This window comes from Ahaetulla prasina, chromosome 7 (assembly GCF_028640845.1).
Source record: "Ahaetulla prasina isolate Xishuangbanna chromosome 7, ASM2864084v1, whole genome shotgun sequence".
NCBI classification, from domain to species: Eukaryota; Metazoa; Chordata; class Lepidosauria; order Squamata; family Colubridae; genus Ahaetulla; species Ahaetulla prasina.
The window spans coordinates 56,434,361-56,506,449 of NC_080545.1; the positions used below are offsets into that span (position 1 = coordinate 56,434,361).

Consider the following 72,089-nt stretch of genomic DNA (forward strand, 5'->3'; position numbering starts at 1 on the left):
ATGCATGCTGACAATAGTACATTATGCTCCACTTACTACACATAAGAGCATGCCATTTGGAACATCTAGCTGGATCTTTTCTTTATTCCCCAGCACGGCATGCCTAGAGTACCCAATTAGTTTGCTTATGGCAGACTCTGTTCTACAGTTTGTTTCCTAACAAGCACACTGGGAGTTTCAGTCTTCTATTGGATGGGAAAGAAGATATCTAAATCATTATCAATCCATCCAGAATGGATGCCTGTCCCTTTACAAGCCTTTTGCTTGTTCCTGGGTAATTTTCAAGCTATTGTGCAGTATTGGATTATGGATTGTCCACTTGATTTGAGCTGCGGTGGCACAATGGTCAGTATGCAGTATTGCAGGATGACTGTGCCTGCTACCAGGAGTTCGATACTGACTGGCTCAAGGTTTACTCAACTTTCTATCCTTCTGAAGTCAGTAAAATGAGACCCAGATTATTGGAGGCAATATGCTGACTCTGTAAATCACTTAGAGAGGGCTATAAAGCACTATGGAGCTGTATATAAGTGTCAGTGCTATTGCTATTGCATTATGCTTTCTCTTCAGCTTCTAGTAAGCCACTGTATTTTTCTCCTGCTTCCACAATTTCTCTTCTGTTGCCTCGCCCCTCTGCACCTGTCTGCTGCCAGACAAGTTTTCCTGAGGTGCTGCAAGCCTCATTCCCATGCACCCAGTTCATGCCCGTAATTTACTAGCCAACTACATACATGTTTCTCTCTTTTGAAGCCAGGTCATGAAATGAACTTTCTTAATTTCCATTACTTTTTGTTACTTTTTAATATTTTATGTTGACTTCCCTTTATTTTCTTGAACAACACTGAAGAAAAAGATGTCTTCATGAATCTGAAATGCTGTTTATAAAGACTTAAAATTACAAAATAGTGTGTGCCATTTATTCCCTGAGTATGATTAATGATGTATAGGGTTTTAAAATACATTATTAAATTCAGAAGCCTTCATTTTCTTTAACAATGATTTTGAGCTCGGAGTCAGTGCTATTACTTTTATTTATTTATTTTGTGAGATTAAACTAAAATAAAACAATTGCATTTTATGGTTTTACATGCTCATAAAAATAGGATACACATGTTTTCAGTATGGTTTCATCTCATTTACAATTTTATGCTTAGAAAAGATAGAGCCATCTGGAAAATACCCAAAGTGAAATTTATCACCGGTTTTATAAGCATGCACATGGTTATTACATTACACAGCATCATTTTAATACATAGATTGAGGAAATTAGGAATTATATGTTTATTTTCTCAGTTTTCTTGTAAAGTAGAAATCAACATAACACTATATTCTGATAGCCTTAATTTTTATTAAAACTGGAGATTATTTAAACAGCAAAGAAACAAAAGCAATGAAGAAAAGTTTTCATAGATTTGGGACACAGAGTAGAGGTACAATATTTTTGTATTTTGTAAATGTGCACATGATTAATATGAGAAATAATGCAGGCAGCTAAGTAACAAGCCATATGCATAAGCGTGCACATGGTTTTGTAACTGGGGCGTGCATATGCGCACCAACATGCCTACTGTCCTTGTCCTAATTTCCCCTTTTATTCGTATCCATTTCATGTATTAATAACCATGTTTATACCTATACCTGTTATCTAATACATGCTCCACAAAATAAATAAATAAATAATAATAATAATAAAATAAAATAAAATAAATATATGCTGTAGCTCAGGCCTATAGGATTTGCAAATACAATGTTTATATAATTATCTGTTCTTGGTAGCAAGTAATTGTTGGAAGATGACATGGAGGTAACTAAAAAAACCATCCCAGATGACTTTTTCATAAGATTATAATTTCTCATTTTTATGATTTGCATTATTAATAGATAAAAAGGTAACAAAGCCATTTTCACAGGATTTATTCATCTGGTATATTTATGAGATCTTGACTTGTCATACAAATTAATATAATCAGAATGCAGATTACTTTCTTGAATTTGTACACCAAACAATATAATCACATATCATATATCAGTATAAAGTCATGTACTGATACTGTTTGGCTCTTTCTATTCAGTTTGCTGGCGTATGCAGTTTGCATTTGATTGGTTGGATCAATAGATATTTAGTACATTGGTTACAGAAAAGAAATAACTGACCAATTGCAAAGCTCCAGCAGGAATAGTCAATACTTGATTCTTCAGATGCCAACTCCAATTCTTGTCAAGCCTAATCGAATGGCTAATAGTGAGAAATGTTGGAACCTACAGTCCAAAAATACTTGATAGGCCACTCTAAAGTTTCCTGGCAACAAATGTGTGTGTGTCCAAGCACACACAAACATAATTTCAGTTTGGCTATTGAAAATGTGCTAACTTTTTGGCTACATAGTTGGTAAGATGGACATTAGCCTTTGTTACAAAATAAGCAGATACAGCTGATTGACAGGGCTTCCTAGTGTGCTCATATATTGTCTATTTGTCTTTAACTGATAGCTAGTGAAATGTAACTCCAACCCTGTAGGTTTTTTTTTTTTTTTTCAAGAATGTTTGTTGTCTAAACAGAAGGCACAAGTCACAGACTTGCTTTGTATGTTTGAGTTGTGTGTCTGTGTTTCCACTTAATTTGAATTCTTAATTTGTCCCGTCTTCCTTAGAAACAATTTCTGTTTCCAATTACCAAGCTCTTAAAAAAAAAATGCTTGGTTTTCTCTTCCTCTTTCATTCTCCTGAAGAATGAAAGAAAGAAGAATGAAGAAAAGAGAAAAAGAAGGGTGGGTGGTTTTTTTTTTTGCAGAGTCAAAAAAAGAGAGCAAACAATGGGGAAAATAATAATTATATCTAGACTGTTAGCATGTTCTCCTGGAAGTACATCTCATTGATTATGGTGGGATCTTTTTCCCAAGTAACTATTACAACTTAGTAAATCATCTGTCATTCTGAATTGTTTTTGTTACGTTCATAATAATGGAACATTAGGAGAATTAAGACAATGTGTGAAGCATTTATATGCCCTAGTGTTAATGTGCTAGTTACACATGTGGATGTGTGCAGATGAATAAATAAAAAAAATTAAATTAGTTTTAGATAAGAAATATCTAAAACTATTTCTTATATAAATATGGTTATTTATAAAAAAATAACAAAACCTATTTCAAGTTTTCTTCTGTAATGTTCTATCATGAGATATATTGTGTATGAATAAGGGCACTTTTTTATTCAATCTTTTTTATTCCTTTCTTTTTAATTCAACTTTCCTCTCAGTTTTACTCTTTGGACATAATACTTTTCTTTGGCTTCCCTGACCTTTTGGTACAGCCTTCCCACAAGATTCAGAGGGCCCCCAACCCATTTAGTTTTCCAAGATCTGTGAAAACATTGGGCTAGAATAGAAATAAAACTAGGAAATGCCAGTGTAAATGTAGCCTTTTGTTGTGGTGCTGTGATTGGGAAATATGGTGCAGACATGGAGTTAAGTCAATTTCATTTATTCTGTTTTTATTGAATATTATTATGAATCACCGTGCATATCATTTATAAAATAGGTGACCATATTTGAAATAAATAAAATACATAAGTAAAAGTATAACTGGAAAATTTGGTCTCAAATTACAATGCTGTGACTGCCTTCAAACATCCAATTCTTCTTTCCTTACAAATATTTGATCTTTGACTGTAAATCAATAAACAAATTATGTTCTGTGGAAGAGATCCTTGCACGACGGAAGATAAGCAAATGCAGATATGCTATCATTTGCAGGATGACTAGCTTTTGACATAAAATATGCTCCTGAATATTTTAGGGAGACTCTGTTCATGCATATGCTTAACCTTTAGAATCTACATTTTGTCTGAAATAACTTTAATCTTGTTACTCAGATCCTTCCCAAACATCTTTTTGACAGAGTTTCAGGATTTCCATGGTCTTCACTTAAAGAAGTATTTGAGAAAAGTCAGTTATTTGCGTACTGATGTCATCTTAAACTACATCTGTGCGTCAGCACTTCTCACCCTTGGCAAGGAGGTTCAACTCCCAGAATTCTCCAGCTAGCATGCTTCATTTGCATGTAAAAGCATAATCTAATACATTATTAACATTTTGATATATCTAAATAGATAAGCAGAGAAGCAACCTAGAACTAAGGAGAAACTTTCTGACAGTGAAAATGATTTTATTTATTTTATTTATTTATTTTATTTGTTCATACTTTTATACTGCCCTATCTCCCTAGGGACTCAGGGCGGTTTACAGCCACATAAAAACATAAATATATACAGAATAAAACATTAATTTAAAAAACTTATTCAATAGGTCGAATATTTCAAATAGAAATATAAATAATAAAACCCCATTAAAACCAAATTTAAAATTTAAAAATTCTAGTCCAGTCCTGCGCAGATAAATAGATGTGTCTTAAGCTCGCGGCGGAAGGTTCGAAGGTCAGGAAGTTGGCGAAGTCCTGGGGGAAGCTCGTTCCAGTGGGAAGTGTTACCTTCAAAAGTTGTTGGTACTCCATCACTGGAGGTAAGAAGAGATTGGACAGCCATTTCTCCAGAATGGTATAGGGTTCCTGCTTGTGCAGGGAGTTGAGGTAGAAGACCTCCAAGGTCCTTTCCAACTCTTGTTATTCTAGTACACACTGTTAGTACATGCTGGCTCTGAGCCACTATCCCCAACCTTTTTGTATTTGTAATCTGAGAGTGCTATTTATGGTACCCCATTTGGGTTGTGAACTAACCTTTTCTATTAAAAGTTTGTGGGGTTTTGTTTAGGTTTCCTGATGGTTGAATTTCCTTCATCAACAAACAAACAAACAAACAAACAAACAAAACCTTAGTTCTTCTTGAAGCTGCCCATCTACAACCTTTACTATATATACAACTCACTAGTGCCAGTTTTGGGACTTCTGCAGAACAGACCATTCTTGATCCTCTGGACTTGTTTTCTCCAAGTAGACATTTTCAGGCTATAGTCCTGGAAAATTTTATCTTTTAATGCAAATGAAATGAAACAAACCTGGTCCCCCAATTTTCCTTGAGCTTGCTTAATAAGCAGGTAAAAACAGTATATTTTGGATCTGGACAAATGATTTAAAGCTTAGTCAACTGATGAGTTAATCTCCCTCTCATACACAAGCATGGAAACCAATAACTCTAATGGAAAACCTGCTTTCTGAAAGACAGGCTGCTCTAAATTTCCTTGGCAGACAAGATGGTACTGTGCAACATTACATGTGGTTAATGTTAGTCACATCCTTGATGTAACATAACACAAAGTCACAAAAGTAATGGGATGTGACATATGACAGCATGGCAAATCAGTCTGGCAAGTTTCTTCTGGAATGTATATGAAATGTAGGCTTATTTCTACAGTGTTTACTGTGGTAACTGTTCCCTGCTATAGCTATTAGCTGCTAACTGGAGTTCTGTGCTGCAATGATTTAGAAATAGGGGAAATGCCCATTTGGAATATATAGTTTGGTCCAGATGGCAAGATCAGACAAAGCCGCATTTGACAAGAAGGATAGAATGGATTTAGATAAAGTCTGCATTTTTACATTGCCTTTTGCTGAAAGGATGGGACATAGGAGAAATGATCTTGGTTTGGAATTTCATAGGCAAACCAGACATACAAAGCCAAGTTACAATTGTATGCAGTTGTATAGAGAAGCCCTGATGATAACATACATGTAACATCAATTATACTTAAACAAATGTAATTATTTTTTTAATGTAGAATGCAGGTTCCTATCAATACCCATATCGTTAAGATCTCATAAAATTTGATGGACTCTGGATGATTCTTATAATAAAATGTGGGATGGATGGTAGAAATGTAATATCATGTCGAGCTATGCTGATCCTCCTTGATATCTTATCAAATATGATTTCCTTCTTTACGGATGGGGGCTTTGGAGGGGAAATTTTTAGTGCCATTTATTCATAAGTAATTATTGTAACCATTTTTCTCAGCTTCCTGACTAGGACACACATCTCCCTGGGAATTTATTAATAAAAAAATCAGGGTTGGCAGAGATATGTAAACTTATCTTTCTGGAAAAGGTTGAAATAAAAGTAAAATAAAATTTACATACGATGGCTCTGTGTCAAGTTAAGCAGGAAATAAATTCTGCTTAGTTTGAAATGCTGAAAGAATCAACATAAATCTACTTGTACTGCATTGGGGACAAGGTAATGCTTGTATTGCACGATTCAAGGGGATCATTGGAATTTCTAGGGTGCTCAAATGCTGATATACTGTAATTAACAAAAGAGCCAGTGTGTTTTATACTGTACTTAACTGATCTTTTACTTTTTTAAAAAATATCTATATTCGATTATGAAAATAAATGTTTGACAGCTGTCATATATTGACACACAAATCAGATAAGAATTTGGATCTATGACCCATAATATAAAAGACAGTTTAATTTTGATACCCTTCAGGTAACCCTAACTCAGATTTGCTTCAATGTAGAGATGTGCATTTTAACCTTCAGCTTTCCCCTCATAATCAAAAAGATGTAGCAGTTGACAATTTTATATAATTAAGATCCCAGTGGTAAAAATTTGTATGTTCTATGGAACATGATTAATCTTGAGAACTTTTGGTTTAGTCTATTAAGCTTAAGCTGTGGTGACAGAGCTGTGCACTCTTCATGCTTATGGTTTTATATCACTTATTTTCCTTCAAACAATTACTTTGGGAGAAAAAGGCCATATTAGATTAGCTAAAATTATGGTAACTGAGGCAAACTGATTTTTGTTTTTGAGTTTACCTTTTTCTTTCTGGGGAAATTATTGTCTTAAATTTGAGATAAATATGTGAAATAAATAATACAGTAGCTCTAGATACTTATGCTCTTGTACCATGTATTAGTTGGTTTGTTTTTGTACTATTCTGCAAATAACGGAGAATTCTATTTCACTCGTGATTATGATTCCAACTGCAGAAAAATAGTAATGCTGCCAATATAGAACAGCGGTTAAGAGGAGGGCTGGGATTGGAGGTCCCTGGTTCAAGTCTATCCTCATTCATGAAAGTTAGATTAGGTTAGATTAGATTAGAATTCTTTATCGGCCAAGTATGTTTGGACACACAAGGAATTTGTCTTTGGTGCATATGCTCTCAGTGTACATAGAAAGACAAGATACATTTGTCAAGAATCATAAGGTACAACACTTAATGATAGTCATCGAGTACAAATAAGCAATCAAATCATACAAGGAAACAATCAATATTAATCATAAGGATACAGGCAACAAAGTTATAGTCATGCAGTCATAAGTGGGAGGAGATGAGTGATAGGAATGATGACAAGATTAATAGTAGTGCAGATTTAGTAAATAGTTTGACAGTGTTGAGGGAATTATTTGTTTAGCAGAGTGATGGCCTTCGGGAAAAAACTGTTCTTGAGTCTAGTTGTTCTAGTGTGCAGCTCTATAGCATTGTTTTGAGGGTAGGAGTTGAAACAGTTTATGTCCAGGATGTGAGGGGTCTGTAAATATTTTCACAGCTCTCTTTTTGACTCGTGCAGTATGCAGGTCCTCAATGGAAGGCAGGTTGATAGTATTATTTTTTCTGCAGTTCACTGAGTGATCTCAGTGCCACCACACTCTCTCAGCACAACTTATTTCATAGGGATAACATTGTGGAGAAAAATGAAGAGGAAGTACATTTCTTTGATCATTTTTTTTAAAGGAAGGACATAATTGTAAAAAATAAAGAATAATTTATTTTCATGACCAGGACAGAGCAATTGAGCCAATTATTTTTCAACATGAGGAATTCACCAGACATAGAACATGTAGAAGAGGCCTAGATTCTCTTGAAGTCTTTCTTTTGGTTAGGAATTTGATGATCAGAACGTAGCAAGGAAATTAATTGCTTGTTCCAAAATCCTCTTACTTGTAGAGCTCAAATACCTGGTGCTGTCAATTTGGGTATAACATTTCCTGGGGAGCAGCCTCTGGAGCATTTCTCTCTTTGGCAGTGTTATAGCTTCTGTCTTCATTTTTTTTTAATTTACATTTATATCCCGCCCTTCTCCGAAGACTCAGGGCGGCTTACAGTGTATAAGGCAATAGTCTCATTCTATTTGTATATGTACAAAGTCAACTTATTGCCCCCCCAGCAATCTGGGTCCTCATTTTACCTACCTTATAAAGGATGGAAGGCTGAGTCAACCTTGGGCCGGGCTTGAACCTGCAGTAATTGCAGGCTATTGTGTTCTAATAACAGGCTCCTTACAGCCTGAGCTATTCCGGCCCTTTCATTGATTCTGGATACTGTCCTTCAGTCTCTAGCCTAGATAATACTGTTGGTTTTTTTGCTCATGTTAGTCTCAGCCTACATGCACTATTTTTACAGAATCCTGGATTCTGTATCTCAATCTCTTGTTTAGCAGAGTGATGGCCAAAAGGTTAAATCAAAAGGTTGGCAATTCAGCAGTTTGAATCCCTAGTGCCGCATAACAGGGTGAGCTCTCATTACTTGTCCCAGCTTCTGCCAACCTAGCAGTTCGAAAGCATGCAAAAAATGCAAGTAGAAAAATAGGGACCACCTTTGGTGGGAAGGTAACAGCGTTCTGTGCACCTTTGACGTTTGGTCATGCCAGCCACATGACCACAGAGACCTCTTCAGACAGCGCTGGCTCTTCGGCTTTGAAACGGAGATGAGCATTGCCCCTAGAGTCGGGAACGACTAGCACATATGTGCAAGGGGAACCTTTACCTTTTTAAAGTGTAAATAATACATTCTCCATTAGAGGCAAGGTTGCTATATTTTTCTGAGACTCTGTAAATTATCTTCTTTGAAGTGAGAATTGCAATGAACTTGCCCTACACTCAGGGCAAGTTCATTGTAGTATTTGAAACTTAGGCTTATGAATATATCTTTGAATGTCTAATGAAAACCCATTTCTTTATAGGAACCTGCCTTCTATGTACTGATTTTGGCTTTCTTTCTGCTTTTTCTACTCTCCCCATTTTTTAAACAAAACATATTCTTTTTATACTGATTTAATCTATCAATTATATTTGGTTCATTGATTGTAAACTGATTCAATATTTATTACAATAGTAAGTGATGTGTAAATACAGTACATCAAACAATTTAATAGATTATTTCAGGTTTCTTGATTTCTTCTTGTTACTTGAATTATTAAGTGTAAATATTAACACTAGAAAATCTCTTTGTGGACTTCTTGAGAATGTATTACAATCTGCTATAGAAACATAGCAGTATACACAGTATCCAGTTTGGTCTAGTGGTTAAGGCACCAGCCTAGAAAGCAGGAGACCATGAGTTCAAGTCCTGTATTAGCCATGAAAATAAGCTAGCCAGTCACTCTCAGTCCAACTCATCTCCCAGTTGTTGCTCTGGGGAAAATAGGAACAGGAAGGTATGGGGGATATATTCTCCTCCTTGAGTTATTTATAAAAATAATATGGAATGGAGAAGGTGGATTGACTATATTCAAAACAAATATCGGATCGAGAAGTATCAAATAGTCTATGAATGATGGAGGGAATGTATTGAATTAGTAATTTTTTTTTTATGGAAAAGGGGAATTAAGGTTTCAAAGGGGGGGATGGGAGTTTATGATTAATTAGTGTATTTTAGCTTATGATTGTTAGATGTAATACCCTGTATTTTGCTCTGGGAAGTTCCGAGGTGGGGTGGGGGGAAGGGCGAGTGGGAGGGGGGGAGGAAGAGAGTGGAGGGTGAAGGGAGGAGGGGGGGAAATGTTTGTCAAAATTTTTGTAAAACTTTTCTAATTAAAAAAATAAATAAAGGTGGAATAAATAAAATAATTTAAAAAACAATAATAAAAGTAGGTTAGGAATCGATAATGTGAGGTACCAGCTGCCAAAATATAATTACTGAGCTCCTTTTTTGCAGGGCCCACATTTTTGACAACTGTTATTCTAAACTGGCAGCATAGTTTTCTCCCACTTTGAAGCAAAAAGCAATATGAATGTAATAGTGTAAAGATTAATAGAATTAAAATAATTAAGAAAATTCATAAAATCCTCTCTCTTTATGAAACGCTAGGAAATAGAAAATCTAGATCTCATTCATGTGTGTGATGTGGATTTGCCACTTTGCATCATTATTCTGCCTGTTGCACTCCTCTCCCTTTATGGTTTCTGGCCATTAAATGGTTATAGCTTGGCTAGATGATCCAACCACCATGGATACAATAACATATACATTAAAAATGTCTGCAATATTTGCTACCAGAGATACCAGTCAAAATGGCTAAATTCTTCATCCAGTGCAATATGTTTAAATAAAATAAAATAAAATAAAATAAAATAAAATAAAATAAAATAAAATAAATAAATAAATAAATAAATAAATAAATAAATAAATAAATATATTTACCATAATTTTATTTATTCATTTTAGCTGGCTATCTCCAGTGAACTCTGGGTGGCATTCAAATAAAAAAAAGTTCCATAAACACATATAAAAATCAAACCATGCAGTCAACCCAGACTAAAACAGCCTTTTAACAAATACAAGGGCCCCAGAAATACAATAATACATTGATACATCAATCCCAGGCTTGGCACCAAAGCCAGATTTTCAGAACTTTCTGGAACCCTAGAACCACAGTCCTTAGCTCTGTAGAGATGCTGTGGGGATGACAGAGAAGGTACATTTCTTTGATCCCACAAGATTACAACATTTAATGGAGGGTACTTGGAGTACACACAATGCGTACTTTGAATTGCCTTTGGAAGTAACTAGCAGCCAATGCAGCTCAAATAGCAGTGGTGATTCATGGGCACACCAAGAGGTGCCCTAGTATTTATGCTGCTGCATTTTAAATCAGCAGTAGCTTGTCCATGGTCTTCAAGGGCAGCCCCATGTAGAGAGGATGGCAATAATCCAATCTTGGAGTGAAAAGGGCTTCAGTAACTCAATAATCTCTCAACTGAGGAAGGGCCATAACAGGCGCACAAGTGGAACCTATGTAAAGGCTTTCCTGGGCACAGCTGTCACTTGTTCTTTGAGCAGTGAGTTTATAATTTATCAGATGTTACCTACCATTGTGGTTATATCGCTTTCATTTTTTAGAACATGCATATCAATAATTTAGGTGCATTTGATCATACTATTTCAGTGGTAAGTGCAATATATTCAACTTGGCCATGATGCAGAAAACGATGTATGCGAGTATAATATCTAACCTGTAAAAACCCAGATAACCATTACATAGCAGCAAACAAAACTCTAATATTTTCTTGTTGTTAAAAATTTGCAGTCCATTTATGTAACTTTAAGTATGCAGCTATAATTTTTTTTTATGGAAAAGGGAATTAAGGTTTCAAAGGGGGATGGGAGTTTATGATTAATTAGTGTATTTTAGCTTATGATTGTTAGATGTAATACCCTGTATTTTGCTCTGGGAAGTTCCGAGGTGGGGTGGGGGGAAGGGCGAGGGGGAGGGGGGGAGGAAGAGAGTGGGGGGTGAAGGGAGGAGGGGGGGAAATGTTTGTCAAAATTTTTGTAAAACTTTTCTAATTAAAAAAATAAATAAAGGTGGAATAAATAAAATAATTTAAAAAACAATAATAAAAGTAGGTTAGGAATCGATAATGTGAGGTACCAGCTGCCAAAATATAATTACTGAGCTCCTTTTTTGCAGGGCCCACATTTTTGACAACTGTTATTCTAAACTGGCAGCATAGTTTTCTCCCACTTTGAAGCAAAAAGCAATATGAATGTAATAGTGTAAAGATTAATAGAATTAAAATAATTAAGAAAATTCATAAAATCCTCTCTCTTTATGAAACGCTAGGAAATAGAAAATCTAGATCTCATTCATGTGTGTGATGTGGATTTGCCACTTTGCATCATTATTCTGCCTGTTGCACTCCTCTCCTTTATGGTTTCTGGCCATTAAATGGTTATAGCTTGGCTAGATGATCCAACCACCATGGATACAATAACATATACATTAAAAATGTCTGCAATATTTGCTACCAGAGATACCAGTCAAAATGGCTAAATTCTTCATCCAGTGCAATATGTTTAAATAAAATAAAATAAAATAAAATAAAATAAAATAAAATAAAATAAATAAATAAATAAATAAATAAATAAATAAATAAATAAATAAATATATTTACCATAATTTTATTTATTCATTTTAGCTGGCTATCTCCAGTGAACTCTGGGTGGCATTCAAATAAAAAAAAGTTCCATAAACACATATAAAAATCAAACCATGCAGTCAACCCAGACTAAAACAGCCTTTTAACAAATACAAGGGCCCCAGAAATACAATAATACATTGATACATCAATCCCAGGCTTGGCACCAAAGCCAGATTTTCAGAACTTTCTGGAACCCTAGAACCACAGTCCTTAGCTCTGTAGAGATGCTGTGGGGATGACAGAGAAGGTACATTTCTTTGATCCCACAAGATTACAACATTTAATGGAGGGTACTTGGAGTACACACAATGCGTACTTTGAATTGCCTTTGGAAGTAACTAGCAGCCAATGCAGCTCAAATAGCAGTGGTGATTCATGGGCACACCAAGAGGTGCCCTAGTATTTATGCTGCTGCATTTTAAATCAGCAGTAGCTTGTCCATGGTCTTCAAGGGCAGCCCCATGTAGAGAGGATGGCAATAATCCAATCTTGGAGTGAAAAGGGCTTCAGTAACTCAATAATCTCTCAACTGAGGAAGGGCCATAACAGGCGCACAAGTGGAACCTATGTAAAGGCTTTCCTGGGCACAGCTGTCACTTGTTCTTTGAGCAGTGAGTTTATAATTTATCAGATGTTACCTACCATTGTGGTTATATCGCTTTCATTTTTTAGAACATGCATATCAATAATTTAGGTGCATTTGATCATACTATTTCAGTGGTAAGTGCAATATATTCAACTTGGCCATGATGCAGAAAACGATGTATGCGAGTATAATATCTAACCTGTAAAAACCCAGATAACCATTACATAGCAGCAAACAAAACTCTAATATTTTCTTGTTGTTAAAAATTTGCAGTCCATTTATGTAACTTTAAGTATGCAGCTATAATTTTTTTTATCTCATGGAACCAATAAACAAATGAAGAATTAATGTTTTATTATATAACCCATCAGCAATAAAACTGCTTTACCAATTCCAATAGGATATAAATAAAAAGGTTATAGTGCTATATTTATGAAAAGAATACCGGAATTTCTCATGTCAAGACAAATACGTATTCCAGTTCAATTCTTATCAGAATCATGAAATTCTATTATATTTTAGAAATGAATTATCCATGCTATTTTATTTTGTCTTATTCAGTTTGCAATCGTAAGAATTATTTCCAGTCTGGAAATAATAGAAGCAGAAAAACCATTGTAAGAATAGAAATAAGATGGTTTGTATCACCTGCTTAACTTATTTTATTTTCTGCCTTCAGGCTTTAAAAACCACTTCCCATTTTTTTTCTTTTAAAATAATGTACATCAGTTTAATTTATTCCAGGTCTTGACAGAAGGATCTGATTTTAAGAATTTAATGTTGTATTTTGCACTATGGGGATGTTTTTAAAAAAATGGCACAGTGTTGGTAAAACAACTTTAAATTCACCTTTTACTCAGCAAAATTGAACTGTTGAATATCACACATATAGTATATTTCAAAACTATCAAAGCTACCTGTGTGATACCATTGGCATGTAATTTTATTGATGATTATTGGAAAATATTTTGTTCAAAGAAATATTTATATAAATATTATAATGTATTTATAATTATAAAAGGAAAATGAAAGAGAGAGAGAGAGAGAGAGAGAGAGAGAGAGAGAGAGAGAGAGAGAGAGAGGAGGGAGGGAGGGAGAGAGAGAGAGAACAGTTCAAGGACCACATAGCCTTCTTTAAGTAAACTTTTGCCCCTTAATTAAATAATGATACATTTTCAGATTCTCTTGGGATTTGTTTGACCTTAATTGACTTTAAAATTGCAGTGACATATTTTGCACATTGATTTATTTGCTACTTTCTTGATACTATAAATAATAGTACTTGTAACTTTTATTTTCTTTAACTTTTGAAACAATAATCTGGATCCAGAAGTTGCAGCTGCAAATAAAAAAAGTACTGTGGAAAAAAGATTGTAGTAAAGAGCTAAGCCTGTATTTGCTGTCTTCTAATAATTATCTGGACTTTTAAAACTACAAATAGAAGGAATTTTATTTATTCATAGTAATCTCTGTGACCAATGGAACATTTCCAATGGCAAAACAGAGAATGAACAGATTCTTTTGCAATTGGAGTTTTTGTACTGACATCTTACTCAAGTCATTGACAGCTTTGTTTGACATGACAGAATAACAGAATTGGAAGGAACATTGGAATACTTCCAGTCCAACCCCCTGCTCAAGCAATAAACCCTATACCATTTTAGACAAAAGATTATCCGATTTCTTCTTTAAAAACTCTGGTGTTGGAACACTCACAACTTCTGGAGGCAAGTCATTCCACTGATTAATTGCTTTAATTATTAGGAAATTTCTTTTTAGTTCTAAGTTGGTTCTCTCCTTGATTAGTTTCCACCCATTGCTTCTTGTCCTGCCTTCAAGTGCTTTGGAGAATAGCTTAACTCCCTCTTTGTGGCAGACCCTTAGATATTAGAACACTGCTATCATGTCACCTCCCTAGTTCTTCTTTTCTTTAAACTAAACATACTCAATTTCTGCAACTGTTCTTTGTATGTTTTAGCCCTCATTCCCCTAATCATCTTTGTTGATCTTCTTGGCACTCTTTCTAGAATTTCAACATCTCTTTAATATTCTGGCTACCAAAACTGAATGCAATATTCCAAATGTAGTCTTACCAAGGCATTAGAATTCGATCAACTATCTCCAGCACAGTGGAAGTGGTTGATCAAGATCCTACCTCAATACACCCCGCCCCTGCCCTCCCCCCATACCCTTAGATTTTAATGTTTGATTTTAATTTATTTCTACTTCAATGTATATGTATAGACATATTTTCATGACCATAAGCCCCCAGAGTTACCCTATGGTAAGATGGGTGGCCAATAAATGTTATAAACAAACAAACAAACAAACAAACAAACAAACAAACAAACAAACAACAACATTACAGTAGCATTAACACTTCATGTGATCTTGATCTATCCCTCTGTTAATGCAGCCTAGGGCCGTGCTGGCTTTTTGGCAGCTGCAGCACACTGCTGATTCATATTTAAGTGATTTTTCACTAGGACTCCAAGATCCTTTTCACTGTTACTACTATTGAGCCAGGTACCACCTATTCTATACCTGTGCATTTGGTTTTTCTTGCATAAATTAGAACACCCTTTTCTACCATTGAATTTCATTTTGTTAGATAGGGCCCAGTGTTCAAGATCCTTTTGTATCTTGAACCTATCTTCTGGAGTGTTGGCTATTCCTGCCACCTTGATTTCATCTGCAAATTTGATGAGTTACCCTTCTCTCCCCTTGTCTAAATCATTGATGAAGATATTGAAGAGTGCTGAGCCTAAGACAGTGTCTCGGGATACCCCACTGCATACTTCCCTCCATGTAAATACAATTCCATTAAAGACTACATGTTGAGTGTGGTTGATCAGCCAGTTATGAATCCATCTGGTGATGATGTTATCTAACTTACTTTTTTTTTTATCTTATCAAGTAGTAGATTGTGGTCTACTTTATCAAATGCCTTACTGAAGTTCAAGTAAATTATATCCATGTATATGACATGTTATTGATAGGTGGTTGTTCATGGACATGTAAAAATCATCATGAGATGTTCCAGGTACTAAATGGTATTCTAGCTCATGGGTCAGTTCCCTACCTCAGTGTTCTGTTCTTTTCAAAATGAGTGACCAGATTTTTTTTTTTAAAAAAACATACCACTTTAAATGTTTTCAAAAATGATTGTGTGGTCTGCCATATTCTCCCCTCAAAGAAGTAATTCTAATTTTTGCAAACATAGTTTTCGAACTCAAATACATTAGAAGCCCATACCTTTACCAGTCACATACACGTATCTATTAAACCAGAATTTATATATGAAATTAGGAATACTTTCTTTGGCATTCCAGAAATGCCAAAGCATACTGTGTGTCAGAGGGAAACCTCTCTGTTATATTGTCTTCTTATTGGAAGGTATATGGAATGTAAAAATTCAAGCTCCTTTTAACAAAGCATGGTCAAAAATAAGCTGGATACATGATACTGACCCTGCTCTTGTGCTACCCATTTAAGTTACATATCAAGTCTAAATTTAATCAAGGCCACATTTTATTTATACATTTCATGCATTAAACTCATTTAAAGTTCTAGTCAGATTTCATTAGAGGAAATACTACCGTGCACATCATGCAGTAGTAAAGCTAATGTGCTTCAGGAATTTGAAAGGATTTAGAGATCGGAGTGTCTGATTTCAAAAAAAAATTTTTTTTTCTTTAACTTTGTGCTTCTAGCCAGTCTGTGTGCTGTGCCCGATTTGTTTCCTAGGACACTAATACAGTCAGCATGCGCTCTACAAATGTGTAAACACAGACATTCCCTCTAATCAGTGAGTTTGGTGTCTTAAGGCAAGATTATGTTTTTTTAGGAAATGCAATTTATGTTTAGGATTAAATTTCTCCTGCCGACTGATAACGTCTGAGGTTGAGTGAGATGATAAGTATTGTGTCTTGGTTTCTTGTCATAACTGTTAAACCTTCAACCACCAGGCTATTATTTTATGTGGGTTTATTTTAGTGATGGAAGTGATGAGTTAGCCATCAGCATTATATATATATATAAATGAAGTTCTCCTTGGGGAAAATAAGAAAGGACAATGCCAAAGGATTGTTCTAGAAACAATCTTAAATATCTTAAATATTTCTGAACCACATCCAGGAATCACAGAATTGTGCTTCGAAATAACAAAAGATGGAAACAATAAAAATCAATCAAATATTTGGAAACAATTACTGGTGGAGAATGAGTGAGGGAATCCACCACTATTACACAGCAACACCAGAAGTGGTGACCAACAGTAACTCTTGTTATCATTCTTTTCTTGGCCATCTTCGCCAGCCTAGCACCACCATAAAGAATTGATTATCAACAGTTATCAGTATTTCAGTTTTCCAGAAAAACAAACTCTTTATACAGTATAAAAATGAACATCAATAGTACGGAGTCATTTTACAAGATATATTACGTCATCTTTGGTTGAAAATTTTGAAAGAAATCTAGGAGAGGGAGAGGAAGTAACCTGTATTTCTCTTCCTTTGATTTCTTAACATACCCAGAAGTCAGAAGATAACATCTATGCTGCCAACTCTGTCTTTAAACAACTTACCCTCTGCAAGCAGAGAAATAATAACTTTGATAGAGGTGCTAAGGTTATTAGAAATTTAATGATAAACACATGGATTTACAGCTTTTGATTAGGATCCTTATAGGGGCCCTATAGGTGTAAAGACTTAAATTCTTGGAATTCTTAGCAATGTCCATCCTAGTTGAAAATTCTTCCCAGGCAGAGAAAGGTTGCTTTACACGTTGTAACACAATGTTTTTGGAGATCCTGCTGTGTAGTTTGGATTTAGCTTGGATTATTTTGGAGGCTACTTAATTCAGCTAGCAGATAGCTTGAGAGAAATGTTGGGGAATCAGAAAACATGATGCTTAAAGTCTTGGTGCTGACCTTGTAAATGTATTCTCTTTATTTTAAAAAAGACATAAAACTAGATGTTGTCCTCCCCTCCTTATCCTGATTATTTCCCCCCCCCCAATTCCTAAATCCCCTTATTTTTGAGAAGCAATGAACCTGTTATAAATTTAGCACTGATCATTAAACTTGGTGTTATGGAAGCTTCTGTATTTTATAAATTTAGTATATTATTTTGATTTATCAATAGTGAACATCTACTGTATGAGTTAAAGGTATTTTCCCAATAGGTGTCAGCATAAGGTAATAATATTGAAGTTCTTTGAAAAGTAAAAGGAATGTTTTAATTAAGTTCAAAAAAAGACATGCAAAATAACTTCTAACCTTCTTTCTTTTTGTTTCAAACCATTGTAAAAAAATAATTCACACTTTCAAGGCATATTTACAATCATATCAGGATAGAAAGCTGACACCAGGAATTTAAAAAGCCTTGGATTAATAGGCAAATGAGCATCTGGTCATTGCATAAAAATTCTAGAAATTCTAGAAATGAGGATATTTATTTAGCTATAATGTGTGATGTTGAATTTTTAACTGAAATAAGATGTAAATATTATAGTTTTTAAGAGCTAGACAATGTGTGCTAAGTGGTCGCTGGAAGGATATCTAACAATTCCTGAAGTTCCTGATCTTTTTGGAAACCTTTTTTTAATTTTTAATTTTAGTTTTAGCTTTATTCAGTACCACCAGAAATGATTGAAAATATAAACCAATCATTCCAAAGCTGATTGTTCTAGGTTGAGTTGAAATTATTCTGAAGAATCAGAGTGAGAGTCCTGGTAAAAAAAAAATCAACAAATACAAGGAGTTCATTCCAGATTCAAGATAAAATATGTTAGACTTAATAAAGAGTTTGGAAAAAAAAACTTGATGTTTTTAATTGGATGGTTTCCACTGGATTTTTGTAAATTTTCTCAACATTAGAGCAAATTGATCATTAGAGATACTTGAGAAAGAATTTGATGTTTGCTTCTAAGCTTTACAGGGAATGCATTCATTCATAAAGGAAGCCTAAACATAAAAGAAAGATGACCTTGGGGGAAAAAAAGAGAGCCTACTTTATATTAAATCTTTTTCTGTGTCACCTAGTATATGTTTGTCATGAATGGAAGTTATAATCCATCCTTGCATGGAAGTTGCCATTTAGAATATTGAAACTAAAGTAGATAAATACTACCACCTTCGCTGCAGGAAAGTATCTGAGACAGTATAATTATGGGTAGAGGAATTGTTTTATTCCGTTGAAAGTATCCAGTGTGAGACATGCTGATTTGGTTCAAATCAAATAAGCTGTAGTGTCTAATATAGCAATGTTATCAGCTACAGTACACTCATCTTAATAAAACTTGCTGAAGAGGGCTCTTAGAAAATGTATATGTGGTTCAGAAATACTACAATAAGAAAAAGTTAAAAACTGTAGTAGTGCATAAGAATAAGAATTTTTTTTTTGGTATATGGAAAGATGTGGTCATGCTGTCAAAGATATCCTATGGTGTGATTTCACAATGAAGGAAAATGGTTTAATTTGGATGTTTTGTTGTAATATTAAAGCATATTTTTCCAGCTCATTGAAAGAAGAAGTTTTACAATAACTGCTTTTTGGCTCTTGCTACAACCTACTGTAGCAACCTATTAGCTTGTTTCTGCAACTGTAGTAGGTTTTTCAGTGACTGAAGATATGTAGTGGTGCTACTAAGATTAAGGATCCTTTGGGCAAAAGTGCCCCTTTCCCTCTCCTCCCAGGAATTTAAGCCCCCAGTTTGTTTGTCTTCCAGTTTTATGTCCCAATGACTTACTCAGGTATGTTTTCTTTTGAACACCTCTAACTTTCAGAGTGTGGGTGCCTCAAGAGAAAAGCTGAAGTTGTACACAGTCCCCATATTTCTGTAGGTAATGTCTATGAGAGAAAACAAGGAGAATGCTCAACAAGCCTTTTATAGATATTTTAAAGGAAAAAAAGTGCAGTGTTGAATTGAGGAACTCTGAGAAGAGTGGTCTCTGGGCCTATGCCTGATAGCCCTAGTGGGATAGATGCCATAGTAATTGTATCTCACCCCAAGCTAACATTTAGTCAAGAGGCTAAAATATTAACCCATATCTTTGACAACTGACTAGAATTTTGGGATAGTTTTTTCCTCTCACAGTAGTCTATTTAGAACACTTTATAAATAGGGGCTTAATATATCTCCATTATTAGCCCCTTACTGAAATCACATGTCCATTATATACATCATTTGAGTCAGATCATCCAAGGCTAATTTTAAGCCCCTCTGCAGCAATTATAACCCTATAATTGGCTGCCTTTCGTATTTGAGGTGAATGAACTTCGTAAGGTTCACATTATGAAGGTAACATAATCTTATCCCCAAAGGTCCATTCATGAGGACTGACAGAGAACTAGGCTCAGCTGCTTTGCTTTAACATCTGCATAACTGCAGAGGCAAAATGCTATGAGAAATCTAATACGTCTGCCAAAGGTCTTCAACTTGACCCTGGCCTCCAGTCTCTTAAATCATAGTATTCTTCCATATATGCTTGCTGTTGAATATGTTACCAGGAAAGAAGAGTCAGGCTACAAGATGTAGGTGGTCTTCCTTATGCAATGTAGCTCCATATAGAAACTTTATCTTAAGCCAGCAAGCTGATATTTCCCAAATAGCTTGGAAATATACCAGCCAGAGGTTTGTTGGTTAATTGCCATTATTGTTTGCATTACTATTTTTATTGCAGTAGAATGAAGAAAAATGCCTTTTTGGGTGAGACTTGACTTTAGAGATATGATATTACCATCCATTAAGTAATACAAATAATGTTGGTTTCTATTGAACATTATATTAAATTAAGATCCAGTTTTCCTTATTCTTTTCATTTCTTTATTTCTATACTCTGCTTCACAATAGACTTGTATACTTCAGTAAAACATTATTTTTTTTCACTAAAGACACTGTACACAAAAGATGGCCGATGTAGCCATTTTTTGCCCTGCCCTGAAGGAAGTGAGCAAATGTATGCATGAGGAAGAGAAGGGGGATTCCTCATTATTTGCAGGACAAGATAAGCCCCTGCCTACCTATTCTGAGGCCCTGTTGTGGTCCGTCAGTAGCCTACGGACCTGGCAACAGAGTCAGACAGTGATGAGGCTGAGGTGAGGCCAGGGCCATTGGGAAGTGAGGTGCGGACTCCAGAGCCTCCAGAGCATGATAATAGTGAGGCAGAGGAACAGGAGGAGCCTGTTCCTAATGCACGCATAAGAAGAGCTGCTAGAAGACAAGATTAGCTCAAGCAGAGAGGACAACTTGGGAGTAGGGCCAAGAGATGATTGGCCCCTCTCATAAGGCTTAAAACAGACCAGCACCCGTGTTTCAACTTTGCCAGAAACAATGTTGTAGCTGCGTCTTCTGCTTCATCCTCTGCTTCGTGTATGTCTTCGTTTTTGTGGCTTCTGGATGTTTGCCAGGAAGGGCCTTTGGCAGTTTGCCTAATTGGATTAAGGTTTGTTAGATAACTGAGCAATTTGTGTTGGGAGGCATTTGTTTTACTTTGAGTTGAACGATGCTGGGAATGAAGTAATTCCCAGCTGTTCGAATAAAGTTTGTTTTTCCACGGACTAAGTTTATTATTACCTACTTGGGCCTGGGTCACAACAGGTCCAATTGGAAACTTGCCAGAGACTGGCAGCTGGGGCCATTGAGGAATCAAGCCAAAATTGCCAGCAGCAGCCACAATAAGAGAAGGTAAAGATGGATGCTCAGTTGGAGGTTGGCTGCCTCTGCTGTTGCCAAGGAATTGAGCTCTATTGTGCCAAGGAATTCAGCCAGTGAGAGAAATGTCAGAAAGCAGGGTGGAGAGCTGGTTTATAGTTAATAGCCAAACTGGTCCCAGTGCAGCTCTCCAGCCAGCACAGGATTTTGTTTTCCCTGCCACAACAGACCTTTGATCAAAGATTGGAGGGGAAAGTTGCTGAGGCCAGTGGTGGAACAGCAGAGGCAAGAGCCCAGCAAGAGCTAGAGAGCCAGTCAGGAATTGGGGCCCTAGTGCAGCGGACTCCAACCTTGGCAACTTAAGACTTGTAGATTTCAATTCCAAGAATTCATCAGCCAGCAAAACTGAGTCCACAAGTCCACGAATTGAAGTCCACAAGTCTTAAAGTTGGTTGGAGACCCCTGCCCTAGTGCATTGGTGAGATAGAGCAAAGGGATGGCCTGGAGCCGAAGCTAATCTGGGCCGAGGACTTGCAGAGACTGATATCCAGAACCAGCTCAGAGATTCAATGGCTGCAGCCCCTGGCCGTGAGATAGAAGGCTGGATGTCAAAATTCACAGCCTAAAGACAAGAGGCCTCCAGAAAAGCAAACTGAATCTAGTGGTGATAAAGGGCCAGATGGAGCTGGATGTCCAGGAGTGGATATGGAATCCAGAAGGCACCAGAAGGGAAAAGACTGACCCTAACTCCTCTAAGAAAAACATTGGGAAGCACTGGCCTCTACTGGAACTGATAAGGAATGACTGAAGGGTGATTTGGGACTTCATGAGACCTCACTTCCCACCCCCTCCCTGAGGTGATAGGGGAAGGCCCCAGTCTGATTAGAATGCTTTGAATCCACCTCTCTGAGTAAGAGACAGAGTAGGGGGTATATATGCATGGGGTCCTCCCCCAGCTGGTCAGTGGAGAGACTAGTTACTGTGGGGAGGTTATATTGAATCAATGAGGGGGTGAAGAGAGTGAAGGATTTGGCTGGCACTGAGAGTTAGTGCTTAAATGCTGCTGAGTCCCCCCCCCTCCTTTTTTCACTTATCCCTCGACAAATGGGTTGGCTGGGAAAATGGCAGGCCACTGGCCCAGATGGGAGGAGACCAAGGTTGGAGGCAGAGGATCCCCTCTTGAGGTTTGGGAGGGATAACAGATTCAAGTGGTGGTGGGCATGGTATGAGATCAGAAGGTCATTGAGGGGGAAGATGCCCCTAATATTTGACCCTAGGGGAGTTTAATCTGCCATCCCTGGGTTTGGCCTCCATGGTGACGCAGGAATTCATGGCCATCACCCCTTATTTGTGATTAAAAAAGATCAGAATGATTAAATGGTATGTTAAACCAACTGATATTAAACAAACAGTAGAAAAACACCCCAAGTGCAGCATAGAAATTTAACAATAATTTATTAAATTTCTATGCTGCACTCAGTGTTTTTGTTTTGTTTATTTTTAAAATCAGTTGGTTTAACATACCATTTAATCATTAATATTTATTTAATTAATAATTTATAAATAATCCTTTAATTATTATTATGGCTGATTGCACAGTCAGCAAGATATCTAGATTGGATCTAGTACTTTATCCAACTGTTGAGTGGATAATAAGGACTTGGAATAGACAAAACTGTTGGCATTAAAGTATTGTTGCAGGATATAAGCCTTTCCAAGTAAAGCTGCCTTTTGCAACTGACTGATGGTGATTCTGTCAATGCTGATGGTATTTGAGAGGTGGTCCAGATGTTTTTGCACCCAAGGCAATGTTTATGCCTAAAGACTAGAACCCCTAGACTTTTAATTAATCTCCAAGTATTCAATTAGTCTAGCAGTTTCTACCTTAGGACCATATCAAAGTGGCTTTCATGAATCACCATAATAAAATGTTATCTATATATAAGGCTATATCAGGCATACCATGTTCTTTAATGTCAGAGAAATATCTTGGACCTTTCTTTTTGTGTGTGTTGAGACGGTGCAATTCAATCCAAAGGTTAACTACCATGCATTTGGACAGATAAACTATTTATTATATGACTATATCCTATTTCTTTTTTTTTTTTTGGACTGATTTTCAGTGCATTAGTTATTATAGTTTAAGTAAACACTGATTTATGCAATTATTCTGACTCTCCTGGATCTGGTGAAAAGGTGTGATAGAGATTATGAGAGACACAGTAGGTTGCTGGTACTTGTTTTAGATTTTTGAATGATCTCACTCACTCATATTCTTATAAATATTACACAATATTGGGAATTAAAATTGAGTTTTGTGTAATGCCACAGTATATATCAAAGTGTTTATAACCTTGAGGTCAAATAGAAACACCCTATAATTACTTTGGGAGATGTTCAACCAGGCATGAATAGCACTTGTAAATCGTCTCCAAAAGAACTGATGGTCTATGATATTGAAAGCTGTTGAAAGTGCCAGGATAATCAGTAGGATTGCACTTCCTTGTCTTGCTCCTGCCAAGATCATCAACAAAGTTAGTTTTAGTGCAAAAACCAGCCCTAAAAATCAACTGAAATGCAAGAGTATCTGGCTCTAATCAGCCACCAGATGCTTTAGTATCTTGTCCATGAGAGGGAAGTTGGCCACTGGCCTAGAATTACTTAGATCTTCTGGTCCAGTGCTGTTTTTTTAGGAGTAGTCTCCAATCAAATCTAAATTTTAAACTTTAAACAACTTTGATTAAGTGTATATAGAGAGTAGTAAATTGTCAATTCTTCCAGTACCTTTTTTATGTTAAAAATCTGAGCAGGAATATGTTAGGATATTAGGGATTCAGCCACAGGAGGGCAGCAAGAGACTTCTGACTCAGGTTGACCAATAATTTATCTTCACTGATCAAAAAAATAAAAAAATAAAAAATAAATCAATGGAAAGGGAAATAAAGGAGATTGTGTGTGTGTGTGTGTGTGTGTGTGTGTGATGTTATAGTAACATTAAAATGAATATTATGTACCCGTGTAATTAGGCACAAGTAAATGTACTAATTTCAAATTGCTTCATTTTTCATTTTGTTCAAAAATATATTAATTCAGGAATGTTTTTAAAACTCAACAAATAATATGTATATTTTGGTTTTAACATTGCAGCCTATTTTTTTCTACCAATGGCTGTCATCAATATAATTGATTTTAGTACCGGTATTTTAAGGCGTTTTCCTCTTAAATCTGCATCATTATGTTTTATAAAGTAGCCCAGGGAATAATGCTGAAATGCAAACATAATCAGTACAGTTTTAACATTTCTAAGAACATCTGTAGTTTTGTTAGAAATACCTGTGTGCATTTTAGTTGGAAACTTCATTATTATATTTAGAATGTCTCAGTTTATGAATGAATTTAGGAAAAAAACATGTTATGGAAAAGTTCACAATAACATCAAAAGGAATTTCTGTTTCATTATTAGACATACTACTTTTTGCATTTTCCTATCCACACTACTGGCTTGCAAAATTAAGCCTCAACATACCTCAAAAACCAACTCTCTTTATTGGCCCTAGAGATGTGTGGCCATTTGAAAATGTGTGGACTTCAACTCCAGAATTCCCTAGGCAGCATTCTGGAGAGGTAGAAAAACAGTGTCCTAGATTATCATCAAAGGTATTGAAGACATTTGGAAAAAGATTGAAAGCAATTTTGTAGGCTGTCAAAACCTGCAATTTTTTTAAAAAATTGAGTCAGTATATCCTCTGATAAAGAATTACAAATGTACCTAACATTTGTTCTTATTTTACCCTGGATATGTCTTTGCTGGTCTACTTGTTTTGTTTTTAAGCCAATCTGGACTCACTATGCATGTGTGTGTGTGTGTGTGTGTATGTGTGTGTGTGTTTAGTTAATTAGTTTTTTTTTTATACAATCTTGCTAAAGGTAACTGTTGGTTTATGTCTGCTTGCAATCTGCTATGACTACAAGGCAGTGTTTAAGCCATTGTAATCGACAGCTTCTCAGTGCAAGAGCATTTGGTTTACATTGCAATTGGTCCCTTTCCTAAAGAGAATTGATACTGGTTGCAATCCAAAGGGGCTATTTATATAAAGAAATAGTCTGTACAATTGGGGCTTTCTTTGCAAATTTCCATTACATCAGCAGTAAGCAAGTCAAACTGCTTTTATAGATTATGACCACTGTCTGGTTCTGTAGTCAGAAAAGACCATTGATTATAGCAATGTAGGAATTAATGTCAGATTATTTGTTTGAATGAATGTATGAAATGGCTTTACATTTGTGGTCCAGTGTTTTTAAACTGAAGAACCCTACATAAGATAATGTGTGGTCCCTCCTTTTCAAAATGCTTTAAATCTCCGGGCCAGATTCAGTCTGTCTAAACCAATCTGACTGGATTTCCTTAGATTAAAACTGTCTTTCTGCTGACAGAAGAAGCGTCCAGGCTTCAGGAAACAGGGAGGTGCAAAATGAAATTTGTTTTTGTTCTCTGTACAAACCAGAAAATATTATAATAATGAAGCTATAATAGAATAGAATAGAATAAAATAATTTTTTTTATTGGCAAGTGTGATTGGACCACAAGGAATTTGTCTTGGTGTATATGCTCTCAGTGTACATAAAAGAAAAGATATATTCATCAAGAATTCTAAGGTACAACACTTAATGATAGTGATAGGGTACAAATAAGCAATCAGGAAACAATCAATATAAATATAAATTGTATGGATATAAGCAACAAAGTTACAGTCATACAGTCATAAGTGGAAGGAGATGGGTGATTGGAACAATGGGAAGATTAATAGTAGTGCAAATTTAGTAATAGTTTGACATTCTTGAGGGAATTATTTGTTTAGCAGAGTAATGGTGTTCAGGAAAAAATTGTTCTTGTGTCTAGTTGTTTTGGTGTGCAGTGCTATATAGCTTCATTTTGAGGGTAGGAGTTGAAATAGTTTATGTCCAGGGTGTGAGGGATCTGTAAATATTTTCACAGCCCTCTTTTTGATTCGTGCAGTATACAGGTCCTCAATGGAAGGCAGGTTGGTAGCAATTGTTTTTTCTGCAGTTCTAATTATCCTCTGAAGTCTGTGTTTGTCTTGTTGGGTTGCAGAACCAAACCCAATGAATATGATGAATAATTCCTCAAAAACAAATTATTCCTGGTTGATGCTTGGTAACTTGAGGACCCAGAATAACAAACTGCAAAGAAGTTTCTACCAAAAAATAGTAACTGAGGAGAGAAATCAGAACCCAAGTTATGACTTTTAACAAAACAGATCAAGGTGCATGTTATGATTTCAAATAATAAAAATGTAAGATGAACAGTAAGGGGGACTCATTTGGTCAGTCTATCAAACAGTGTATGTATTCTTCTAAAGACCTTCCACTTAGAATATGTTCTGATGCTAAATAAAGCCAATTCTCTGAAATGTATAAGAACTGTATAAAGGTAAAGGTAAAGGTTCCCATCGCACATATGTGCTAGTCATTGCCGACTCTAGGGGGCGGTGCTCATCTCTGTTTCAAAGCCGAAGAGCCAGCGCTGTCCGAAGACGTCTCTGTGGTCATGTGGCCGGCATGACTCAACACCAAAGGTGCACGGAACTCTGTTACCTTCCCACCAAAGGTGGTCCCTATTTTTTCTACTTGCATTTTTACGTGCTTTCGAAACTGCTAGGTTGGCAGTTTAGATTGAACCATATCTGTTTTACACTAAACTTAACTGCCTCCTCATAAAATCTCAATTCTATAGAAAGCAGAGCACTTTTCATATACATCCCACAAAAACTTCTAAGCCAAGAATATTTTGTTGCTTTTGGCTCATGCTGTTCAAATGTCTATTTCCTCTTCACTAATGGGAAAATAACAGTTTTATATACCTGAAAGGTGGAAAAGTAAATTTAATGAGAGCAGGAAATAGCTCCAGACTACATGGCATAAAGTCCTCCATATTATAAATAATCTTTTACCCTTCCAAATTAAAACCATTATCTTTGATCAAAAAAGCTTATGAACCAGCTTCACAGGTAATCTGACTGGTTACACGCTTGCCACAGCAAACCAGGGCCATGATAAAGGCAGAAACAGTCCTTGAATATTAAAGGTAGGTTTCAGATTGGAACATTTTATCAAAAGTTAATGTTGTTAAGAAATTTTATAACTTCCTTTTATCTGCCAAAGCTTCAATGAGCAAGTAACATACTAGAGTTGACAATCCCCACATATCAGAACTTCTATTGCTTTGCATGTAAGAGAAGAGCACCATCTAGTGGCGGTGAACAGCTTTTAATGCTGAAACAAGTCAATTGTTGTTAATTCTTTACTGTGATTGGGGAAGGACAGAATAGAATAGAATAGAATAGAATAGAATAGAATAGAATAGAATTTTTATTGGCCAAGTATGATTGGATGCACAAGGAATTTGTCTTGGTGCATATGCTCTCAGTGTACATAAAAGAAAAGATACATCAAGAATTCTAAGGTACAACACTTAATGATAGTCATAGGTACAAATAAGCAATCAGGAAACAATCAAGATAAATATAAATTGTAAGGATACAAGCAACAAAGTTAGTCATACAGTCATAAGTGGAAGGAGATGGGTGATGGGAACAATGAGAAGATTAATAGTAGTGCAGATTTAGTAAATAGTTTGACAGTGTTGAGGGAATTATTTGTTTAGCAAAGTGTTGGCATTTGGGAAAAAAATGTTCTTATGTCTAGCTGTTCTGGTGTGCAGTGTTCTGTAGCATCGTTTTGAGGGTAGGATTTGAAACAGTTTATGTCCAGGATGTGAGGGATTTGTAAATATTTACACAACCCTCTTTTTGACTCGTGCAGTATACAGGTCCTCAATGGAAGGCAGGTTGGTAGCAATTGTTTTTTCTGCAGTTCTAATTATCCTCTGAAGTCTGTGTCTGTCTTGTTGGGTTGCAGAATCAAACCAGACAGTTATAGAGGTGCAGATGACAGACTCAATAATTCCTCTGTAGAACTGTACCAGCAGCTCCTTGGGCAGTTTGAGCTTTCTGAGTTGGTGCAGAAAGAACACTCTTTGTTGTGATTATTTGATAATGTTTTTGATGTTAGCTGTCCATTTTAGGTCTTGAGATATAGTACAACCTAGAAATTTGAAGGTCTCTACTGTTGATACTGTGTTGTCTAGTACTGTGAGAGGGAGAAGTATGGAAGGGTTTCTCTTAAAGTCCACCACCATTTCTACGGTTTTGAGTGTGTTCAGTTCCAGATTGTTCCAGTCGCACCACGGGGCTAGTTGTTCAACCTCCCATCTGTATGCGGATTCATCGTTGTCTCGAATGAGACCAATCACTGTTGTGTCATCTGCAAACTTCAGTAGTTTAACAGATGGATTATTAGAGAAGAGCAGGAGTGAAGAACAGACAATAAAACTGGAGCAATGTCTTTAAATGTTAAAAAAAAAGTATGACTGTACATTGGGGATGTAATATCTTTTTAAAAAATAACTTTTTTGCACTGATTTTATATAAGTTTATTTCTGGACTGTGTAAACATCCATCTGTAAATGCATACTTTAGAGTTTTTGATTACATTTGTACTTTACACTATTTCCATGCAAATATGTTTTTTAATTCACTTGATGTGTATATTTTCTTTCTAGGCCTAGGCAGTTCACGTTCACCTTCCCTTTTCTCCTCCTCATAGTCCTTTGAGCAGCTTAAGAGGAAAAAAAGGATTAGCCAAACCCAGCTCCACAAGTGATTGCTGATCTGATCTGATCTGAGATTTCAACCTAGCTCTGCTCCACTTAAATCCAGTCATTTCGAAGAGTTTTCCTAACCTGTTTCTTTTCCAGCACAATAATGATAAACACATCCTCCCCACCCTCTTGCTGCTCTTCTCTGACTAGACATTTGGCCAATTTATCTTTCAAATATTTTCTGTGCCCTCTGGAGGTGTTGTGACCAAGGCCCAAGTAGTGATTACTAAACACAATTCAGTCCTCAACAAACTTATTTTATTAAAACAGCTGAAAATTAATAAAATTCTTAATAACCAGTCCATCAGCCTTATCACCAACCTTTGATGTATTTGGCAACCTGCCAAAGGCTTTTCTTGGCAAAAACCCCACAAAATTCAAGAGACTCTGACAAGAAGCATGGAAATCAACATTGCTTTTCTATATAGAACCCAATGGCTAGTTGCTGCTTTTTTAAGCCTTATGGGAGTGGCCAATCATCTTCTGGCCTTACTCCCGAGTTGTCCTTTTTTCTTTAGCTGTTCTTGCCTTCTGGCAGCTTTTCACATGCCTGCACCAGGAACAGGCTCTTCCTCTTCCTCTGCCTCTGCCTCTCTGCTGTCCACCTCTGGAGGCTCCAGGACTGGCCCATTGTCTTTCCCAGCCTCCTCACTATCTGACTCCATTGCCAGGTCCGCGGGCTGCTGCCAGACCACAACAGAAGGCATCAGGATCAGTGAATGATGAATCAGGTAAAGTTGTCATCACCCTTTGCCTCATCTTTCTGTTATTGCTTAATTTTTATTGCCAAGAAAATCACATGTTCTTTTGGTCTTCTTTAATTTCTTTTAAGTCCCCATAACATATAAAAGCTTTGTAAGAGCCAACTCTAAAAACTTAGCAGGCAAAAGCTCAGAAAAAGCTTTTTGGAGAAAAGGAAATTAGCACAAGACTATCTGACTGTCAAAACTGAATACACTCTTGTTTTTTTCCTGCCTTGAACAGGGTAGCAAGCCACATCTATAACTTAGGCTTTATGATTCCCACTTGGTTATGGTCTAGAGCCAATGGAAGACCTGTGTGTCCACATCAGAAAAGGTTTGCTCACAGAAAGCAAAAAAAATATGCCAGAAATGAAGGTGATCAGTATTCAGGATCCAAAGATAGAGTTGGCTTTCCATTGGCCTTAAAAGGGTTTTATTTTAAATGGAGCCATTTCTTCCACCGCTCCAGTTCAAACTGTCTGCTGCATCACATATTTCATGTTTCATGAAAGTCTGGTAACAACTGTGTACTGTAGAGACCTTACTTGGCATTTCACAATAGTTAAAGAAAAGGAGTACTTAGAATTTTCAGCATGTCACAAAATGAAAAAGACTGAATGTGAAGAAAATAGTTAGAAAACACTTACGATTGTGTTTGCTCATATATACTCATATGTCTCTGCTATAGTATAAGTTAGTTTTTGGAGTATAAGATGCTCCGGACTATTAGACACCTACAGTACCTCAAGAAAAAGAAACAAGAAAAAAGAAATCTTTTTTTTTTTTTGGAATTTATATCCCGCCCTTCTCCGAAGACTGAGGGTGGCTTACAGTGCAATAGTCTCATCCTATTTGTATATTTATATACAAAGTCAACTTATTGCCCCCCCCCAACAATCTGGGTCCTCATTTTACCTACCTTATAAAGGATGGAAGGCTGAGTCAACCTTGGGCCTGGTGGGATTCGAGCCTGCAGTAATTGTAATTGCAGGCAGCTGTGTGTTAATAACAGGCTGCATTAGCCTGGTGAGCCACTTCCCAGCCCTTTTTTCAGGCTGCAGGGATTGCCAAATCTGCCTCTGCCTCCCAGCAATTTTGCCTTGTTGCAGCAAACAGCAAACAGCCTACTTTACTTTCATTTTAGTTTTCAGCATAGCTTGATTAGCACAAGAAAAAAAAATCTGCTCCCAGCAATTTACCTCCTTGCAGCAAGCAGCAGAGGCCCAGGCAGCAATAGGCAATGGCAATCCCTGCAGCCTGAAACAGCTAAGAGTTGGGATGCAGATCCAACGGACAATTAACTTGTGCTAATTAGGCTATGCTGAAGCTGAAATGGGCTGTTTCTTGCTGCTTGCTACAAGGAGGTAGATTGCTGGGAGGCAGAGGCCAAAGAGTGGGAGCCAGTGGGTGGGCAGGGCTACATTCGGTGTATAAGACACACCCAAATTTTCACCCCCTTTTAGGTGGGAAAAAGGTGTCTTATACTCTGAAAAATACAGTAATATTCTTGTTAAAAGTGGGGGGTGGTTGCAGGGGGGACAACCAGGGTAAGCCTTGCAGGCATTTGAGCAAATCAAATAATTTTTAGTGCTTTAAACTAAACTGGAAAAGAATGATAGATAAGGGGTCTTTGGTGGTCTCTGAGTTTGGTTGTTTTCTTGCAGACATTTCATCAGCACTGATGATCAGCACTTATGTTATCAAGTTTGAGTAATGAAACATTTGAAGAAAACAAGCTCAGAAAGCACCCTCATTTCAACCCTGAGCTACAAAGAATAATAATTCATGTTTGAATAATATGGAAACCAAATACATAATTCCATTGCTCTTTGTGAGATATTCATGGGTTTAAGCAGCGGTGGGTTTTATATTACGTTACTACTGGTTCACCACGTGCACACGCTCTCTTCATGTACCTGCCTTCTACATATGCGCCCGGCCTTCTGCACATGCGCTTTGCTCTCTCACATGCCTTCCGTGCATGTGCCCGGCCTCAAAAACATGCCTAAATAGGATGCATAGAGCCAGGGTGGGTGGGCTGCCCCACCATGATTTCTGCTATCAGTTCGGGTGCACAAGTTGGAACTGGCTTAATATCACCACTGGGCTTAAGGTATGGATATTATTCTTCCTTGTTCTGACTGCCTGATAGATGAACATAGTTCTGTTTTTTTCTGATTGCTATATATTCCTATTGCTATTTTATCTATTTGGAACATTCCTAGTTCTATCTACTTATTTTTTTTTTCTATTGCACAGAATCTATTATCATGATTACTTAGTTCCCAGGTGTCTGTATAAGATGGGGATATTAAAAAGAATTCCTTGAAGAAATCCACACTTCAGATGTGACATTTAAAGCAGGAATACCCCATTCTATTCTCCTTCCTCCCCCAAACCAGGTTTGCCCAGTAGTCTGAGCAGAGTTCGGCTATGTTAGCAACAAAAGAAGTCTTATGCTCACACAATGTCCAAAGTTTATTTTTAGATTGATAAGGATGAATCTGCAGAGATTAAAAATAATATAGAATCTTACTCAATCTTATTTTCATATACGATTAATAAATTAAACTGTTTTTAATCACTTTTACTGTTATTTAGACTCTGATGCTTATTTGAATTCTCAGCCAGCATTGTCCAAACATATTTTCCATGATCATGTGGCCAGCATGGCTATACACCAAAGTTGCATGGAATGCTGTTACTTTTCCACTGAAGTGGTACCTAATAATCCACTTGCATTTGTATGCTTTCAAATGGCTAGGTGGGCAGCAGCTGAGGCAAGGAACGGGAGCTCACCCCATTGCATGGCACTCAGGTCTTTGAATCTGTTTTTTGTCAACTTTCCAGCTGACAAGCTCATTGTCTTTAACTGCTGAGCCAACATGCTCCTGTATAGATATATTTTACTATTTGATAAGGATTAAAACTCACTTTTTAAAAACAAAGCTACAGTCAGGAAATGGTAGTTATACATGTTTGAACTAACCCTATAATGACCAATTCTTGTAAACTTTATCCTTTTTCTGAATAATAGAAGATTCTGATCTGTCTCTCATTTATTGTAACATCCATTTTGTTTTATTTTATCTTCTTGGCATTCCATTCTCTGATAAGATTATCAGTGAAGAAGTGGATTGTTGTTGTTGTTGTTATTATTTTGAATCCAGATTAATAAACTCAGAATAGAGGTTTTCAGTCAATGAAAAAATAATCAAGGAACAAATTACTGTATTAGAGGTATCTTCAGTCCCACTTTATTATTCATGTAGATTGAATCAGTTTAGCAAAATAGTTTGACACTGAAATGTCAAAAAAATGACACTGAAGCAATGAAAGGAAGAAAAGTAAGAAGTCATTATTTTAAATGAATAATAATAAAAAATATATTAAATATGAGTATATGCGTAAGCTTTTTTTGCTTCAAATAGCATTTTCTAGAACAACAAAACTTGAAAGAGAAAGATGTTTGTAGCATATTTCTGGAAAGAAACATCTCCCCTTCATCTGATTTGAACCGGCTGCATATCATTGCTTTTGATGCATATACAAATCTGTAAATATGAAATTTTATTCTGGTATTCTAACTTTAAAATGGAAAAAAATAGCTAATATACACAAATATTGATTTGGAAAGAAACCTTGTCTCCAAAGAATTTTCTAGCCACTGTATATTTTTTGGAATTCAAACATACCTATGCAAACAGTGCCAGGACTAAATTACTGGGCACAAACTTAATAATATGCAGATGTACTTTGGTTGGAAAACTGGAGGTGGGCTCAAATGTTGCCAAAATCAAAAGTTTTTTTTGTTTGTTCATATTTCAGTTGAATAGGGTAATGATAAATGATAAAGGTGATCCAAGATTTCACCTAACCTCAATCATATTAGTTCATAGCAGCCTCATCTACAAACCATTCAAGGCTGACTTTGTGGATTGAAGCCAATCCAGCCTAGCAAAGCAAATGTAATTAAACCTTGGCTACTTCAGCTCAATTAGTGTTGAATTGTTTTAAAACATACGTGAAAGAGCTTTGTAGCGATGTAGGAAAATTAGAGATTAAATTATATCTTACATATTTTATAATGTCCTTTCTGTTCCAACGAAGATGAATGCTTCGGGATTGGTTATTCTACCAAATACAAGGAGGGTTTTATTTTTCCTATGTGAGGGCAGGAGAGAAACAACCAAGACATGCCAGGGACATCTTTTAAATGGGTATGTTGCAGTTTACCTCTAAATGGATAGTTACCTTATTTTTTTGAGTATAAGACACACTTTTTACCCCCTAAAAGAGGCTGAAAATTTGGGTGCATCTTATACTCTGAATGTAGCTTCCGATCACTACTGCTGCATATTGTATTTTCGGTCTCTGTGTATCACGTTTTAGGCCGCTGCATGCCCTGTTTCTGGCCTTGCGTTTTCGGGCAGTGATTGGTGGTGATGTGCTTTGGCGATCCCCGAAGCCTTGAACGGCTCTCAAATGGAGCATTTGGAGGCTGAACACATGAGGCACGGAGCCCAAAATGGCAACCCGGAACAGCTGCTGCCTTGTCTTACCACTTCTGCACTTTGCCTGCTTTACTCACTGGAGCTCCCTCCGACGACCAGCTGTGTTTTTGAAGCTGCTTATCAGCCCCAACGAGGCATGTACAAGCCAAGCACGCTCACAACCAGTGAACTAATGTGCTGAAGCTGACCAGGCTAAGGACGCTAGCCAGATGAATACCTGATAGGCAGAGGCAGAATTTTTTTCCCTATTTTCCAAAAACTAAGGTGTATCTTATACAGTATTAAAAAAAAAAAAAGCAATCACATTTCCTTTCCTTGGATTTTTTTTCCCCTACTGTACTTAATGCTATGCTTAATGTAATATTAAGTGACTAGCTGATTTTAAAAAAATACAAAATAACTATAATTATCTGAAAGGAAGATGACCCTGAAATTAAGTCCCTCCCCAAAAGGGAAACTCAAGCAGAAAAAGAAAACATCTATTTCCTTTATTACATTTTCAGCATTTCTAAGATGACTCTGCAATCTTATTTTTTTTTGGAGATGTAACCAGCTTTCTTTTCAGATAAACGTAGGATGTAATAATTGCTTGTCATGTTAATAACTGTAAGGCTATGCAGATCTTGAATTGGGCATCTTGCTTTGATAAGGTTCAAGCAGAGCATCCTCTCAATATTCAGGGATATAATACTTCATTTAATCATCATTAAAATAATCTAAATTTATGTAGAGGTATAATCATCATTTTACTGTAGATGAAATCACTCTTAAGAAAAAGAGGAGATATAGTTTAACATATTAATTAAATCAGGACTGCCTGTTTATATACATTCTCACCCCACCATTCATTGTGAAGTATATGAACTTCTGCGGAGGAAATAAATTTAATTTCTTTATGTCAAAATTCTACCAAATTAATTTTCTAGAAAATCCTACTATATTATATACCCTTACAGTTATACCCTAATACAGTGGTCCCTAATGTTTGCAGCTTGGTTGCCTGGAAGTGTAGCGGGGGGAGAGGGGAACTGGGCCATGTCAGCAGCGGGCCGGTGTGCACATGCACGCACAGCTTAACTTGTGCAACAGCGCGCATGTGCTGGCCTGCCACTCACATGGTCCAAATAGGCTAGTGCCCAGTAGTGGGCTGCAGCCTGGGGATTTATTTATTTATTTATTTACTTATTCGAATTTTTATACCGCCCTATCTCCCGAAGGACTCAGGGCGGTGTACAGCCATATAAAAACATAAGAATAATACAAATAAAAACAACAATTAAAAAACTTATTAATTAGGCCGAAATTAAAGTATCACTAAAATAGTATAAAACCCCATTAAAACTAAATTTAAAACTAAAAACCCTAGGCTAGCCCTGCGCAAATAAATAGATGTGTCTTAAGCTCGCGGCGGAAGGTTCGGAGGTCGGGAAGTTGGCGCAGCCCTGGGGGAAGCTTGTTCCAGAGGGTGGGAGCCCCCACAGAGAAAGCCCTTCCTCTGGGTGTCACCAGTCGGCACTGCCTGGCGGACGGCACCCTAAGGAGTCCCTCTCTGTGAGAGCGTACGGGTCGGTGGGAGGCAATCGGTGGCAGTAGGCGGTCCCGTAAGTAACCCGGCCCTATGCCATGGAGCGCTTTAAAGATAGTGACCAAAACCTTGAAGCGCACCTGAAAGGCCACAGGTAGCCAGTGCAGTCTGCGCAGGATAGGTGTAACATGGGAGCCACGAGGGGCTCCCTCTATCACCTGCGCAGCTGCATTCTGAACCAACTGCAGCCTCCGGATGCCCTTCAAGGGGAGCCCCATGTAGAGAGCGTTGCAGTAATCCAAGCGAGATGTCACGAGCGCATGAGTGACCGTGCATAAGGCATCCCGGTCTAGGAAGGGGCGCAACTGGCGGACCAGGCGAACCTGGTAAAAAGCTCTCCTGGAGACGGCCGTCAAATGATCTTCAAAAGACAGCCGTGCATCCAGGAGAACGCCCAAGTTGCGCACCCTTTCCATCGGGGCCAATAACTCGCCCCCAACAGCTGACTGTACCGGGGTGCCGGCATCCACAGCCACTCTGTCTTGGAGGGATTGAGCCTGAGCCTGTTTCTCCCCATCCAGACCCGTACGGCTTCCAAACACCGGGACAGCACTTCGACAGCTTCGTTGGGGTGGCCCGGGGTGGAAAAGTACAGCTGAGTATCATCAGCGTACAGATGGTACCTCACCCCTTCTAACAGATAGAAGCATAATAGTATTCCCAAGGACTTGGGTCACAGGCCTTTATAACTGAAGTAACTGTAGTGAAACTTATTGATTTCACTCCAATGAATCTATAATCAATAGTTCAATTTTCATTGGAAAGTATGTGGCTTGAATTTAAGAAATTTGTGTATAATTCATTGCAACATTTTCATTAGATAGCTTTGAGAAAAATGATTCCTAATGAACAATGCAAAACTGTGTTATAATGTGTTATAGCCAGGTAATCATTTAAGAAATATATTATTTTATTATAGAACATTTCTGTTCATTGATTGCTATGCCACTAAATCAAGGAGATACAGCACTTTCATGTTGATTTATGCTGATATATTGCACAGATCACAAGGAGGGCTGAAAAGATATCTACAGACCCATCACATCCTGAAACTATTTCAAGTCCTAGGACAGTGCTACAGGGCATTGCATGCCAAAACAACTAGATACAGGGACAGGTTTTTTCCTGGCACCATCAATCTGAACACATAATTCTCACAGTGCTGTCTAAAACACAGACTTCAGAGGATAATTAGAACTGCAGAAAAAATAATTGCTACCAACCTGCCTTCCATTGAGGACCTGTATACTGCACGAATCAAGAAGAGGGCCGTGAAAATATTTGCAGATCCCTCGCATCCTGGACATAAACTGTTTCAACTCCTACCCTCAAAACGACACTATAGAGCACTGCACACCAGAACAACTAGACACAAGAACAGTTTTTCCCCGAAGGCCATCACTCTGCTAAACAAATAATTCCCTCAACACTGTCAAACTATTTATTGAATCTGCACTACTATTAATCGTCTCATGGTTCCCATCACCAATCTCTTTCCACTTATGACTGTATGACTATAGCTTGTTGCTGGCAATCCTTATGATTTATATTGATATGTTGACCATCAATTGTGTTGTAAATGTTGTACCTTGATGAACGTATCTTTTCTTTTATGTACACTGAGAGCATATGCACCAAGACAAATTCCTTGTGTGTCCAATCACACTTGGCCAATAAAATTCTATTCTATTCTATTCTATTCTATTCTATTCTATTCTATTCTATTCTATTCTATTCTATTCTATTCTAAAGTCTATGTATATTTACCCCTGTAGTATGGTTGTAGTATTATCATTTATCCTTATTATCTTCTTTACTCCCTGCTCTTATTGGTATTATTATCATGACAATTATTATTCTGTTGCATTGCATGTACTGCACCTGAGACAAATTTCTTGTGTGTCTAATCACACTTGGCAAATAAAGTATTCTGTTCCATTCCGTTCCAAACCATACCATAAGGGAGAAAGAACCAAGCCCTGAGACAGCTCACAAAATAGGGGCTCTGGACTGGACCTTTCCCCTCCTACTAATACCAACTGGAATCAGCTCCAGAGGAAGCAAAACCAACATTTGTAAATATACAAATAGAATGAGACTATTGCCTTACACACTGTAAGCCGCCCTGAGTCTCCGGAGAAGGGTGGGATATAAATGTAAACCAAAAAAAAACAAAACATACCACAATGCCATCTTCTGGAGCTGGTCTGAAAGAATAACATGATTGATGGCATTGAAAATTGCTGAGGCATCGAGAAGAGCTACATTGGATGCCCTACCCCTATTCTGCTCCTGCCAGAGGTCATCCAAGCATGTGATCAATCCTGTCTCCATCCCTACATCAGGCTGACTCCTGTCTGAAAGGGGTCCAAATAATCCATTTCATCCAGAATCCTTTAAAGCTGCATCACATTCCAAGTGATGACCAAAATCTCAGTCAAACCATGTGCCAGAGTCTGAGGGGCATTGCCAAACTTCCTATAAACCTAATTGGGTCTGTCCAAATATATAAATATGATGTTATTTCCATGACATATTATTTTAAGAAGAAAAAAAGACTCTGGAAAATACATAAAATTAAATTATTCACATTTTTTTGGTATTTATTAAAAACAAAAGAACAACAGCAAAACAATATTTGAAATGATAAAGAATCAAGATGTGAAAACATGCTTTGCTACCTCTTTTGAAAACACCAGTTATATTACAGGTGAGCCATTGTAACTCTGCTGTATTTGTGAAGTTAAGATATGCTATTTACTTTATTATCTACTTCAGATACCCCTCACCAAAAAAATCTTCATAGATATTTTCATTTTTATAATTGCCTCCTGCTGACAGTTGCTATCAAGTAAAATACTGGGTACTTTCTATGGTTCCATTTTGCATTGTAAAATATATTCCAGTCATCTCCAAATCGCATTGGAGAATTTATTTTGCTGGAGTTCATTAACATTAGTATATTGCCTATGCTGGTATGAAACATATTTCTGAGCTTGACTGGGAAAGGAGATTTTAGGGTTAGCAGTAAACAAATTGACTGAAATTGAGGGATCATTCTCAAAGATAATTCTCCAAGAAGAACATGGAGTAAAAAATGAAATTGAAGAAACTGATGACTTTTGAAATGGTGAAAAACTACCATTCTCCTCGTCAATATAGATGTAGCACTGCAAAGTCCAGACTAGCTTAGTTTATATAAAGCTGATGATTCATATGTTTGCAGGGTGTGTTTTGGAATTTCTAGTGTGAGGGGAGACTTACTTGTAGGTTTCCTACAATAATCCAGGTATTTATCTAAGAAACACTGACTGGTCCTCTTTTCACCTACTTATACATTAGAGCTGATTCTGCTTAAATTCTGTGGAACGGTATATTTTTGTCTTTATTTTCTAATTTCCACCTGATTTTTTTTTATCTGATGCTGCAAATAGATCACATTACTTATTTCCAAATCAGTTCTTTGTTGGCTTTTATGACTGCCTTTCACTTGATTGAATTAATTATATTACAGTTCCTCCTTTTCTGTTCTCAACTTTCCCTCACAGTAGTTTCCTCTCTTCACCATGGTTTCCAGCATCTCTAATCTGGTATTATTTGCAAATCTAATTGGTGTTTTGTTTTCTCTCTTCAAATAATTAATAGGGATGCTAGATTAGTTTGGATTTTATATCCTTTCAGGTTTTTTCCTAAAATCATTGCACAATATTTGTAGATTATTACTCTATAAATAAAACTTATTAGCTAAAGGTAAACTTCTTGTTTTGCTTCAGAATAATTACATGTAAGCTAATATTCAAGAAGAAGAAAAACTTCCTCCATTTAAAATAATTTATTGTTAATTAATGAAATAGCAGTGTTATTGACTGGAAGGTAATCTTTGAAAGTTAACAATTGTTTCTACTGAAGAAAGTAAAACAATGGTTTAGAGACATTATCAGTTGTGTAAGTAATATTTACTTCTGTTGGGTTATTGGATCAGGGAAATAAGAGAGCAGATCAAAAGTGCATATCTACTATTTCATCTATTATTAAAACATAACTAACTGGAAGTATAGCCTTTCTTGAAAATATTGTACCCCATGACAAAATGAATGGATCATCTGATAGCTCTTTATATTTTGAAGCAACCATACATGTCTCATTCAAAGTTTTGCATATGATGGATGAAGTTAAATATTATGTTTTGCAAACTTTGCTATGTATCTTAATATAATGTTATATATGATTAAAACATGTATAATAAAAGTATTATCTCTATCTTCTTTTGGACACTGCTCAGATTCATTTCATGGAAGTGGCATAGAAAACATTTGTAATAAATATTTTTGTGGGTCTTGTTAACTCTGGAAGTTTTCTCTTACTAGGAAGTTCTAGTGCATGTATGTCAGGTTCCTTTGATGTGGCCTATTTCTTTTATATAAGTTAAAGGGTTTTAGGGAACAGTTGATTTATTCTGCTTAGTAAACAATACGGATCTTCTTCTGCAGGGAAAAGAGTATTCCAGAATTTAATATTCCCACTATCAAATTAATCAAGTCATTAACCTTGACTTGATTAAACTCTGGACTAATACAGCTTTTAAACTCTCTTGTGATGAACCTGTCACTAATGCATAGTTTCTAATTACAGACTGTACATAATAAATGTAATACAGCAGGAATGGTACATTGTAGTTTCTTGCTGTTCTATTTAAAATATATTTTCACATAGGGAGAAAATAATTGGATGAGATTGGATTAAAAATATCAATTGTATTATGTTGCATTATGTTTGAAATTTTTTATAAGCATTGAAATGAAGGCACAAGTGAATTTTATGTAATTAACAGATTATAAATTTCAGTCTACTTTATTTATTCTAGACTATGATGTAATATCTCCTAGTCCTCTGAGCAAATAGCATGATTTAAAAATATATAACATTATTCCACTAGATGGTGCTAGATCTCTGAAAGATCTCTGAAAGTGATGTATACACACACACACACACACACACACACACACAAACTCTATTTCTGGGAAGTCAGCAACTGTTTACTGGGAAAATAAAACTTGCCAGTAGTATTTGTTTAAATTATAATTTATAATTATAAATTATTATTCAACGAATGTCACTGAGTTTTAGTTTAATTTAATTATTTCTGCAAGTGTGAATATAGCTTGGTTACATTTATATATTATGTATACATGATATTGATTTGCTGAAGATTTTTTAATGTCTAAATTTTCAGCAAATATTCCCTCTGTAACTTTATTTGTATTAGCATATTGTGATATACATGTTAATATGCTAAATATGAAATATGCTATGGTAAAATTATGCTTTATATAAAAATTTGAAATTGAAATTAAGCATTTTGATATTTATTTTGTGAACATTTTATTATTCAAGATAAAAATGATACAGTTTAGATACATGGAATCTGCTACAAATAAAATATGGGAACATCTCCAAAAGTATACTAAACTTGACTGCTGAAGCATTGCTATTATAGTGGGTGGCATTTTAGACAAATGTATTTCCGCAGGTTTATCGTGCATTATTTCATTGGGAATAACTCTGAAGAATTTGGCAACTTCAGCTCTTAACTATCTGCTTGGACATAACTATCCCTAGCCCAAGATTCACCTTGTAAGTTTAAGTAACTTTGATTTAGAAATCAGATTAATAACAGAATATGTGGATGCTTTTTCAGCTTTGAGAAAGTACATGTGGCTGTGGAGCCTCAGATTTTGCACCTCTGATGTAAGTGAGTATTCTCCTGGATTTCAGAGAAGAATTTTTCCCAGACATATCTGGATCTTAGAACTGAATCCAGGATCAATTGCCTACAAATCTTATAAATTTCTACCATGCCGCATGCCATCATACCATATGAAGTTCATAAAAACATTGGGAGTGGTCCCAGAAGCCTCTTGAAATAGTTATTGAACTTTATTTTCCACATTTTCTTCAAGTACTTTCACAAGTACGAATAGATTGTTTTGTTTTGTTATATTTAATTTTGGGTTTTGGGGTGTTTTTTTTTTTGAAGGTTGGGTAAGTTCCTCCTACTTTTGATGATACATCCTACAAGATACAGCCAAAAAAATAAAGCCAAAAAAATTGAATAAATTAAACTACTCCTAAATATTACCATCTTCTCCAAATTTGATGACTGTTCTATAGATGTTAGCATGCCAGCACCAAAGAGGCAAAAGAGGAATGTGCCTCTAACCACACAGTGAAGTTTCATGGAACATCAAGTAATGTTCTCCCTCAGGGCTGAATATGGAAGGTGGCCAGCAAAGATATCTGAAAGCCTCACTCAACATGATGGATCCAAGGAAACATTTTGTGAATAAAGTTTAAGGAGTGTCAGGAAATTACAAAGCCTGGAAACATCACATTTTATTTTGGTGAGAATAATGTAGATGTAGATATCCAGTTTCCCTATCCAGTATATTTACCTGATAGACATGTTCTTTAAAATATCTAGTGCAGGGGTGGAAAACTATGGCTCTTTTACGAACTGTGAACTCCCAGAATTCCTGAGCCAGATTGTAAAAGGGCCATAGTTTCCTACCCCTGATCTAGTGTATATTAAAAATTAACACCCTGACCATAGTGTGCCAGGAATATGAAGGTTATACATAGAGAAAAAGCCTGCAAAAATTAATGAGAGGACATTAAATCTTGGTGACCATGCAATATTTTAATCATTTTAAACAAATATTTAATTGAGAGGGACTACAAATTAGATAACTCAATGTAGAGAACAGTAGGTAGTTTTATAGTTGTGTCTGGTTTGGATCTGCAACCCAACAAGACAGACACAGACTTCAGAGGATCAAATAGAGCACTGCACACCAGAACAACTAGACATAAGAACAGTTTTTTCCCAAATGCCATCACTCTGCTAAACAAATAATTCCTTCAACACTGTCAAACTATTTACTAAGTCTGCACTACTATTGATCTTTTCATCGTTCCTATCACCCATCTCCTTCCACTTATGACTGTATGACTGTAACTTTGTTGCTTGTATCCTTACAATTTATATTGATATTGATTGTTTCCCGATTGCTTATTTGTACCCTATGACTATCATTAAGTATTGTATCATTGAGTGTTAAATTTGTACCCTATGACTATCATTAAGTGTTCTGAGTGTTGTACCTTGATGAATGTATCTTTTATTTTATGTATACTGAGAGCATATGCACCAAGACAAATTTCTTGTGTGTCCAATCACACTTGGCCAATAAAAAATTCTATTCTATTCTATTCTATTCTGTTCTGTTCTGTTCTGTTCTGTTCTGTTCTGTTCTGTTCTATTCAGTTGCTAATGTCTCAAACAATGAAATACAAATATCCAATAGTATATATTGGGCTTCTTTCTTTGAAACCTTTTTACTGAATGTAGAGCTCAGCAGAGAACTGATATATTTTATCCATATATTCTTTTGCATTTGGGTGTATGGGCTGAACTCAAGGGTGAAATTTACTTACCTTCGCTACCAGTTTGCAAATGTGAGCTTGTGTGTGCCTCCTCCAGGAATGCACAGAGCCTTCTGCGGATGCACAGAGGGTCAAAAATGGGACGTGATGATGTCCAGGTGGGTGGGCGGAGCCTCCTGCTGCCAGTGCTACTGGTTCGCTCAAGCTGGATAGAACCAGCTGATTTTCACCACTGGCTGAGCTATGAAAATGGGAATACAGCATTGCCAGTGCTCTAGAAACATTACTGATATCTATCTATCTATCTATCTATCTATCTATCTATCTATCTATCTATCTATCTATCTATCTATCTATCTATCTATGAACACTATTGATGCATTTCAATGTATAAATATAGAAACTTAAATTGATTTTCAAGATAAAAGACATATCACCTATAAGGGATTCATTACATGGTTTCCTCAAATCCACATTTCCGTTGCAAATGATGCCAGAACTGATATCCCTTGGAAGCCAACCTCCTCGTTATGCTCATTATATAGTCTTATCTCTGTTATCACAACATGGGTTCCTTGTATGAAAATCAGTTTGTTCTCCAGAACCCAGAAAAAATAATTTCCTATCCAGTAATCATTAACTGCATATTCCATTCAGGATGCAGGGGGGGATGGATGGTTCATGTTAGAGCTCGGAAGTAACATGATTATCTCATTGCTTAATCACAAACCTCTGATTTATGCTGTTTTTGTTATTTTGGCAAAAATGGATTTTCAGTCCTGTTTAAATGCATGTAAGGATTGCAATAGTTCTTGAGTACTTTCCTTTCCTTTCCTTTCCTTTCCTTTCCTTTCCTTTCCTTTCCTTTCCTCTCCTCTCCTCCCCTCCCCTCCCCTCCCCTCCCCTCCCCTCTTTCTCTACATGGTTTATACAGAAAAGCAAATTATCACAATGTAATTATCATACATTGTATGACACATTATCACAATATAATTATCATATACTGTCCTGTATTTGCAAGTAGATAACAATTACTGTTAGAAAGGAAATGTAATACAATCTTTTCTCACATGAACCATGCTCACTCTAGAAGTGTCAATTATTTCAATTATGACTGAAGATACTATATCTTCTTTTTTAAACTGTCCTAATAGACAGTTCATGTACTGCATTACCTAGGTGAGAGAGCAGAAGATATATCACATGATTGCCGTATCCATTTATGGTTTAACATAGCATTTTGACTTCACAAATTTCAGGGACAGTTAGCCTTGTAAGTTGGAAAACTTTGATCTCAATGCAGACCTGAACATGCCTTATAAAAATGGAAGCAGAGAAAGAAAAAGCAGGATTTTTTCTTCCTCATTGCTCACACAGTTTTCATAAAATTAGGATTATACAGCAGAAAAAAGCACTGTGGGCTTGATGTATCTATATCTTTTAAGTTGCCCCTGTTTCTCATTTATTTCTCTTTTCAGTTTTGATATCAGTTTGATTAAAAAAGATTTTAAAATTAAAGTTTCTGTGGAAAGGTGTTATTATTTAGTATGTATCTCTTGTGATGTGTAGCACATTCAGGTACACATTTTATCTACATTTCCAAACTACAATGTACCTGTTTGTTTATGTTTACTTAATGTCATATTGGTATATTTTACATTTACATTTGAAGAATTCAAAGCAGGGTAATGCATGTCCTAATCAGGTTCTAGAGAGAGGGAGAATTTGGCAAAAGCTATTTCTTTATGATTCATTTGTTTTCCTGTACTTATACGTTTTAGCTCCACATTTTCACAGTTAAAACAATCCCAAATCTATTAAAAAGATCTAAGAATACTTACCACTTCTTGAATAATTACATCCCTTCATTTTCTTTCAAGATCTTTTCTAAATTTAGACCTAAGATCACTTTGAGAAAATAATATAATGAAATAGTATTTCATTCAGGTTTGCCTGAAATATCCTAATACGAGTTAAGGTCAATCCTTGATGTCACAGGTAAATCCATATTTTATGAAAAGAAGAATATAAAATGAAGAAAGTATTGTATGAGAAAAAAATAACAATATTCTTTTCTGAGATGATTAATTGAGACACATGTTTTGAAAAAAGAAAAAAGTTAATTAATTCAGATTTTTGTTTCATCTGTCTTTTAACACATCCCACGGGAGCAGATGGCCAAATTTAAATTGCAGTACTTCCTTGACAAAATTCAACTTGACACTAAATATTTATCTGGTGTCTACATTTTACATTTATGTAAAATCTCCTTAAGCCTTAATGGATATTATTTTTTTATTAAACTTGAATAAATTACTGCTATTTACTTTATGGAACAGAAGGACATAATTGGATGAAAATAATACATAGTAATCTTTACTAAATTCTTGAGATTTTGGATAGTGTAAAGTTTTATCTTGTTGAATGCATGGTACTTAAGAATAATTAATTGATTGCATATTTGTTAATAAATTAAAAATGTATAATGGTTTGTTGAATATGATGTTCAAAGCCAGAAAAGAAGAAGATATGAAGTTATATCCACTCACTGAGATTTCAGATATGACTTATAGGAGATGATATGGATTGAATCTGGAACATGTTTCAAACAAACCTCTGCAACACACCAGCTATCATAATTTTGACCAAAATCCTCCTCTTTGATTTCCCTCTGCCTATCAAAGTACAGAAAGGACTGATTCTCAGAAGGGTCATTTTAAATGATGCAAAGACTGCAATAAGGAGTTAGAAAAAAAAGCTTGTATACAAGCTTCTGTAGGCCTCCACTTCTCTTGATCAAAATCAATTTGAATTTAATAATGAGAGAAAACCTTAAGGTGGTGTACAGCTTGCTGCTACCCTATGGGTTACTAGAATTTATTTCTACACAGTGGCTACACAGTTCAAATACTATAGCATGGTGTCTGTAAAATGGACTTTCTCTTACTTTCTGAAACAGTAGCCTCGCTCCTAATTAATGGAGTCAGTTGGGTATTCTCCAACACATGATATAACTAATCAAGCTTGTAGAAGACCCTCTGGTTTTTATTTTTAAAATAATCACTTTCCTTTGTTCCAGTGAAATGTAATATATTTACATTTCACTGGAAAGTGCAGTGCACTGCACTGATTCATTGATTCTACCTTTATATATAAGGTAGAATCAATAAATCAGTGCACTGCACTTTCAACTGTTCTAATCTGCCCTGTAAAAATAATTTACAAATTTCATTAATATATTCAGTAACATAAACAGATGCCAGCACCTAGACAAACATCTCTGGGCTCAGCAGGTTTGGGCCATATTAATACTTTGTTGAAAACCCTCAGGAACCAGGAGATATATAGATTAGATTGGGAGATACAGAAAAACATTCCAGGAGAAGATAATGGCAAATCACATCTATACAGCTGCCTAGAAAAAAAACATTGGTGTCCTATAAAGTTGCCAAAAGTCAAACTTGAGTTTAAGATAATTTTGCTAATGGGCTATATAAAGGTAGGAAAAGTACCGAGCATGTTTTCCCAACCTTTTAACAGTGTCTCCAGTCTGGATTATGCAACCAGAGTAGAGAAAGTTTAGCAGTGAAACAATCAGATGTAGTCTGAGCTGCTATCAACTCTATAAAAATGCACAGGGGAATATTTAGCTGATTTTTTGTTTCTTTCATTGTTTGTTTCTGAAAACCATGGGCAGCTCTGACCTACTTTTGAAGTGATATATAAAGATAAAAGCCTACTCCAAGAAATGGGACAGTACAAATATGGTAAAACACTCAAAGAATAAAAGTGCACCATCTAAGACATAAACATTCAGGTTCTAGTGCAATGTAGTGGTTAGGAAAAAAGGAATGACTTAACTTTTTATAGTTTCAGGTTTATCACTGGGCAGTTATTCTACCTTTGGTTCAGGGGTGGGTTCTACTTACCTTTACTACTGGTTTGCAATGGGGCCACGCATGTGCGCTTGCTTCGCTCATGCTCACGCACTTCCGTGCATGCGCAGAAGTTTCCTGATGACGTCCAGGTCTGTGGGCGGAGCCTTCCGCCAGTTTTACTACCAGTTCTTGCGAACTGGTCTTGCAACCCACCACTGCTTTGGTTACTGGCTAGAATAAGGAAATTCAGAATTTAGCTCTTTAGTTTAGAAACAGATCTAAATATATTTTGGAGATAAAACTTGGTCTTTGAGATCAACTCAGTTCTAACAAAATCACCTCAAAAACTTTTACAGAATTAAAAAATGAGTTCAATATACCTTATGCTTCTTGGCAGTTTATTCACTTTAAACACTTCTTATTCAGTCTGTTTGATGCTGCTGTTTCTGAAGTTCCACAGCTGTTGAATTTTCAGAAGAATTAACTGTGGCTTCTAAATCCATATCTTAAAGCTGATAAAATGAATATTTGTTATTTATGCAACCTTTGGAAAAGAAATCAAATGGCTCCTTAGTAAATCAATTTAGAGTCTCTTTAAACAGTGTGAAATTTGTTTTGTATGATCTTAAGATTAAGTTAATGCGAAAACAAAAAATGCTTTGGGTGTATTGGAAATGTCAGAGAACAATTATCTTGCTATGGGAGCCACAACTTTGAGTTAGAACATTATCTCATAGTGCCACACATTGTTATGATTTATTGATGTTTATAAAAGTATTGGCTGTGTTCCTAATACTGTATTTGAAACCTATGAAGACATCAAGGACTGGAATTGTTTTTTGGGTGGTGCTGACTAAAAAAATGTTCATACAACACTGGAAGGAGAAATCTGCAGCTGTCTGTACCATTAGTTTCAAGCAATGCACTATTCTTTTTTCCCAAGTTGTTACATTTATGACAGATTTTGACTCCTTCTTTTTCATTTTGTCCCTTTTATTATCACAGCTATTAAACATATGATATCAGTAATAGTGAGGTATGCTTGTATTATGTTAATTCAATTAGAAAAAGAAAATTAATTATACAATGTATTTGGTTATATTAACAATATGTATACATTCTTTATTTTAAAAGAGGCATTTATACCTTTCTAATCAAGAAAAACAAACTATTTTTATTAGTGCTGAAGAATTTAAACAAAAATACCAGATCGAATTTTTAAATTTTGTTTTCTATTTATGTGAATATACTTTCAAAATGGAGGTGCGATGATTAAAGATGCTGAGTTTGTCAGCTGGAAAGCTGACAGCCAGTTTTGAGACCCGAGCACTGCGCAATGGGATTAGCTCCCATTTCTTGCCTCAGCTCCTGCCCACCTAGCAGTTTGAAAGCATGCAGTTGCAAATAGATTAATAGGCAACAACTTCAGTGGGAAGGTACCAGTGTTCCAGGCACCTTTGGCATATAGCCAGGCCTTATGACCACGGAAAATGTCCTCGGACAATGCTCCTGGCTCCCCGGGCTAAGAAATGCATCATGCTTATTAATTTAAGTTAGAATTGCACTGTTTTATACAACAGTTGGAATTTAGCATGGATAATTACTTTTTGAAACAAAAGGGAAAAAATCACTATTAGTATCTGTAATGTACCTTACATCATCTTGAAAACAATATTGTCATGCCCTTGTTGGAGTCTGAATCTGAAGGGGAAGAGGAACAGCTGACAGAGACTGAGAGAGTGGAGAGTGGCTGTGGAAGAAACCAAGGAAGTGCAAAGTCAGGCTGGGCAGAGCAAGGGAGAGTAGAATAAGGGAGAGGGGGTTCAGATGAAGACCAAGGCCTACCTCCTCCTCATCCTAGGCAGTGCAGGGAGGAACAGAGAAGAAACCAACATGGGTTGCGTGGCTTATGAGAGAGGAAAGGGACCCAATCCACTTTACAAGGCACAGCTGCTCATGGAGTTTAAAAAGAAAGGCAAATGGGAGGGGTGGTTCTTAGGAACAAATGCTGAGTTTCTCTGGTATTTATTTGAAGTCCTGGCATTCTCCCAACTGGTTTGATTTACTGCTGTGCTACTTCAATTCTGGAATTCCCTATTTTGCTTGCCCTGCTGGATTAATTACCTGGTCTTGCCTTGTTGGATTTTTTGTTGAAAGTTTTCTTTTACAACATTTGGGACTGAAGTATTGTCAGCCAATGACTATTACAGGTTGGTGGAAGAGCTCTCTCCAGACTGGAGAGTTGAAAGGGACATTGGGGGCACAGTTGGTGATAATAAAGGGATTCATATTGGTTCTCTGGTTGTGTTGCCTTTGTACCACTCCCCAGACCATCACAAATATAAAGTAGCAAAAGGCATTAGAAAATGCCAGAAGAAGAACATAATTCATGCTGGTTCCATAATTTGGCTATAGATTTCCAAAACATATTAAGTCCTTTATTTAGAAGAGCAAATATCTTCACCGCAAGTATCACTTAAATACCTATACCACTGAAACATTGCAACATAAAGCCTGCTTTCTTGCAGTGAACATAGACTTCAAAGTTAATATAAATGGTAAATCACAATCTGGCCCAATGTTTATATAATCATCATCATCATCATCATCATCCCTCTTCTGATGTTGACCAGTCTGTAGTCTGGACTGACAGCTGACAGCTGGTATAACAAAGCACTGCATGGACAGTTTCTTGAAAAGATCCAAGGAAAAGTAGATAAGGAAAAGACCTGGTTATGGCTGACCAATGGAACATTGAAGAAAGAAACAGAAGGCCTAATTCTTGAGGCCCAAGAACAAGCCATTAGAACAAATGTAATCAAAGCCAGAATAGAAAAATCTGCTGATGATCCCAAATGCAGACTCTGCAAAGAAGCAGATGAAACCATTGTTGTAAGACAATAGCTCAGACCGACTACAAACAACGTCACAACACAGTTGCTCAGATGGTTCATTGGAACTTGTGTCACAACTACCATCTGCCTGTAGCAAAGAACTGGTGGGATCATAAGTCTAAAAAAGTGATTGAAAATGAGCATGCAAAACTACTGTGGGATTTCCGAATACAGACTGATAAAGTTTTGGAACACAATACCCCGGATATCACGATTGTGGAAAAGAAAAAAGTGTGGATAGTCGACATTTCTATACCTGGTGACAGCAGAATCGATGAGGAAACAACTTGAAAAAGTCACCAGATATCAAGATTTGAGAATCGAATTGCAGAGACTCTGGCATAAACCAATGCAGGTGGTTCCAGTGGTACTCGGTACACTGGGAGCTGTGCCTAAAGACCTAGGCAAGCACTTAAAAGCAATTGGCGCTGACAAGATCACCATTGGTCAGCTGCAGAAGATCTGGGATCTGCTCACATAATTCGCCGATACATCACACAGTCCTAAACACTTGGGAAGTGTTTGACTAGTGATCTGTGTTACGAAATCCAGCAGTTATCTCGTTTGCTGTGTATACTGTCATTTTGTGTAAATAAAATCATCATCATCATCATCATCATCATCATCATCATCACGCTCTCGTGACGTCTCGCCTGGATTACTGCAACGCTCTCTACATGGGGCTTCCCTTGAAGGGCATCCGGAGGCTGCAGTTAGTCCAGAATGCGGCTGCGCGGGTGATAGATGGAGCCCCCCGTGGCTCCCGCATAACACCCATCCTGCGCAGGCTGCACTGGCTACCTGTGGCCTTCCGGGTGCGCTTCAAGGTTTTGGTGACCACCTTTAAAGCGCTCCATGGCATAGGGCAGGGTTATCTACGGGACCGCCTACTGCGACCAGATACCTCTCACCGACCCGTGCACTCTCACAGGGAGGGACTCCTCAGGGTGCCGTCAGCTAGGCAGTGTCGTCTGGCGACGCCCAGGGGAAGGGCCTTCTCTGTGGGGGCTCCCACCCTCTGGAACGAACTCCCCCCAGGACTCCGTCAACTTCCAGATCTTCGGACCTTCCGTCGCGAGCTCAAGACTCATTTATTCATCTGCGCAGGACTGGCTTAGATTTTTTAAATTTAGAGGGGTTTTAAATTGATTTTAATATTTATATTTCTATTTTTAACAATTGGTATTATTAATTATTGGCATTAGAATAAGTCTTTTAATGATTATTTTAATTTGTATATTGATGTTTTTTATATGCCTGTAAACCGCCCTGAGTCCTTTGGGAGATAGGGCGGTATATAAGTTTAAATAATAAATAAATAAATAAAATAAATCATCTCCCCACTGGGTGCCGCCTTGACGTGGCAGGGGGTTTAACTTCTCCAATGAAGCTGAGAGCTGTGCTGGTGGTAGTGTAAGCTACCAGCAGGTCCAGCCATGCCAGAGAGGTCTAGGCCGAGGAGCAGAACTGAGTGCACCCAACAACCCATGCAATGATTCATGGTGAAACACAACCGAACAAAGCCTATACCAGCTCGGTCGTCACCCGGGTTAACAAGGACTGTGTCGGGTGTTGGGGTACCTGGGCATCCATCGACAAGTGGGCTACAGGCTATGGGTCCCATAGCTGAGCAACCAGGGCATGGGCTTGTAGAGCTACTGGAAGCAGAACAACCTCAGAAGCAGCAGAGATACACCAGGTCAGAGAACCGCAATGTAATAAAATGCTATTACAAAGCAGAACCAGAAAAATGAGGCTATCAAAAAAGGATGTACAAATTAGGAAATATCAATATAAATTAGATGGAAAGATTCCAATATGGGCAATCCCGAGACACATGATAGAAAATATAAATATATATCAAAAGATGGAGGTAGTTACCTATAAAGAACTCCTTTGTATGGAAAAGGGGGAGTTACAATTAAAATCCAGAGAAAGGATGGGGGAAGAAGGGAAAAATTATACATGGTTTCAATATTTTATTTTATTTATTTTATTTTTCAAATTTATATACCGCCCTATCTCCCTAAGGACTCAGGGCGGTTCACAGGCAGTTAAAATACATATAAATACAGATTAAAAAACAACAATTAAAAAACTTATTCTATTGCCCAAATTTAAAATAGTATAAATAATAAAAACCCCTTAAAACCCATAACTTTAAAATCTAATCCAGTCCCGCGCAGATAAATAAGTGTGTTTTAAGCTCGCGACGAAAGGTTCGGAGGTCCGGAAGTTGACGAAGTCCTGGAGGGAGTTCGTTCCAGAGGGTGGGAGCCCCCACAGAGAAGGCCCTTCCCCTGGGTGTCGCCAGACGGCACTGCCTAGCTGACGGCACCCTGAGGAGTCCCTCTCTGTGAGAGCGCACGGGTCGGTGAGAGGTATTTGGTAGCAGTAGGCGGTCCCGTAAATAATATGGACAATTACAAGCTAGATGGAAATTAGATCAAAAAATAGGTGTTAAACAAACTGAGGTTAATTTGTTAAAACAAATGAGAGATCAAGGTCAACAGCATATTAAGAGGTTGTATAATGTATTAGTAGAAATAGACTCAGAGACTGAATTGGTTAAGGATTGTATGATTAAGTGGGCACAAAATTTTCAGCAACCAATAATGTTGGAAACTTGGGAAAGAATTTGGGTGAGGAATGTTAAATTTACACAAGCGCAAAATATGAGAGAAAATTTTTATAAGATGTTTTATAGATGGCATTTAGACCCCAAAAAGTTGTCATGTATGTATCCTAATGTACAGGCTAAATGTTGGAGATGCAATTGTGAAGATGCCACTTATTACCATGTATGGTGGACTTGTAAAAAAGTTAAAGCATTTTGGATTAAAGTATGGTGGATCATGCAGAATATTTTGAAAAAGAAGATTAAGTTTACTCCACAGTTCTTTCTACTAGGAATAATTATGGATTGTACAACTATAGAGACTAAATTGATTTTGAACTTAATAAGCCGCGAGACTTTTGATTGCTCAATATTGGAAGAAAGAAGAATTACCTACAATTGAAGAATGGACACTCAAAGTATCAAATCTGGCAGAAATGGCAAAAATTTCTGCTTATTTGAAAGACTATACACAAGAAAAATATATTTTAGAATGGAAAATGTGGATTGATTATATTCAAAATAAGTATCAGATAAAAAAATATTGAATAGCATATGAGTAAATTTATTTATTTTGTATTAGATATATTTCTGAAGGAGAGGGGAATTGAGAGTGTGATTATGTGTGGAGTGACTAGAGATTATAATTTAGGAATTACTTTGGATTATGATTGTTGGTTTTGATACCCTGCATTTTGTTCTGGGAAGTCGGGGTGGGGGGTGGGGGGTAAGGGGAGGGAATTGGGGGTTGAGGTAGAGGATGGAGTGATGGTTAATGTACAGGGATTATTGAAGATGTGTAAATATAATTAATGTAGGGTCGGGTCTGCCCAGTTACCATTTTAGAACGGTGGGGAGGGAGAAAAGAGGAGAGAGTAGGAGGTAGGAAAGAGGAGAAGAGGAAGGAAGAGGGGTAGAAGAGGGAGAAGGAAGGTGTAGGGTGGAGGGAGGAGAGGATGTAGATAAGAGAAGGAGAGGAAGGTCTGGAAAGTAGAAGAAGGTAGAAGAGGGAAGAGTGTTAAAAAGGGGAGTGGTGACTGGGCAAACCTGACTAATTGTATATAACTGTACATTGGATGAGATGTTTGATATGATTGTAAAAATAAAACTTTTTTATGGAAAAAAAAAGAAAAAAAAAAGGATGTACAAATTATGGAAACAAGAATACCTTTCCACTTTTCTCTCATGTTTTTTTAGTATAATTTATCTTACCTTAACAAGAGAAAAATAATCTCAGCTGTTTTTGATATTACTGACTGTTATTACTGATGAATAAGGTATCTGGGCTAGATATTGGGTCAATGTAATTTTGATGTTATGATTGCTTGTTTCATAAAATGGTACTTCAGGAATTATGTTATATAATTTCATCAGACCTCTTTTTAACTAATTAACTCCTATTCTATATGCTAGGGGAATATATCTGGATAAGAAAACTATCTTTTCAAAATCATGCAGATGATATAGTCAAAGGAATTCTCTCTCCTTTTCATTAATTTTTAATGATTATTCTTAATTTGTCTTTAGGTGATTGAGAAATTAGTACATAAAAGAAAGAGGTTGTCTTTTCTAGATTGCTGTTGCCCAATCTTATTGATATTTAACCTGCTTCAAAGAGTTTTATTCTTTGCAAAAGAATGAAAAATAATCATAGACTAGCAATATTTTTTTCTATCTTAATATCTAGTGTATCAGTTAACACTAGAGGACAAACTACTGAAATTTGCAGATGACACAACAGTGATCCGTCTCATTCGAGACAATGATGAATCTGCATACAGATGGGAGGTTGAACAACTAGCCTCGTGGTGCGACCGGAACAATCTGGAACTGAACACACTCAAAACCGTAGAAATGGTGGTGGACTTTAGGAGAAACCCTCCCATACTACCACCTCTTACAATACTACACAACACAGTATCAACAGTAGAGACCTTCAAATCTCTAGGTTGTACTATATCTCAAGACCTAAAATGGACACCTAACATCAAAAATGTCATCAAAAAAGCACAACAAAGAATGTTCTTTCTGCACTAACTCAGAAAGCTCAAACTTCCCAAGAAGCTGTTGATCCATTTCTACAAAGGAATTACTGAGTCTGTCATTTGCACCTCTATAACTGTCTGGCTTAGTTCTGCAACCCAACAAGAAAGACACAGACTTCAGAGGATAATTAGAACTGCAAACAATTACTACCAACCTGCCTTCCATTGAGGACCTGTATACTGCACAAGTCAAAAAGAGGGCTGTGAAAATATTTACAGACCCCTCGCATCTTGGACATTTCAACTCCTACCCTCAGAATGACGCTATAGAGCACTGCACACCAGAACAACTAGACACAAGAACAGTTTTTTCCCAAATGCCATCACTTTGCTAAACAAATAATGCCCTCAACATTGTCAAACTATTTACTAAGTCTGCATTATTATTAATCTTCTCATTGTTCCTATCACCTATCTCCTTCCACTTATGACTGTATGACTGTAACCTTGTTGCTGGTATCCTTAAAATTTTTATTGACTGTTTCACTATGACTATCATTAAGTGTTGTACCTTATGATTTTTGACAAATGTATCTTTTCTTTTATGTACACTGAGATTGTATGCACCAAGACAAATTCCTTGTGTGTCCAATCACACTTGGCCAATAAAGAATTCTATGTCTATATCTATTATTTCCATCTTCTTTGAAGAAAAAAAAAACCAGAAGAGCTCCATCATGGGGAAAAAAAAGGCTGTTTTTCGATATATCCATGAAAGTCAAGAATTATGACTCTGATGAAATTTTACTAAGATATTCCATCCGGTATCATCCAATTGGATCTGAAGAAGCTATTTGTTTTTGTTAAGGAAGGTCCATTGGTATAGTTTTGCCTAAGCATTGTTTACTACCATCTTGCAAAACAGATGCAGTTATCTTCCAATTTTGACCCTCTGAGGAAAGAATATCTAATTAGTTAAGGCAAAATTTAGTTTTCTCTAGATAAAAACATAATCACATTTAAAGATTAATACACCTTTAGTATTTCTGGAAAATCTATCTTATATGGACAAAGCAGTGGATTAAAGTTAGTGGTTTGATCTGTTAGATATACAGTATGCATTGAGCTTTCCTGACAAAACCTGAGCAACATTTTTGAAAAGTACCATGAAGACCTGTATGTTGAATAGCTTAATATTTGGTGTTGTCTTAAATAAAAAGAAATTCAGAATACACAAACTAGTGCAGATAGAAGATAAGACAGCAGTGTCTACTAGGGACCTAGATGGAAGAAAGCCTTTGAGTTGTAAACTGAATTCAAGGTACTGGTAAAATATTTAAAATTTTCTGCAATCAAGATTGGAGCGGTTCACATTAAACTTAAATCTATTGTGTGCTTCTGTATTGCTGTGATTGAAGCTGAAGTAACAGGAAGGACGTTGTAACAGATGATTCTATAAGTTAAACTCAGGTCATGTCGAAGGTAGCGGAGTTCTAAATTTTCTAAACCCAGGATTTCAAGTCTGGTGGCATATTTTGTTATAATCAGAGGAGTGGAGAACTCTTCTTGTAAAATATTTCTGAACACGCTCAATTGTATTAATGTCCGAAATGAGGTATGGGTTCCAGACAGGTGAGCTGTATTCAAGAATTGGTCTAATGAATGTTTTATATGCTCTGATTAGTAGTGTAGAGTTTCTGGAGAAGAAGCTACGCAAGATTAAGTTTACAACTCTTAAAGCCTTTTTTGCGATGTAGTTGCAGTGGGCTTTGGCACTTAGATCATTTGATATGAAAACTCCAAGGTCTTTAACGGGGTGGGGGTCATCTACAAGGTAATGTCCATTAAGCTTGTATTTAGTGTTCTGATTCTTTTTTCCAATGTGTAAGACAGAGCATTTGCTGGTTGAGATTTGGAGTTGCCAAGTTTTAGACCAATCAGATACAAAGTCAAGGTCTTTTTGAAGGGTAGCTGTACTGTTGGTAGTAAATAGTTTAACATCGTCAGCGAAGAGAACACAATTACTTATAATATGGTCACAAAGATCGTTAATGTATAATATGAAGAGTGTTGGTCCAAGAACACTGCCTTGGGGAACACCGCTATTGACAGGAACAGGATTTGATAGGGCATTGCCTATTTTGACCATTTGTTGTCTGTTTGACAGGAATGCTGTTATCCAATTATGGAGGGGTCCATAGATGCAGTAGGATTTTAGTTTTAGAAGTTTGTCATGTACCACTGAGTCAAAAGCTTTACAGAAGTCTATGTAGATTGCATCTATTGCTTTGCCCGGATCAAGATTTGTAGTCCATATGTTTTTGCAGTGAAGAAGTTGTAAATTACAGGATAAATTTTTTCTGAAACCAAATTGTTTATTAGAGAGTAGGTTGTTTGTTTTAGGTAGAGGATAATGGATTGGTTGATGATTGATTCCATTACTTTGCAGGTGACACAGCATAAAGAAATTGGTCTGTAATTTTCAACTAGGCTGGGTCTCCTTTTTTGAAGACAGGAATGACCGTGGCTAGTGACCAAAGTTTGGGAAGGGAGCTGGTCATGAAAGCTTTTTCAAAGATTATGCTTAGGAGTTCTGCTAAGTTAGTAGAAAGCTTCTTTAAGAAGTATGCACATAGACCATCAGGTCCAATAGATAGAGATGGTTTCAGTTTGCGAAGGGCCTTTTCAACATTATCTTCTGTGAAATCTATTTGTGTTAGGTCATTGTACTCATTGTTAGTATGACTGGGGAATGTTGGGTATGAGCCATTATTGTTAACAAAGACTGAGCCAAAGAATCCTTCTGAGGTTGATAACATGAGGCCCCAGATTGTTGGGGGCCATATGCTGACTCTGTAAACTGCTTAGAGAGGGCTGTAAAGTATTGTGAAGTGGTATATAAGACTAAGTTCTATTACTAATGACCAACAAGATAATTATCCAATGAATTTAATTGGAATAGGTTCAAGATTTAGTAGAGCTATGACACACAGAGTGAAGATATAGGTCATAAGGGATCAGAAAGGGCAGAGGAATTGTTACATTTGACTATATGCAAATATAATTACAAAGAGCATGCTAGCCAAGGGAAGGGCTTTCAAACAAAGGATAATTTGTTTGAAAAGCATATACTATACTTTTGACCTGTTCTGGATTCCCCAATACATGATCTGAGTGAGATAAGGGAGTAAGCTATGCTCTTTCTTCTGTATGTTTAAAATTGACCACATTGTCATGAGAGATGCTGTGACTAAGCTACTTTGGACACAAAACTGAAAGCACCAGTACATGGACTCTCAATAGCTTTTTGGAAGTGGATTGTAATTTTCCAGGACTATGGTTGTGTTTGCAGTTTGATTTATTTTGTGGTACACATGCAGAAAAATTTGTTCTTCCTCGCTAAGAAAATAAATTCTGTATTATAATCTGCAGCAACTTAATTAATGGCCTCCATAGGAACAGAATTGTTTCTTTGATTGATTGATTAATTATCATGAACTAGGCTTACATAGAGACTAGTTTGAAAATATTTATTTCCTAAAATGTAAAAAACTACTATATTATTATCTTTAAAAGTGACTTTTGGTTTTTCTTTTAGCTTCAGGTATATAAGCCATAACTCAGATTGCTTCATAAACATGATTATATATGTCTCCCTCTGTATTAGCTGTCTGCATATTTATACTTCGTGAGATGCTTCTGAAAAATAAACATTATTGAGGACATATCATTACTAGAGAGGTTCACCCCCCCATACCATGAATAGGTTCATTATTAACAACAATTATTTTATTCTGCTTTTAAGCCACATTTCAACTACGCCTAAAACATATATTTTTCTATACAGAGATTAATTTTCTGACAAGTAAGTTGATCTATTTTCTCTGCCATGAGATTCAGATGCTTCAACTCTGTTAGCCTTCTAGAAGGCCACGTTTTGTTCTTTCTTTCAGGTGCTGAGGTTGGATGTCAGTAGAGCCCAGTATACCTTGTGTTGATATGATGTGAGATGACTTAGTAGGAGCCTCAGTTACATTGAATTATTGTTTATTTATATATTTTTTACATCAAAAGCTCAATGAGGTTTCAAAACAAAAATGGATGCTGCATGTTATGTGGAGAGAAATTGCATTTTAACTGTAGTGAAGTTTCCAATCCTGTGATATACATGAATAAAAATTACACATTTATTGGATTGGGAAACCAGTAATTGCTGGACTTCCAGTGATGATCCATGGCAAACTAGATGTCCTAGAAGAATGGGAATGAATATTGCAGTGGAAATCAGTGGTCTGACCCAGAAGTTTTGCTGGTAAAATCTCTCCAAAGAAAGAAGAAATTGTGAGATCATTCAGTTGCACTCTGGACAACTGTTCTTCATGAGTAGATTACAGAATCTAAATATTTGCAGTTGGCTAATGACTTGACTGGCTGGGAGATGAAGGGATTTCAATCAATCTCAATGTCAGGGTTCCAAGTAATAGATCCACTGAAAGCAAAAACAGGAGAAAATATTTTATTTTGACTACACAACTCTAGCTATCTCTAATCCCCCTCCCTATCCCTTGCTCCAGTATCGCAGAATTGAAGCCTCAAGACCTTCGGGCAGGTCAGCTTCAGGGTTGACATTCACAACCTTAAAGCAGCCTACATGCACATAAAATTCATTGCACCTCATTTCTTAATCATTTCCAGAAATTGCTTCTTAGCCTCTTTTCAATTATTAAGAACCTTTGGATTGACAGGTTTTATAATACCAAGTGAGTTCCTTTCAATTCTTAACAAAATAAATTTTAAATGAAAGTTAATTCAAAAAATCTTCTTTAACTTACTTTTTAAATAAACAATAAAAGGGTAATTACAATGTTGGTTTTGGAAGATAATAAACAGACTGCGAGTCCAGATGCATTTGAAATAAGATTTTAAAAATTAAAAATGTTATTCATTTGAATTCTTAAAAAAATGATAGGAAGGGAATTTGAAGGTTGGAAACTAGAGGGAATCAGAAGGAATTAAAGATTACAATTAAAGGAGAAGAACACTTAAATTTGACTTACTAATACAGCAACCACTGCAACTAATGAAGGTCATTGAGCGATATATTTTAACATTGGACTTATTGAGGGATATTTATAAACTATGGACCTAGAAGATAATGTTAAGAATGTCTGCCATTATAGATAGTGTTTAAAAGACATTATGGAAGAGAAATATGTTTTACTGGATAAGACTGAGAGTGATTTGAAAGTGAATTTTAAAACAGGCTATAAGAATGAAATAGAAAAATGATTACAAATTGGTAATACAAATGAAACTGTCCAAGTCTTAATAATTAAAAGGGATATACAAATAACAAACCAAAGGAGTAACCTGGATGACTTTCTTATATTGCATTTACAAAAGGGTCTTGTTAAAACAGGACTGTCAAACACCCGGCCCATGGGCCAGATGCGTCACAAGCTGGCCACGGTCATGCCCGGTTTAATAAAGGAGAAAACAGTCCTGATACGTCATGTGATGCTGCCGTGACAACGTGAGCTTGACAACCCTGTGTTAAAAGGGTTGTATAAAAAAGGATAAAGAAAAATGAAAAGAAATCAAGTTCTGGGACATTAATTGAAGGCATTAAAAATCAAGATTGTTAAAAGCAAAAGAAAGGAATATAACATTGGTTTATTTGATCAATGTTAAAATTGATATGATGCCATATCTGGTAAACCGTAATGGACTTTTGATGATCAGGACTGAAAGATGAGGCTCTCAGGATTTGTTTATTTAAAAAATGCATGAGATATAAGCATTTGTTTATTTTCAAAGAAAGTGATAAGCTACTTAAAATTATTTATGCTTGTGATGAAGGTCATTTCTTTACAAGTGTTTTTCCCTTTCTTTACTATATTCATGCTCCTTTTTTCTTTTTCTTCTTCTTTTTTGTCTTGCATTAATTTTTATCTTTTTAATTGTAATGTTCAATAAAATTACAATAAAAAAGGTGGCAGAGGTCAGATGGAGCTCGATTCTTATGACTGATAACACCTCATGAAGTAATTTTTAATGCCTATTTAATGTAAAAATCAATGTATCCAGCCTTATTAACCTTAATTGCTTCACCTTCATCTCCTTGTAATGCCACAAATCATTAAGTGTTTATTTCCAAGGTTGTAACCTTTGTAACATAAATAAATGGACTTTGATTTACCAGAGAGAGAAAAAGAAACCAGAGATTCCTCAAACCTCTTTTATTTAGTCAAGAAATGTCTCTTTATTAAAAAAATTGATTGAACCATGATTTTTCTCCTAATGCCATGACTCATTATACATGTAACACAACTTCAGAAATTATTCTCCGTGTGCTCAAATACCACATGGAGAATTGAGCTTAGAAGTATTTGCCCCATATCTCTGTTGTTGTCTCTCATGGCCCTTGCATAAACTGGAACCTAGAGTACACAGGAAGCATTTCTTTAAAAATGGTTCTTGAGATGCAGTAAAATATGCCTGATTCTCAGCTTTGGAAAAATATAATCTTTATTCTTGTGGGTTAACCATACCCAAGATAGATATTGATTTTATTGTGAATGCAGATTATATTTTCTTTTGCCTATAAACAGGATAAAGGCTTCTTCTAGTATTACCCAGAGAATCCTACAGATTTCCTATGACTATTTGTTATTAAGTTTTGTATACAATTTCTTAATTAAGGTAATTATACACACATAAAATGCAATTTTCATAGTTTATCATATGCTACTCCTGAATATATATATATATATATATATATATATATCTTTTATTAGTTCTAAAATGATATGCATTTGCTTGTTTTTTTTTTGGGAGAAAACAAAAGGTATCACACTGGGTTAGCTAAACAATATATGAAGCAGTAAAACATTGGTGAACTGCATTGGTGAAGTTTATCCCAATATTTTGGCTAAAATAAAAAATTCATCTGACAATTTTCTACCCTCCAGAGCATACATATATACACACCCCTCTGCTTTGGCAGGTTTTATCATATTGCACAATAAATAAAAAGGAAACATAATACCACACAAGAGGTTTTTATGAATAATAATTCCAGTTGATTTGTGAGTAAGTACTATAGGGAAATGCCAGCAACCTACCAAACAAACTCAACAAAATAATAGCAACACAAGTTACAAACTAAGGGGACATACAATTCAAAATCCCAGCTACTAGTTATTAATTGTGTTTATTTATTCATGCATCGCATCTCTACACCTCCCATCTCACCTAAGTTTCTTTCATTATCAGTATCAATACAAATTAAATAAAAAAATTATATCAGCAATAACATTTTGAATTCAACACTAAAATAATGAAATGTATCTGTCATTACAAGAGAAACAAAACAATGGAAACAACTCTCCACTACAATAATTTCCATCTTCACCTTTCTTTTTCACCTCCCTTTCCACAAAGGAAAACTTGGTGCAATGATTTTGAGCTGAACATACATTTCTCTTGATTCCACCAGGGATGTCTCTTTTAGAAGTTAGGCAATTTAGTTAACCTGCTGATGGATGACACAGGCTCCGTCCTCTTGCCAGCATCTTTGTTATACTTCTTCCAAAGATGAGGACTCTATTCTTGTCACAAAATTTGGGAGGAACTGGTAGAGGACAATAGAGAAAAACCATTTTTATTGTTGTGACCTAGGCCCAAGTAGTTATTACCAGACACAATCAGTCCTAAACAAACATATTTTATTAGAACATCTGAGAATTACTTCATTCCCAGCTTAGTCCAAACTAATTCCAAAACAAATCCTTCAGAAAAAGTCCTTCGGCCTTATCACAAACCTCTGTCTTCTTTGTTACCTTGCCAAAGGCTTTTCTTGGCAAAGCCCCACGAAGTTCAGAAACAAGAAATGCCAACTAGAAACAACTGTAGCAATGTTGCTTTCCTACAAAGAGCCCAAGACCCATTGCTGCTCTTTTAAGCCTTATGGGAGGGGCCAATCATCTCCTGGCCTTACTCTTGAGTTGTCCTTTTCGCTTTAGCTGCTCTTGCCTTCTGGCAGCTCTTCACATGCGTGCACTAGAAACAGGCTCCTCCTGTTCCTCTGCCTCTCTGCTGTCTGCCTCTGGAGGCTCCGGAGTCCGCGCATTGTTCCCAATGGCCCTGGCTCCATCTCTGCCTCTGACGCAGAACCCTCATCTGGGCCTTCCCCTGACTCCAGGACTGACCTATTGTCCTCCCCAGCCTCCTCACTGTCCGACTCCGCTGCCAGGTCCACAGGCTGCTGGTGGACCACAACATTTATGCTTAATGTAGAATCCAAATGCTCTATAGTTCTTTGTGGAGGATGCTTTTACTCATCCTATTCTTATATTCTAGCCATAACCAACAGATCTAAGTTCATCTACAATCTTTTTATGTGCACATCTCTCTTGCTGAGTGGTACAAATGTATCATTTAATACAATTTTAATTTATGATCTGGATAGGGTTTCTAATGAGCTGCGGAGGTGCATTGATTAGAATGCAGTACTGCAGGCTACTTCTGCTGACTGCCAGCTGACTGCAGTTTTCGCAGTTTGATTCTCATTGGATCAAGGTTGACTCAGCCTTCCATCTTTCCGAGGTCAGTAAAGTGAGGACCCAGATTGTTGGGGGCAATATGCTCTGTAAACGGCTTAGAGAGGGCTGTAAAGCACTAAGAAGCAGTATATAAGTCTTAGTGCTATTGCTATTGCTACCTCATTTGTAAATCTAGCAAGATTATACAGCCACAATTGGGGGATTATTTGTCCAACATGCATGATACTTTTGATTGGATATATTAGCAACCTGACCTTTTAGAAAGCATGACGTACAGAATTCTCACTGTTACATGAAATAACACTTGAAGTTCATTATAGTAAAATTACAATAGCTACTTCAATTCTAAGTTAGATGAACTGGAATCTGCCCTGGAACCTAGGGATATGTCTTTCAGAATGTGCAGTAATACCAGATTGCCAGTATGACAACTGACAACAACTCATTATTGGCAGTATAATCTGTGCAGCTCAGCTATTTAAAAGAAAGGAAATATATCCAAATTTAGGGAGTTTATCAAAGGTCAGAGCTCTCCTTGTTTAGCTTAATCTCCTTTGTGTTTAACCTACGTTTTATTGGTTGCACAATAACATTTAATTTTTAGAAGAGGAATTAGGGACTGGAATGGAACAAAAAGGATGACAAGAAAATGACTGAATTTTGGAATACATGGTGTATTGACTGGAAAAGTAAAAAATCAGTAGAAGTAGCCCTCGACTTACAATAGTTCATTTGGTGACCATTTGAATTTACAATGGCACTAAAAAAAAGTGACTTATGACTGTTATCACACTTATGACCATTGCAGCATCCCCAAGGTCATGTGATCAAAATTCAGACACTTGGCAATTGGTTCATATTGATGATGGTTGCAGTGTCTCAGGGTCATGTGATCCCCTTTGAGACCTTTTGACAAGCAAAGTCAATGGGGAAGCCAGATCCTCTTAACAACGGCAGTGATTCACTTAATAACTATGGCAAAAAAGATTATAAAATGGGGCAAAATTCACTTAACAACTGTCTCGCTTAGCAACCTAAATTTTAAGCTCAGTTGTAGTTATAAACTGAGGATTACCTGTAAGGTCCACAGGCTGTATACAAAACTTTTCTGTCTCTGGGCACCTGCCTGTGTGTAGAGGGCTTAGTTGCACACCGTTGCTTTCATCTTGTTGCTAGCCTGAAATCTGGTTTAAGGTAAAGGTAAAGGTTCCTCTCTCATATACGTGCTAGTCATTGCCAACTCTAGGGGGTGGTGCTCATCTCCGTTTCAAAGCCGAAGAGCCAGCATTGTCCGAAGACGTCTCCATGGTCACGTAGCCGGCATGACTCAATGCCAAAGGCGCATGGAACGCTGTTACCTTCCCATCAAAGTGGTCCCTATTTTTTCTACTTGCAATTTTACATACTTTCGAAACTGCTAGGTTGGCAGAAGCTGGGACAAGTAACGGGAGCTCATCCCGTTACACGGCAGCACTAGGGATTCGAACCGCTGAGCTGCCAACCTTTTGATCGACAAGCTCAACGTCCTAGCCCCTGAGTAAATCTGATTTATTTATTCATTTATCGATTGGTATGCTATCTCACTCACAAAGTAACTCTGGGCAGCTTATGTAATAGGATTAAATGATAAAAATGGAAACTAAAAAGAATGAATCAAATGTACTGTTAAATTATTGTTTTCCTTCTTATGGCAACCTAATTCCTAGTGGACAATTTAGATCATATAGTGAAGGAGTGTTGGGATGATATAGTTGGATCTTGGCTCCAATTGCCTGGTGGTAGATCTGACTGTTATTTCCTTTTCAGTCACTGGACAATTTGCCGGCATAACCATTTTTATTATGGCTGCAATACTACTTTACCTACGCAGCCTATTTTTTCATTTGGAGAGGGGAGGTTGGACATAGGACTCTCAATAATATGGAAAATAAAATGTAGTTTTTTCAGAAGATCAATACTATATTCTGATTGGGTAAACAAAAGAAAACAAAGAAAGTATTCACCCCTTCAAAGACACCAGCAGACTTACAACATGGGTAAGCACTTAGTTTCAGTGAAGCATTTATTTATTTATTTAATTTATTTATTTATTTAATCACATTTTTATACTGCCCTATCTCCCGAGGGACTCGGGAGTGTAGAACTTTGGGAATGTTGAACTATTCCATGAGAGTGACTTGTACTTTATAGAAACCACTGCATGATTTCCAGGTTCTGACTCTAAACCAAAAGCATTTTGGTTTGTGAAATGGGAGAAGCACCATATATTATTGAGCATTTTAATGAAAGATGGCTTTCTATGGTGCTAATTACACTGGGCCTTGAAAACCAATGGTTACTAACTGGCCTTATATGATCCAGATGTCTAAAAATGTAATTAATAACCAAGCAACAACATTTATTAAATCATTTATTTATTTTGGTTATTAAGCATACAAGATGATAAATACACTTTGAAGAACTGGAATTAATAGTTCACAAGCTAACACAGACATTTTGAACAGTGAAAAATCTCAAAGCTAATACAAGTATTTTGAGAATTTATCAGCATAAAGATAATGCAGATGTTGAACAATTAAAGAGATCTTAAGTAGTGAGATGTTTAGAAGCTAATATAAAGATCTTGGCTACAATGCATAATGTCCTAGATGGACTCCTACTTTTGAAAAATTGTTGGAAAATTTCTCCTTTCTCTGGCAAAATTAAGAAAATTCCCCCAACAGGTCTAATTTACTGAGCAGTAAACTTAAACACACCAATCCTAAGTAGAGATATTTCAGTTAACCTGCTCAATACACAGTTTGTTCATCTCAGTGAAGGCAGCTCAATTTGTCAAGGTCAAACTGACCAACTTGTACAGACATAGAGACAGGTCTTTTGGTTGTGTTTGAGGGACACAGGGACTTATTGGTCTCCCATTTAGATTTTCTTGCTACTTGTTATTGCTTATTAATACAGAGATTATCTCCATGCATATTTTGCCTGAGGAAAAAACAATCAGAAAACATAATATTTAGTAGCGACCCACTGGTTGCTAAGAAAAAGGCAGTGTAGACATGTTGACATTAATATAGTGTGAACTTGTTGGCATTAATATTCTTTACACAATGTTATTACTATTCAAAATATTCTCACTTCTTTTCATAGACATAAGATTTAGATATAGTAGCTTGTTTCAACAACATTCTTATGTATCTACTCATTCAAATATGTACCTGTTGCTGTACTTAATTAGAACTGCTGTGATATTGTGCCAATGGTAAATATATATTAGAATAGACAGGAGGAGCAAATGAATTATTCTGAATGGTGAACAGTTTCCAGAGTTTTAACATTTTTCTTAGATTTTCATAGATATTTTTGTAATGTATAGTGAAGTTTACAGGCTGATCACAACCTTTATATTCCAAGAAATTCCTGGTAAATTACTTAGGGAAACTTATATTAACATAAGATTAATAGCAGAGAGCAAAAATATGGTCTTTTTTTCTTGGGTCTAATTCCAGCAGAAGCTAACTTTCTAACCCACACACATTCAACCCTAGTTAAAATGTGTGGAAAATATGAATAATATATCCTAATATCTAGGCTTCTTAAGTTATCCTAGTCCCACTAAAACCCGTTATCAAGATGACAGAATGTTGTTATAGACAATCCTCATTAGCAGCCACAATTGGGACCAGCATTTGGTTGTTTAAGTGAAGCAGTCTTTAGGTGAAACTGCAACTGTGCTTATGACCTTATTTTAGCTTTCCTTTGCTATACAGACCTGCAAAGGTTGTAAATGGGATGACGTGTCATAAAGTTATTTTTTCATTACTTTCTTAACTGCAAATAGTGGGTGTGTGAGATGGTTGCTAAACAAGGAATAGCTGTAAATGCCAATTATTTCTGTTAATTGTAAGACAAGACAGCTATTTTAGAGTTAGTTCTTCTTTACATGTCATAGCAATAATTACAGACCTGGAAGTTATTAACCAATCTCCTTTCCAATGGAAGAAAATAAAAATATTACAGTTTTTCATAAATAATAAAGAAGCTTCCATTATTCTGGAAGCACCTTTAATCCTAAAGAAGAAAAAGATTCCACATGGATATTTTGATAGGCATACAAGATAGATATGCAAAATACCTACCTTGGTATTTTTCTGCAACACGTATATAACAACAACAACAACAACAACAACAACAACAACAACAACAAAAACAACAAATTGGAAGGGACCTTGAAGGTCTTCTAGTCCAACCCCCTGCCCAGGCAGAAAATATAAACAGGAGAAGGAACATGTCATATGTATGCAAGCCCTTGCCTTAATTCATGTATATATACACACACATCCACACACCCCGTACATGTACATATACACACATGTACATACATACATACATGTATCTATGCTGATCACTGCATTTTAATGCATTTGCAAACTTTTTCTGAATGTACTCCTGTCAAATATTGATGTTCATATCAAATTCAGAAAATCTGTCTTATCTACAACTTATAACCACATGGTATTTCATAAAAATATTTTTAATTTTTAAAAAATATTTTTAATTTTAATAACTGTTTTAATAAAAGTAATGCTGCACCCAAAATAATGGGAGATTTTTATTATATCCTTGCATTTTCTTATAATATGCTTGGTTATTTATTTTTCTTTGAGGATAATTAAGAAAAAGCATATTAACTTAGGAAGACAGTCAGCCAGACAGGATAGGATAGGATAAATCTATACTTTTTCTCCTTGATTTTTCAATGAATATTTCTAGACAGACACCCTCTGGGTACTGAAAAGATAGAGAGATAAATGCTGGAAATAAAATAACTTTGTTGATTCCTCTGTAGGGAACAGCATGTACAACAGAATGCTGAACAGATAGTGCTGTTAGATGTCAAAATGTAACTTACTTGCTGAAAGCAATCAGATTTAGAAGAGGAAAAAAAAAGAGGAAAATTTTTGAATCAAGCTTGATTCCTGAAGATTCCATAGAAATGTCCTTCTTCTTCTTCTTCTTGTTGTTGTTAAAAACAAAATGGAAGAGGCTTGCCGATGCCATCTTCCAGTTTTGACCTCAAGAAAGGTCACCAAGATCAGCAACGGACTATCAGTTGCAGAGATCTGAAGAGAAGACACTATCTTGATGTAATCATTATTTTCCAATCTCAGTTTATAAGATTAAAGGGAAAGAAAAAAACCCAGCAACCCAGGTGACAGTGAGCAGTATGCCATCTTATTCTTACGATGTCAGTGCTACAAATTAAGATTATGGGGAAAGACACAAATCTCCAGAATCTAAAATTATACAAAGCGCGGAACATTGCTGGACAATGTAGTAATCAATATTTCCAACCACAGTTTAAACTTGATGACAAGTTTTCATGTGAGAAATTTTGGCTCAGAGGAGACATGCAATTGTTATTTACCTTTTGAATCAAAAATTCTCATGAGAAGACACTAATCTTTTAATTAAAGATAATTAAATGGTGGCTTCACACAAATTTAAGAGCCAAGGTTTATGGGCACTATGGTGTCAGTAGTCCTTTCTTTTTGAGCCTTATATTTCAGTTTTTTTACTTCCATCCTCCCCCGCCTCCCCAATCCCAACTAGGAAAAAATGTAGTTTATAGAGACATGACAGCTTTCACTGACAATTACACAAAGAGCCAGTTACCACCTCACAATAATGAACCTTTCAGCAAGAAAATTGGTTCTCGGTGGTTGCTGAGATGAGCTCTATAACTTCTGAGACGCTAAAAAAAATTGTGGAAAGAATTGAAATGTGCAGCGTCACTAATGATAGTTTCCTGGTTTCATTACATTTGTTCCTTTTCTTTAAATTATCAGTAGTTCCCTTCTCAAATCTGCCATTTCTGTATTGTGTGGAAAACCCGGCTAAGAAGTCTAGGAGCTAAAATCCCAGCTCATCCAGACAGTAGAAAAATTGAAATCAAAAGACTGCCCCACCATTTATAGCAGAATTTTGTTTGTTTGTAGGTCTGTGATTTTTTTTTTTTGATATTACTGGTTAAACTCCAGTACTTGCTTAAATATTTGTCTGAGGCACTGACTATCTTTCATTTGTATCAAGATAACAGTGATTTCTTCCAAAACTTACATTCCAGGCATTCCATTCAGGACGTTCCCCCTTTTCTCCACCAGTTTAATAATTACAACCTAAATAGCTCAATTATCGTTATGTGTTTGCTTAATGTTTTATCTTAGTTTTATTTCATAGTACATAGACTGAAAACTGATTCCTTAAAATTGCCCGTGGCAAAGTCAAGTGAGATTTATTCAAAGCTCTCATAATTAATAATACAATTATTGTTTTGTTTTATTTGGTTCAGTTTGTCATCCCTGAAACATTATTTTCACAAGAAAGTGTCTAGGAATTAGGTAAGTGTCTATGTAAACATTGACTAAAGTAGGGAATGAGATAACCATCTCTTCCCATTCCCTCCCAAAAAAAAAGAATAGAAAGGGCAAAAAAGGATACAAATTTATATTAAAGGTTCTGTTATAATTTGCGTAGACAAACATTTATAAATAATTGCTTTAATTTAAATGGAAATACAAACAGTTAGCATGGAAAGCTATGATAAATTGAGGTTTCTTAATTTTTCTTTCCACGTGTTTAAAATTTGATGACTTCAGGTCAGTGGTGAAATCTAAATTTCTTTCCTACCGGTTCTGCGGGCGTGTCTTGGTGGGATCATGTGACTGGGGGCATGGCTATGTAACCATGTGACTGGGGGATCAAAAGACAGAAACTCACTAACAATGTCCTGGTTGACTAGATGACCTCCAGCCCTGGATTATCCTCTGAAACTGCGTCTAGTGCCAGGTTTGTAGTCCTTCCTTCCTCTCCTTTTTCCTTCCTCCCTCCCTCCCTCCCTCCCTCCCTCCCTCCCTCTCTCCCTCCCTCCCTCCCCCCCCCTCTCTCTCTTTCTTTCTCTCTCTCTCTCTTTCTCTCTTTCTGTCTCTCCCTTTCTCTCAAAAACAACCCCCCCATTTTTTGCCTAGCAGGCTTCAGATTTTTTACCTTTAAAAAATGCTTTTAAAAGTAAAAAAAAAGCCTCTGACAATCAGGCACCTCAGCTGGGATCGTCAGAGCCTTGTTTTAACCCTTTAAAAGCATTTTTTTACCAACCTCTTTGGCCAAAGAGGTTGTTAAAAAAATTCTTTTAAAAGAAAAAAAATGGCTCTGATGATCACGTGGCTCAGCTGGGCATGGGGGAGGGGGCAGGGATTTTTGCTACCTGTTATATTATCCCATGTTATATTTTTGCTACCTGTTATATTATCCCATGGGATTTTATTTGGTTATTTCATTTTGTTATCAATCTCTGTAGTGAAATACAAGCTAGCTAGCTAACTTAACTAAAAAAAACTAACTAACTGACTAACTAACTAGGTGTTTAATAAAGAGAGACAACATTATGTATGTTAAGATGCTGGACTAAAAGGGGAAACCCAAATTCTGGTCTTCCTTTAGGCAAGGAAGCCAAATGGGCGACCATTTTCCAACTCAGTCCTAAAAGACCCTCAGAATCAGGGGTGAAATCCAGCAGGTTCTGGCAGGTTCTGGAGAACCAGCAGTGGAAATTTTGAGCTGTTCGAAGAACCGGTAGCGGAAATTTTGAATAGTTTGGAGAACCGGCAATTACCACCTCTGGCCAGCCCCAGAGTGGAGTGGGAATGGAGATTTTGTAATATCTTTCCCCCAGGAATGGGGAGGGAATGGGATTTTGCAGTATCCTTCCCCTGGAGTGGAGTGGGCATGGAGATTTTGCAGTATCTCTCTCCTGCCACGCCCACCAAGCCACACCATGCCCACCAAGCCATGCCCACAGAACCGGTAGTAAAAAAATTTAGATTTCACCACTGCTCAGAATCTGCTACAAACCAACTGAAAAAAGAACCCTCATTATATCATGCATTTATAGCTTCACTTATGAATTACAGGCAAAGTGCAAACAAGGAAAACAAGTGCTAAGAATAACAAGAGCAACAACATTAATATTCAAATGATCCAATAGTAAAACCGCTTATCCTAAAAGTAGACTATAAAAACTTATTAAAGCAAACATTTTTTTTAAAAAGGCCATAAAGTCCCAGTATAGAGATTACCTACAAATAATTGGTTGAACAAGCAGACCTTACACATCACTTAAAACATTCTCTCTCTCTCTCTCTCTCTCTCTCTCTCTCTCTCTCTCTCTCTCTCTCTCTCTCTGTGTGTGTGTGTGTGTGTGTGTGTGTGTTGGGGACGAGGAATAGCCATACTTTCTTTTCTATAGAGTTTCATTATTGGAGCATTCTCACTGTAAAACATTCTACTTCTGTACAGCACCTGTGAGTCAAAAACATTGATAGGATCTGAAACCACACTTCTGCAGTTTGTTTTAGTGCATTTGTTGAGTAGAATGAAGGGAAACATGGCTGGGATTTTCAGCAAATTAGGTCATATTAGAATCATATATGTCACCGCTCTTGATTTTCTCAATAAGATTGGGAGCAGTCTTTTAGTCTGCCTCAAAGTTCTTCCTTTTGTCATTCAGTCTGCTGTCAGACTGAATCTTACAAAAAACCCTTAATTGGAAATGCAGCAGCTGGATATAGCGTTTCCTCCCCACCCTGCCCCCAGTATTAAGAAAAAAGGAACCTTCTCACTGTGGACATCAGGAAAAAAATGATTAATAGGGTTTTTTATCCCT

General features: G+C 36.4%; 1 protein-coding gene across 1 annotated transcript; it reads right to left on the reverse strand.

Moving 5' to 3' along the window:
* Window positions 1–25,723: 25,723 nt before the first annotated feature.
* LOC131202551 (uncharacterized) lies at window positions 25,724–51,828 on the reverse strand. Its single transcript, XM_058191657.1, has 4 exons — window positions 51,735–51,828; window positions 47,362–47,541; window positions 43,484–43,668; window positions 25,724–28,757 (listed from the first exon to the last, which is right to left on the reverse strand). The coding sequence occupies exons 1-4, from the start codon at window positions 51,826–51,828 to the stop codon at window positions 28,473–28,475; spliced, it is 744 nt and encodes a 247-aa protein (XP_058047640.1). The 3' UTR covers window positions 25,724–28,472.
* Between the last annotated feature and the right edge of the window lie 20,261 nt (window positions 51,829–72,089).

Bases quoted from the DNA above. Each gene is read 5' to 3' on its own strand.
- LOC131202551 (XM_058191657.1), bottom strand. From the start codon at position 51,828: ATGGGACCCATAGCCTGTAGCCCACTTGTCGATGGATGCCCAGGTACC. The intron at 47,542-51,734 runs GTATAGGCTTTG...TCCTTATTCTAG, and splicing joins CCCGGGTGACGACCGAGCTG to CCAGTAACCAAAGCAGTGGT. The intron at 43,669-47,361 runs GTAAGTAGAACC...TTCATAGCTCAG, and splicing joins ATTGCAAACCAGTAGTAAAG to CCAGTGGTGAAAATCAGCTG.